Source organism: Dermochelys coriacea, chromosome 24 (genome assembly GCF_009764565.3).
Source record: "Dermochelys coriacea isolate rDerCor1 chromosome 24, rDerCor1.pri.v4, whole genome shotgun sequence".
NCBI classification, from domain to species: domain Eukaryota; kingdom Metazoa; phylum Chordata; order Testudines; family Dermochelyidae; genus Dermochelys; species Dermochelys coriacea.
Genome location: NC_050091.1, coordinates 14,517,036 through 14,585,144, shown reverse-complemented (window position 1 = coordinate 14,585,144; position 68,109 = coordinate 14,517,036). Strand labels below are relative to the sequence as shown.

General features: G+C 55.1%; 4 protein-coding genes across 8 annotated transcripts in view; 2 read left to right on the top strand and 2 right to left on the bottom strand.

The window, feature by feature from the left end:
• The first annotated feature begins 12,551 nt into the window (after positions 1–12,551).
• LOC122457366 lies at positions 12,552–15,398 on the top strand. 2 transcript variants are annotated; one of them, XM_043501968.1, is made up of 5 exons: positions 12,552–12,692; positions 12,813–12,862; positions 13,498–13,648; positions 13,761–13,893; positions 14,918–15,398. In XM_043501968.1, exons 1-5 carry the CDS (start codon positions 12,623–12,625, stop codon positions 15,381–15,383), a joined length of 870 nt encoding a protein of 289 aa, XP_043357903.1. In that variant the 5' UTR covers positions 12,552–12,622; the 3' UTR covers positions 15,384–15,398. The 2 variants fall into 2 exon arrangements, with proteins under 2 accessions (XP_043357903.1, XP_043357902.1); XM_043501967.1 differs by having other exon boundaries at positions 12,813–12,910.
• Positions 15,399–26,639: 11,241 nt separating this feature from the next.
• Positions 26,640–35,830, top strand: SAP25 (Sin3A associated protein 25). 2 transcript variants are annotated; one of them, XM_043501965.1, is made up of 7 exons: positions 26,640–26,884; positions 31,601–31,720; positions 31,881–32,032; positions 32,937–33,079; positions 33,498–33,648; positions 33,802–33,902; positions 34,432–35,830. In XM_043501965.1, the coding sequence occupies exons 1-7, from the start codon at positions 26,796–26,798 to the stop codon at positions 34,744–34,746; spliced, it is 1,071 nt and encodes a 356-aa protein (XP_043357900.1). In that variant the 5' UTR covers positions 26,640–26,795; the 3' UTR covers positions 34,747–35,830. The 2 variants fall into 2 exon arrangements, with proteins under 2 accessions (XP_043357900.1, XP_043357901.1); XM_043501966.1 differs by lacking the exon at positions 26,640–26,884 and adding an exon at positions 27,988–28,182.
• A 3,535-nt stretch (positions 35,831–39,365) lies between these two features.
• LOC119847745 (zinc finger protein RFP-like) lies at positions 39,366–53,372 on the bottom strand. Of its 3 annotated transcripts, XR_006276872.1 has the most exons (8): positions 52,882–53,371; positions 50,713–50,808; positions 49,556–49,786; positions 49,234–49,256; positions 48,399–48,514; positions 46,940–46,999; positions 39,663–40,694; positions 39,366–39,513 (listed from the first exon to the last, which is right to left on the bottom strand). XR_006276872.1 is itself a non-coding variant. In XM_038382773.2 (7 exons), the coding sequence occupies exons 1-7, from the start codon at positions 53,296–53,298 to the stop codon at positions 40,177–40,179; spliced, it is 1,461 nt and encodes a 486-aa protein (XP_038238701.1). In that variant the 5' UTR covers positions 53,299–53,371; the 3' UTR covers positions 39,366–40,176. The 3 variants fall into 3 exon arrangements, 2 of the variants coding, with proteins under 2 accessions (XP_038238701.1, XP_038238702.1); XM_038382773.2 differs by having other exon boundaries at positions 39,366–40,694; XM_038382774.2 differs by lacking the exon at positions 50,713–50,808 and having other exon boundaries at positions 39,366–40,694; positions 52,882–53,372.
• Positions 53,373–67,112: 13,740 nt separating this feature from the next.
• The window catches only part of LOC119847603 (interferon-inducible GTPase 5-like), a 1,543-nt gene continuing 546 nt past the window's right edge, over positions 67,113–68,109 (bottom strand). Inside the window, exon 2 of the mRNA XM_043502301.1 lies at positions 67,113–68,049. Coding sequence (XP_043358236.1) covers positions 67,670–68,049 — 380 coding nt within the window. The 3' untranslated portion in view covers positions 67,113–67,669. The remainder of the gene's footprint in view (positions 68,050–68,109) is intronic.

Sequence of the window (68,109 nt, the reverse complement as noted above, 5' to 3'; positions counted from 1 at the left end):
TCCCTGGCGTGTCTACCCTTAACTCCACCCTCTTGCATGTCTGCCCTTAACTCTGCCCTCTCCATGGATTCATACCATTTAAGGCCATAAGGGACCATTGTGACCATCCAGTCTGACCCCAGAGAATGGCCTAGAGTGATTTCCAATAGCGGGGCTTGAACAAGAGCATCTCCAATTTCCAGTGATGGAAATTCCACGAAACCCACCCCTATCCGCATCCCTCTATCCATCCCTCCATCCATCCCCATACACCCCTTCTATTCATCCCTCCCTCCATCCATCCTTTCTATCCATCCATCCATCCCCATAACCTCCTGTATGTATCTCTCCATCCCTCTCTCCCCATACACCCTATCCATCCATCTATCCCCATATGTCTCTCTCTCTCTCTCTCTCTCTCTCTCTCTCTGATGTGTGCAGAGCAGGTTGGATTCCCCAGCTGCCAGCCCAGCAGCCCATGCCACTGCTAGGGAAGAAGATGCAGAGATCCAGTGGGCTGCTGCCCCAGGTTTATTGTGACGGGGTCCCTGTCCCAGCGTCAGTTCTCCTGCGTGGTCCTGCAGATCCTGCCCTCTTGCCTACCCCAGGCTGGAAAACCTCCTCCAGGGATCCCTGCCTGAGGGCCATATCTGGGGATTGAGCTCGCACACCCTTAACTCTGCCCCTTTGTAGATTTCAAGCCCATATCTGGTGGTTGAGCTAGAGCAGACCTTTTAGAGAGAGACGCCCAATCTCAATGGGAAGATTTTACGGTCTGGCGAATCCGCCCCATCTCTGAGGCAAACATGCAAAGGGTTAATTCCCCTCCATGGGGAAAATTTGCCCCTTGTTTCCAGTCTGGATTTGTCTTACTTCACCCCCCAAGCTGTCGGCTCTTGCTCTGCCCTTGTCAGCTGGGTTAACGAGCCCTCTGCTTCCTGAAATCTGCTCCCCAAGGAGATGCTGACAGACTGGGATCAAGCCCCCTCTCCCCCTCTGTGGGAGAATCTCTACAGATCGAGCTCCTTCAATTTCCAGCCCTTGGATTGTTCCTGCCATGTTTCTCTGACCCCTTCCGCAATTTCCCAACATCCTGTTTGACATGGGGCCCCACCAGAGCTGGGCGCAATCTCCAGTCATGGTCTCCCCGATGCCATATTCAGAGGGGACCCCACTTCCCAGCTCCTACTTGCCCAGGGTTGTGCTCACTCTCTTAGCCACAACATCACCCAGGGAGCTCATGGGCCATTGGTCCTGGGTCCTTTCCAGATTCGCTACTTTCTAGAATACTGCTCTCAACCTCGAAGTGTGAGCTACAATCATCCTAATGGCCTACTTCTACTCAACGCTGATCTAAAGTAACTCTAGTCTCATTTTAATCCCTTACTTCATCCCCTTGTGTGTTTCACCTTAACTCCTCTCCCTTGTATGTTTCACCTTAACTCCACCTCCTTCAGAGATTTTTCCAAGACCAAAAGGGACTATTGTGATCTTCTGAACTGACTTCCTGTATAAGACAGGCCAGAGAATTTCAGTGGTGTGTCTTCCTCACCTACTGAGTCAATGTTAGAGCTGGGTAAGATTTTTCAACCAAAATTTTTTTTTTGGCAAAAAATAAGATTCAGTGACACCAAAATATTTGGTGAATCTGTGCTGGTTTCGTTGGATTGTTCATTTTGGGGGGCAGGGGGGAAGAGAACAATTGCCAAAAACAATTCAAATGTTTCCTTTTGACATTTTCCAAATGGAAGGGGCCAACTTTTAGGTGCAAAGAACCGAAATTCCTTGCTTCAAAATTCCCTTCCATGCTTTTGAACGAAAAATTTTAGAAAAAAGTGTAAAAATGCTCCGAATTGACCCAAAATGATTTTATTTCGACTTTTCAAGGGGCTGAGAATTTTAAAAATCTCTGTTTGGGCTGACCTGAAAATATATATTTTTGTCAACGTTTTTAACTCCCCAGACATCCCAGCAGCCCCCCTCCTCAGTGGCACCCCGAGGAACCCCCCCCACCTCACATGGCAGGAGTCCCCACCTCCTTCCTTCACCCCACACATAACATTTGTCAGTCACACCTGCAGGGTACGCCACCTGACACGCTGCTGAGCCCGTGTTGATGTCCGTGCAATGTAGGAAGTCGGAAAATATAGCTGCAGGGAGGAAGCAGAGAAGAAAGGGTTAATTAGCCATTGGTGTTGGACAATTGCCAATCAACAAATATAAACTAAAATGTTCTATGCTCTATTTACCAATGTAATGCATAATAAATAGGAACTCATTAATATATGTCATTAGTAGCTAATAATTTTGAAATTAATAGTGATCAGTATAATTGATAGTAATTTATTGGTCATAATTAATTATTTCTAATTAACAATGATCAACACAGTGGCTAATCAATATCCAATAGTGAACGGGCACATTAGCAACCATGATTAATAGCAAATAGTTTCTAAATTAATAATGATCAATAAAATTGGTAATAATTGACAATCATTATTAACTAATTATTTCTAATTAAGAGTGATCAATGTAATAGATAACTGCTGTTCAATAATTAATTGGGAATATTAACATCCACAGTTAATAGAAAATAATTTCTAATTAATAGTAATCAATATAATGGATAATCAATAATCCATAATTAATAGGCAATAATTGTCATAGTTAATAATAGTTTCTAATTAATAGAGATCAATAAAATGGATACTTGATAATGGGAAATATAAACAACCATAATTAATATAAAATAGTGTCTAATTAATAGTTATCAATGTAATAGCTAGTTGGTAACTAATAGGCAATATTAACAACCATAATTAAAAGCAAATTGTTTCTAATTGAGAATAATCAATATGTGGATAACCAATTACCATTTATTAATGGGTAATTTCAATGGCTTTACCTATGAGCACATTGTTTCTAATTAATATAATCAATATAATGGATAATTGATAGCCCATAACTAATATATATGTTAACAGCCATAATTAATAGTGATAGTTTCGAATAACGATCACTGTAATTGACACGGCGTGGGTGATATTCAATACCCAACAGTGTCTCATAAATACTGACCTGTAATACTTAGAATCCTGCTTGATACAAGCCTCAATCATGAACAACTGATCAGATGTCATCAATAATCAGTCCTGTATAGCCGATAACGATCCCCCCACCCATCCGCAGCACTAGACCCATACCTGGGGGGCTGGTGGTCGTTCCCCACCCCGACACCAGGCAGCGCCGTCTGGGAGGGATGCAGCGCGTGGCCAGTGGCAGAGGCCGCACATACTCGTTGATGGCAGCAGGGGGCACCAGCTTGAGCAGCAGGAGGTCACTGTTTTTTAGAACTAGATGAACCAGATGAAACGGACAAAATATTGGGACACATGGGGGGAGCAAAAAAAAACGCGGCCAGAGTGCAGTTGCCAAAGCAAAAAAAAAAACCCACCGGAGCAGCCAAAGCCACAATATCGGGATGCGGGACAAAGAACTAAAAATCGGGACAGTCTCGATTTTATCGGGACATCTGGTCACCTGACTGTTTTTGGTGCACAGGTTGTAGCGGGGGTGGCGGATGGCGCGCACGGGCCCCCTGAGTTGCTGGCCCAGGGTGAGTTACCGCAGGCCGTGAGCCCCCAGGCGCACCTGGGTCAGGCTGGGGGCAAAAGAGAGGCCTCAGGGATCCTTCCAGGGCCATCACCCTGAATCTCAGCCCCCCTGTTCTAGCTACTAGATCCCACTTCCCTCCCAGAGCCAGGGATAGAACCCAGGAATCCTGGCTCCCAGTCCCCACTTCTCTAACCCCTGGATAACCACATACGCGGCTTGATGAATATTGCAGCACTACTGAACACAGGCAGTTCTTTTAGCTCAAGCCCTATGGCCTCCTGCGGTCAGATCCAGAGGTCCCAGGTTCGTTCCCCGCCCAAGGGCTGTCGCACCCAGACCTACCCGGTGTGGCAGTGTGCCGCAGTGAGCACCCACTCTGGGCTGATCAGGGTTCCCCCCCCCGCAGCTGTAGCCGTGTGGGGCGTAGAGGGCAGCCTGCCAGGGCTGGAAGTGGGCCGCGCAGGGATGACTCTGGACCAGCCTCTCCACGCCCAGGACAGTGGCTGGAAGACAAAGCCATGGAGGGGCATGGGGACCGGTGGCAAAGGGAAAACGGGAAGTGGGAGGGGCATGGGGAGATGGGGGAGGGAGCACCAGGGGGATAGGGGGCAGGGAACCCATGTGGGGAGGAGATGGGGGCAGCTGTTACTTGTGGCCCCCAGCACTAGCACAATGACCAGCATTTCCATGGCACTGCGGGGGCCTGGCACCATCTGGGCCTGGCTCTCCGTGAAGGACACTGTGGTTGGGGAGATGAAAAGGGGGGTGTTAGCTGGGAATTACTCCTCCCAGCCCCTGCCCGAGTGCTGGACTGGAACCGGTGCTCCCTAGAGGGGAAAGGCCCCCTGCCTCATTCCCTGCCCACGAGATTCAAATTTTCATAAACAGCAAACATCAGAGGCATAAATGGGTCAGAAGATGAAAATTTTTCCCTGCAGGAAAGGTAAAAAAAAAAGGGAGAAAAGTGGGGGGGAAAACCCACAAAAATCTGAACTAAAAAACCAAACAGAGCCCAGCTTCGCTTAGATTTGTACTTGTGCTTTTTTAGGGCCTGATTCATGCTGGTTTTTTAAGACTTTGGGTTGACAAGACCAAATTCCAGCTTGCCGGGTGGCACTATTTACACAGGGGCCAAGAGGGGAGTCTGGTTCTAAGGCTGTTGGATCAGCACACCAGCCGAGACAAACCAGTAAGACTCGGGCCCGGGGTTTTGCTCAGTTCTCTTTATTTGCTGCAGTTCCCGGCTGCCAGCCCCACATGCTGGGCTCTACCGGGCTCGAGATACAAAAGGAGCACTTAAAGACAATAAAGTCATTGCGGAGAAATTAAATGAATTCTTTGCTTCAGTCTTCACGGCTGAGGATGTGAGGGAGATTCCCAAACCTGAGCCGTCTTTTGTAGGTGACAAATCTGAGGAATTGTCACAGATTGATTTTGAGAATTCATTGATAAACTTAACAGTAACAAGGACAGGTTACAAACCATAGTTAATAGTTCCACAATTTCACATTTGAGTTCTTTCAGAACTCATGGGTGAATGCCATCTGGCCAGGAAGAGCCTAGCCAGGGCCCAGGAACTGCAAAAGGGCTGGTACGACAATGTGCCTTATCGGAGAGCAAAAGAGGGATCTCAGCTCAGTGTGAAGAGCACCTGGGGAGAGCCCTGTGAAATCAGCAACCAGCTGAAGGAGGTGAGTCATGTGCTGGGGATGCCCAATTGGGCAATTGTACCATGTCGACACAATGAAGCTGTACTTTGACAGGGAGACTGCTGGAGTGGCCGTGTGTGTGGACAGGGAAAAGAGAAGGGGAAAGGGAATCTCTCTCCTAAACCAGGAGCTGACCTCCTGCTCAGATAACTTCCCCTCTCTGACCAGCTAACCCATGCCTGCCGGCTGAGATCAGAGGGGCTGCGTTCGTACCGGCCGGGCGCCAGCTGGCCTGTGCTCACTAATCTAGCTGTCCCTGTAGGGAGGGGAGGTGTTCCCCGTTCACAGTCATCGGGAAGACAGCCCGGGATCCGGAAGAGAGGTCAGTGACATGCTGGCGTTAGGGGTGATCCAGCCATCCTCCAGACCCTGGGACTCACCCGTGGGGCTGGACCCCAAGTAAGGCGGGTTGATCAGACCCGGTGTGCACTATTGGAAGCTCAATACAGTCACCGCGTTTGATGCCTGCCCCATACCCAGGATTAACAAAATCCTGGACAAGTTGGGGGGGCGTTACCTCACTACTGTGAATCTCACCAGGGGCTACTGGCAGGTGCCTTTGGACCCAGTTGCCAGGTTGAAATCTGCTCCCATCACCCCTAGAGGGCTCTGAGTTCTGGGTCCTTCCTTTCGGCCTCAAAGGGGCGCCTGCCAGCCCCCAGTGCCAGGGGATCAGTTACTGAGGGGGGGTGGAGGACTGTGCCCGGCGTACGTTCATGATATCCATGCCTTCAGCCCGACCTGGGAAAACCGTGTGTCCCAGTGAAGAGGAGCTGGGAGGCCTCCAGGATGGATGATAGAGGCCGGAAGGGGTAAGATGTGGGTGGCAGAGGTGTCATACCTGGGCCACACGGTGGGAAGCGGATGCCTAAAGCCAGAGCCAACCAAGGTGAAGGTAACCAGAGATTGGCCCATTCCTCAAACCAAGACACAGGCCTCTAACGGGATGGCCGGGTACCTCTGAGGGTTTGTACCCCACCTTAGCTCCCATTATGAAGATTACGGACTAGCTGAGCGGATGCCAGCACACTGCGAGCTTAGCCACAAGAACCTGCTTCCAGCAGGGGGGTCTCAAACTTTTATGGCTGGGCCCCCTTTGGAAATATTTCAGGCTGTGACGACCCCACCATGCCCCCAGAGTGACAGCATATCACTGGTCATACTCTTAGGAACAGTAAATGAAGCACGGCAGTGCTATCCCTGCAGTCAATGGTACTGAAGCCCCTAGTGGCTTCCCTACGCTGCCCAGACCAGAGGTCAGATCACTCAGCTAGCCACATCTGTCTGGGCATCGCTGGCGCACTCCACCCCCCCCGTGCCTAGCTGGTCACTGGATCTGGGCTGGTGGGAGCCTGTACTGACTTCAGCTCTGTCCTCGTCTCTCTCTGGCCTGGGTGTAAACTGGGTCCTCCTACATCCCTACTACTGCTGAGCTGTAATGAAAGGGAAACCTCGTCCTGTCCAAGGCGTACGGCAGTGTCCTCGAAATATGGTCTAGATCTCAAGCCCCCCCCCCCCAGTTTGAGAAATGCTGATAGAAGTTTCCAAAAGGATCTTGTTAGACTGGTGCAGAACATTCCACCCGGTCCGGCTCACACCCCCGCCTGGCTGTGAGGACGGGGGACCCGCTCCGGGTGCAGACCTACTGAGAGCTGGAACCTGCCGCAGGCCCCCTGGGTGCAATGCAGGCCCTTGGGGGTATGTCTGCACTGCAATTAAACACCCGCGGCTGGCCTGCCAGCCTGAGCCCAGTTGTCTACACGGTAATTTCCAGACGCCGCCTTTCCACGGGGCTTTTATTCCAGTATCGACGTACCAGAGACTCCCCTGTCGTTTTGACACGCCCTCTCCCCGGGCTTCACCCCAATGGCACGTGGCCTCCGGTTTGCAGCATCGCTGTCTCGGGGCCCACAGCAGCTGCGAAGTGGGTAACACACTGATGTGCTTTGCACCCCCCCCCCAGCCCAGCAGTGCCCCTGTACCTCACCATCACTACCACTGGCCTCTGCCAGGCGGGGCAGTCACCCTGGGAAGGAGGCACCTTGCACCTGGGAATGAGGGACTGTGGGACGGCCAGGATTCTTTAATTAACTGTGCTCTTTTATTTTTAAAAAAAATCTATGCACAAGCAGATCTGAGATTCCCGATTCTTCATCAACAACGAGGGACAGTCCCTGCCCCAGCTGGGATCAGGGCCCCAGACACAGTGAGAGACAGTCCTGTCCTGAATCGCTCACAGTACAAAGACAGAAGACAGACAAAGGCCGGGCGGGTCAGCACTCAGCAGAGAAAGGAGGGGGTTTCCCCAACGTCCATATGACAAAACTGGCAAGAGGACCCGGCCTCTCTGACTCCCAGCCCAGTGCCGTACCCACTGGACTCCTGGATATAGTGGGACCTGCTCCAGCTCCTTCCCTGGCTCTGGACAGCCCCTCACTGCCTGAGGTTAAGGAAAAATCATGAGAGCGGCTGAAAACCAGGAGATTTTAAGAAAGAATCCAGGCAGGACCAGACCTAGTAGCTTCCTGGCATCTGGGGCTCCAGGGGCTGCCCTGCCCTGTCCTGCCCTTCTCCACGCTGGCGGGGCCGCAAGCCCAGGTAGCCAGGAGTTCCCCATCCTCCTGAGATTCTCGGTGCTGGGGACAGAAGCCAGAACTTTCACAATGAAGATACGAGAGACGCCCTCGGCTCCCCAGCACCGAACTCACCCTGCGCAGCTGTCACCTTCAAGGGATTTCGGCTCCTGATTTCTGTCAATTCCAAAGGGAGTTAGGAGCTGAAATACCTCTGAAGGTCGGGGCCCTTCTTTCAGTAGCAAAGGCAACACTGCTGGGTGCTTTGGGAATCGCCCACACCGCATTCGAGCGTCAGGAAAGAACACGCTGTGGTAAGTTTGTGGTGCTTTGTTCTTTCCTCTCTCTGCGCTGAAACGTGCTCAAAACGTGCCTGAGCTGGAGATCGAAAAACCACTAGCTTTCTTGTGAGGTCTTGGGCCTTCCTGGCTTTGTCTGGGCGCTTTCAGTGCATTGAAATCAGGAAGAGCAGTGGGACAACATTTTTTAATGTATAAATAGGGCCATCGGACTGGCCAGACAGGCTTAGCCCAGAGGCCCTTTGCGCTGTGTCCTGCCTCTGATAGTGACGGTACCAGATGGTTCAGAGAACCCCACAGTAGCAGGTTAGAGAGAGTCTGACTCAGGGACAGTTCCTGCCTGACAGCCCTTAGTTAGAGGTGGGTTCATGCCCTGGAGCATGAGAGTGTTTAATCTTTTCAAACTTAAAAAAAAATTCTTCTCTAATGTCATTCTGGCTCTCTTCTTTAGCCATATAAATATCAGATCCCTTTTCTGGGTCTTGCTGGGCTCTTGGCCTCAGCAAGATCATGTGGCAGTGAGTTCCACAGACAAATTCTAAGTTTATATAAAGCAACATTCCCTCTATTCCATTTCCAAGGGGCCACCTCTCAGTTCCATTGCACGCTCCCTTCTCCTTGTACCGGGGATCAAGGTGGGGAACCGCTTTTGCCCCTTCACTCGCGCTCTCCGCTTTGTTTCCCAGCCCCGCAATGCTCTCCGTGTTCTCCGGCACAGAGAGCAAAAGGGAGAGGCTCGTGCGCGCTGGACAGTCCTCACACAACTCCCTGCAAGGATGCATCTTGGCTACCCGCGTACTGCTCTGCATCCTCAACCAGCACCTAGACACCAGCGTGCCCCTCAACCTGGTAGGGGGCGACGTCGGTGTGGGGGAGAACCTGGAGCGCCTGCTGCGGGCGGCGCCGGAGATGCACGCCACGGTGGAGCAGATGGACAGACACGTGCAGAAGAACACCAGCCGGGACCTGTACGCCCGCATGACCTCCCCCCACACCTCACTGCAGGAGAAGGGGGCCATTGTCTGGGACTTCCACCAGGCCACCATGGGGATCTTCAGCAGCGTGGGTGGCCCCGTGGTGGCCGTGCTGCTGCGGAACGCCGGCCTCCCCGATCGGCTGGAGGCGGCTCTGCGAGAGGTGGAGGCCTCCGTGGTGCTGCGCCTGCCGATGGACGCCCTGCACCGGAGCAGTAAGGAGATCGCCAGGGCCGTGTCTGCTTGTGCCGCCCTGGGGGCCCAGCGGGGGAAACGGCTGCAGGGTCCCCCAAGAACAGCCCCTTCTCCGGGACCGGTGTGGTGCAGAGCCTGGGTGATTACCTGCCCAATGCCCTCATGGGGCGCCGTGTTAGAAACGCCCTGGCAGCGGCCGCTGGGCACCTGGAGGAGGCGCTCCGCACTCTGGCACCAGCCTGCAAGTCTTTCTTGTGGCCGGCTGCTGTAGCTGAGGTCTCCATGGCCCTGATCTCGGCGCAGCAGCCGGGAACGGGAGAGGGCCCGGGCCAGAATCCTCCTGGCGTCGCCCATGGAGTTGAGCAGCTCACGCACGGGCAGGCTTTGCCCCAGGCGCCGCGCTGGTTAACAGCCCGGCAGAGCCCAGCTGGTGGGGCTGGTAGCCGGGAACTGAGCAAAACCGCAGGCCCGAGTCTTAGGGGTATGTCCCGGCTGGCGTGCTGGCCCAACCGCCTTAGAACCAGACTCCCCTCTGGGCCCCGGTGTAAATCAGGAGTCACTTGGGAGGGATTCCCCTCTCTGGTGTAAATCAGGAGTAACTCCATGGGTGTCAATGGGGCCAATTCCCCCTCACTCACTCTGGTGTAAATCAGGAGTAACACAAAAAATGCGGGCAGCACTTACTGACAGCTGGGGGAGAGCTGCGGCTGCCCTGGCACATCTGGCTGCTGTTCCCTTTCCTCAGCCTCTGGGCCAGGAACGTAATGGACCTGAGGGGCTGGGCGCCTAGGGGGCTGCAGTTCCGGAGTGAGGGGCACCAGCAGAGCTGGGCGGGGGGAGAGGGCTGGGCTAGCAGGGGCTGCGGGTCAGGAGTGAGGGGCACCGGAAGAGCTGGGGTTGGGGGGGGCAGACAGGGCTGGCAGGGGCTGTGGGTCGGGAGTGAGGGGCACCAGCAGAGCTGGGGGAGAGGGATGGGCTGGCAGGGGCTCTGGGTCGGGAGTGAGGGGCACTGGCGGAGCTGGGGGGGGCAGGGCTGGGCTGGCAGGGGCTCCGTGTCGGGAGTGAGGGGCACCGGCAGAGCTGGGGGGGGCAGGGCTGGGCTGGCAGGGGCTGTGGGTCGGGAGTAAGGGGCACCGGCAGAGCTGGGGCTTGTGGGGGCAGACAGGGCTGGCAGGGGCTGTGGGTCGGGAGTGAGGGGCACCAGCAGAGCTGGTGGCGGGAGGGCTGGGCTAGCAGGGGCTGCGGGTCGGGAGTGAGGGGCACTGGAAGAGCTGGGGTTTCGGGGGGGGCAGACAGGGCTGGCAGGGGCTGCGGGTCGGGAGTGAGGGGCACCGGTGGAGCTGGGGGGGGCAGGGCTGGGCTGGCAGGGGCTGCAGGTCGGGAGTGAGGGGCACTGGCGGAGCTGGGGGGGAGGGCTGGGCTGGCAGGGGCTCCGGGTCGGGAGTGAGGGGCACTGGCGGAGCTGGGGGGGGGGCAGGCTGGGCTGGCAGGGGCTCCGGGTCGGGAGGGAGGAGAACTGGTGGAGCTGGGGGGGAGGGCTGGGCTGGCAGGGGCTGCGAGTCAGGTGTGAGGGGCACCGGCGGAGCTGGGGGTGGGGGAGGGCAGGGCTGGGCTGGCAGGGGCTCCGGGTCGGGAGTGAGGGGCACTGATGGGGGTGGGGGGGCAGGCTGGGCTGGCAGGGGCTCCGGGTCGGGAGTGAGGGGCACTGATGGGGGTGGGGGGGCAGGCTGGGCTGGCAGGGGCTCCGGGTCGGGAGTGAGGGGCACCGGCGGAGCTGGGGGTGGGGAGGGCAGGGCTGGCCTGGCAGGGGCTGCGGGTCGGGAGTGAGGGGCACTGGCGGGGGTGGGGGTGGGGGGCAGGCTCGGCTGGCAGGGGCTGCGGGTCGGGAGTGAGGGGCACTGGCGGGGGTTGGGGTGGGGGGGCAGGCTGGGCTGGCAGGGGCTCCGGGTCGGGAGGGAGGGGCACTGGCGGGGGTGGGGGGGCAGGCTGGGCTGGCAGGGGCTCCGGGTCGGGAGGGAGGAGAACTGGTGGAGCTGGGGGGGAGGGCTGGGCTGGCAGGGGCTCCGGGTCGGGAGTGAGGGGCACTGGCGGAGCTGGGGGGGCAGGCTGGGCTGGCAGGGGCTGCGGGTCAGGTGTGAGGGGCACCTGCGGGGGTGGGGGTGGGGGGGGCAGGGCTGGGCTGGCAGGGGCTCGGGTCGGGAGTGAGGGGCACCGGCGGAGCTGGGGGTGGGGGAGGGCAGGGCTGGCTGGCAGGGGGCTCCGGGTCGGGAGGGAGGGGCACCGGCAGAGCTGGAGGGGGCAGGCTGGGCTGGCAGGGGCTGCAGGTCGGGAGGGAGGGGAACCTGCAGGGGTGGGGGAGGCAGGGCTGGGCTGGCAGGGGCTCCGGGTCGGGAGTGAGGGGCACTGATGGGGGTGGGGGGGCAGGCTGGGCTGGCAGGGGCTCCGGGTCGGGAGTGAGGGGCACCGGCGGAGCTGGGGGTGGGGAGGGCAGGGCTGGCCTGGCAGGGGCTGCGGGTCGGGAGTGAGGGGCACTGGCGGGGGTGGGGGTGGGGGGCAGGCTCGGCTGGCAGGGGCTGCGGGTCGGGAGTGAGGGGCACTGGCGGGGGTTGGGGTGGGGGGGCAGGCTGGGCTGGCAGGGGCTCCGGGTCGGGAGGGAGGGGCACTGGCGGGGGTGGGGGGGCAGGCTGGGCTGGCAGGGGTGCGGGTCGGGAGGGAGGGGCACTGGCGTGGGTGGGGTTGGGGTGGGGGGGCAGGCTGGGCTGGCAGGGGCTCCGGGTCGGGAGGGAGGGGCACTGGCGCGGGTGGGGGGGGCAGGCTGGTCTGGCAGGGGCTCCGGGTCGGGAGTGAGGGGCACTGGCGGGGGTGGGGGTGGGGGGGGCAGGCTGGGCTGGGCTGGCAGGGGTGCGGGTCGGGAGGGAGGGGCACTGGCGGGGGTGGGGCGGCAGGGCTGGGCTGGCAGGGGCTGCGGGTCGGGAGGGAGGGGCACTGGCGTGGGTGGGGATGGGGTGGGGGGGCAGGCTGGGCTGGCAGGGGTGCGGGTCGGGAGGGAGGGGCACTGGCGGGGGTGGGGGGGGGCAGGCTGGGCTGGCAGGGGTGCGGGTTGGGAGGGAGGGGCACTGGCGGGGGTGGGGGGGAGGCTGGGCTGGCAGAGGTGCGGGTTGGGAGGGAGGGGCACCGGCGGAGCTGGGGGGCTGGGCACGGCAGGGAGGGGGAAAGCGAAAGGGAAAGCGGGGGGGGGGAATAGCCCAGCCCAGGACAGAGGATCCCGGTAGCCTGCGATGGCGTCGGGGCCGTGGCGGGCGCTGGCCGAGCAGTTCCAGGTGATCTGCAGCCCCGGGGGGCCCCCAGGTGAGACCCCGGCCCCTCCCCTGGCCCCTCCCCCCGTGGGGTCACCCCTGGGGAAGGGCGGGAGCAGCGGAGCTCCGGGGGGGTCGGCCCCATCTCACCCCTCCCCCTCTCTCCCTGCAGGTGCGGGGCCCCCCGGGGCGCTGCCAGGCCGGGTGTCCTGCGGGCACTGGGTGAGCGCGGCCGGGCTGCGGGGATGGGTGCGGGCGCTGCTGGACCAGGTAACCCCCCCCCTTCCGCCGGCTATGGGCAGGTGGGCGCCGGGCGGGGCCTCCAGGGTGGAGGAGGAACTTCAGAGAAGATTTTGGGGCTAGTTGAGGGAGTGATGGGGCGTTGCTGGGGGGTGCCAGGAGAAGGGGTGAGGATTTAGGGAGGTGGGGTCAATTGGGGTGATGGGGAAGGGGGTGGAGGTTCAGAGGGAGGGTTAGTTGGGGTGATGGGGAAGAGGAGGGTTTAGGGAGTGCCAGGGGGATTGGATGTGGAGTGCCAGGGGACGGGGAGGGTGTTTTAGGGGGGATGGGTCAGTTGGGGTAATGGGGAAGGGGAGGGTTTAGGGGGTGCCAGGGGGATTGGATGCGGAGTGACAGGGGAAAGGGAGAGGTGTTCCATGGGGGGGGGGTTAGTTGGGGAAGGGAAGGGGTTAGGGGATGCCAGGAGGATTGGATGAGGAGTGACAGGGGAAGGGGAGGGGAGATCAGAGGATCCAAGGGGGAAGGCAGTTGGGGTGGGATGGGGTTGGGGTAGGTTGGTGGCCGGGGGCCGCATGGGAGAGCTGGGGGCTGATCTAGGTCCCCCCATTCCCATCCAGGGTGTCACCTCATTCCGCTGCCCATACTGCCCGGACATCCCTTGGCTCTGGCAAGAGCTGTGCAAACTCAGCCTCTTCTCGGACGAGGACCAGGCCACGCTGGAGGCCCAAATCCTGGCACAGGAGGGTGCCAGGGGCAGCTCACCGCCAGGTGAGTCCGGCGGGAGGTGAGTGGGACTTGAGCCCCTCTCTCCCGGATCTGGCTCAGGCTGGGATCTGGGCGGGGGTCTCAGTAGTTAATGCGTCCTCATTCTGCCCTGCAGTGTCCACACTGCCAGCACCTCGTTCAGCGCTTGGACCCCGGGACCCTGTGCACCCCCTGCCTGCCCTGCTCCCAGCGGGCCGGGGGGCTGTACTGCTTCTGCTGGGGCTGCCGCACGGCATGGAGGGACCCCTCATCCCACTCACGATGCTTCCTACAGGCCGCGCTGCATGATGCCCCCAAGATCCAGGCCCCAAGATTGTCCATCCACGGCTGCCCCTCGCTGCGGGCCTGTCCTGGTTGCAACGCCCTCCTCAGTCACACCACACAAGGCTACCCCATGGTGGTCTGCCCTGAATGCAGGTGTTATTTCTGCTACCGCTGCCTGCGTCTGTCCAGGGTACACCAGCCTCCCTGCCCCATTGCTGACCCACAGCTGGTCTGCGGGGGTGGGGTGGAGATGCGGTAATCCCAGCTTCCAGGGGCGGCCTTGTAGTGCCCGGTGTCACGGGCTGGAGCTTTGGAGAGGGGGGATCTGAGACAAGGGGGGGCTGCTTTGACTCCCCTCCCAGGGCTGTCAAGGCTCCAGGCATCAGGGGGCGGGGGCTTCCCCTCCTTCCATCAGTGCAGCGCCTGGCACAGTGAGGTCCCCGCATGGCTGGGGCATTTAGGTGCCACCACAATGTAATGGAATTGTGTAAGGTAATTGTGCGTCTGAATGAGTGACTCAAATCGGCAATGAATGGGCAGGGGGAGAATGAGGGGCCTTGAATCTCCTCTAATATTACTATTAAAGGAAGGAAATTCCAAAGCTAAAATCTTTGATGTGATTGGATGGTGGTTAAAATATCAGCCATTGAAATGTATGACAGAGAGAGAGATGTGGGTATATGGGGATGGATAGACGGGTATGGGGATGGATAGACAGATACTAAATTAAAACAAAAACTAAGGAAATTCCCAGCCCATACCCTTCTGACAGTGGCTGCAATTGTTAAGTCCCTGGGAGCCACAGCAGTGGGATATGGAGAGCTCAGGGCAATAGACTGTCGTACCCCAGTGGCCAACACCTCCTACATCTCCCCCTCCCCTCTCCCCCCAGTGCCCACGCTGCCAGCACCTCGGCCAGGTCCTGGACCCTGCGCACCCCCTGCCTGCCCTGTTCCCAATGGGCCAGGGGGGCTGTACGGCTGCTGCCAGACTGACTGGACAACCCCCCACCACAGAGCGAATCCTGCTCCGACCCCCAGTGCCCCCTACAGGTCATGCTGTACAACACCCCCAAGATCCAGGCCCCGGGATCGTCTGTCCATGGGTGCCCCCTGCCTATCCTGAGTGCCACACCAGGCTAGGCTGCCCCCTGGAGGCGTGCCTGGAGTACTGCATGACATTCTGCGACTGCGGCCTGAAGACGGCCATGGCACATTATCTGCAGCACGGCGACCTCGTGCATGGTGGATACGGATCCCACCTCTGCCCCGTCAGCCCGAGGAAGAACCTTTGCGGGGAAAGCAGGGCCTGCTCGGGACAGGCACGAGGAATGCAGCTTCTCCTGGGACTTGCTCCGAGTTGGGCTGAGCATCGCAGCCGAAGGGCTGGGCCCCCATCTCAGGGTTTCACAATAGTTACCAGAGCCTCCCCTCGGCCTCTCCTGGCTCTTCAGGGCCAGGCTGGGTCAAAATAAAGAACCATGAATGGTGTGTCTGAGCCATGGATTTAGAGGGGCATCCCACCAGTTAACCCCACTGATAACCAAGTGGCAGGGTACAGCCCGAGACTGCTGAGCCCCCTTTACAGAGGGAAACCAGTTAAAACATTTTAAACTAAAGGAATCAAGACAAGCAGTGCAAATTTATTAATTGGTTCACCACTTCATCAGTGGCTATTCACCAGCCTTTGATACCTGAGCAGATTCACCAAACACTTCAGGCAAACTCAGTGGTAAAGACAAACAGTAAAACAAGTTTATTGATTACTGGAGCAGATCGCAGACTCACTGCCGCAGCGCCTCCTGCTGACCATCCGGGAATTAGCTCAGTTCCAGCGCTCAGAGTGCCTCTTGCTGGCCAATATCTCTCCTGCCTCTTGGACCCCAGTGCCCCTTTTCCTTGGGGTTCTGCCCAATGCAGTACCCCCACACTCTGGCTCTCTCCTCCCAGGGGAACCCCCAACCCTCAAGCCCACCTTGCCTCAGTGGCTACTGCCAGTCACCATCTAGTCCCCTTTCCCTGGGGCAGACCTCAGTCTGTAATAGCCACTCATCACTGGCAAGGGGGTAGGACCAGCTGCCTCTGCCTATCCCCAGGCTGCACCTCTGCAGCCCCAGTACCTCCTTAGGCCTTAAGAAGGCCTCAGCCTGGAGAGGTACCAGGCTGGAGCTCCCCAGTGCGTCTTGCCCTTCCCCAGCTCTGCTCTGCTCTGCTCTGCTCTGCTCTGCTCTGCTCTGCTCTGCTCTGCTCTGCTCTGCTCACCCTGTGCTCCTAGGCAGCTAGGTCCTTCCCACTCCCAGGCTGGAATGAGACTGACCCAGTTCTTACCTTCACCCTTCTTATACTGGCCCAGCCAGGCCCTGATTGGCTGCCTAGGGGCAGCCCTCATGATTGGCTCCCCGGGGCAGCCCTTTCCCAGGGCTGTTTTAACCCCTTCCAAACCAGAGTGCAGTGACCGCCCCACTACAACTACAAAAGATAGATTTTAAGTGATTATAAGTGGTAGGCAAAAAGAGTGATTTCCAAAATAAAATAAAATGTAAGCATGCAGTCCAAACTCTCAACCCAATTAGACTGGGCAACAACTAGATTAAGCAGTTTTTCTCACCACACTGGATATTGCAGTCCTTAATATACAGGTTTGTCCCTTAAACCTGGGCCAGTCTTCTTTGTTGGAGTCTTCAGTCTTCTGATCGTTCTTGTTGATTGCAGTGTAGGTGGGGGCAGGAGAAAGGCCTAGCATGGGGCCCCTTGGTTCTGTTTTATACCCTCAGTCCCATGTGCTTTGGGAACATGAGTCCAGGCATGTCTGGGGGGCATTGCTGAGTCCCCAGCAAGGTTGAGCAATTCCTCTGGTGTGGCCTCACGCAGGTGAGTCATTGCATTGTAGCTCCCTTGCTGGACAATGGCTGTTGATGGTTATTTTGACACCCCACCTGGGCGTTGGTTACTTTCCCGGCTGTTGTCTCTGGGGAGCTAATATCTGGCTGACTCCCCAGTTTACAGCATGCTTTAGGGACCACCATACAACACAATTCTCATAACTTCATATGCACTAAAGATATGAATATTTAGATGGAACAGTGGGTTTCAGCAGTTCCTAATCTTTTCCCTGATACCTCACATGGCCTGCTTTATATGCAATATCATAGTTACGTACAAGTGAGGAATATGGGGGTTACAGGGCCGCTCCCCCAAGGTACAGAATGTCACAGGATGTTTGTAAAAAAGTGAGACAAATAGAGGGAAAACAATCTCACTTTTTACCGTTCCCCCTTTTTCCAGTAGAAAAAAAGGGGAGGGGGTTAAAAAGTAAAAGAAAGTATGTGAACCTCCCCCCACACTGTGCACACACTCGCTTTTTCTTTTTTTCTTTCTTTCACTGGAACAATGTCAGTGGTTGTTTTTTCTTCCCTAGATTCCAAGGCCAGAAGGGACAATTGTGATCATCTAGCCTGACCCCCATATGACACTGGCCAGAGAGTTGCCCGGAGTTAATTCATCCTGTTTGAACTAGAGCAGATCTTGTAGAAAAATGTCCAGTCTGGATTTAAAAATTGCCAGTGATGGGGAATCCACCATGGCCTTTGGTAAATTGTTCCAATGGTTCATTACTCTCTCTGCTAAAAATTTCCACCTTATTTCCGGTCTGAATTTGTCTAGCTTCAACTTCCAGCCATTGGATCGTGTTTGGCCTTTCTCTACTAGACTGCAGAACCCATCATCAAATAGTTAAGGAGGACTTGTGGCACCTTAGAGACTAACAAATTTATTTGAGCATAAGGTTCCGTGAGCTACAGCTCACTTCATCGGATGCATTCAGTGGAAAATACAGTGGGGAGATTTCTATACATAGAGAACATGAAACAATGGGTGTTACCATACACACGGTAACGAGAGTGATCACTTAAGGTGAGCTATTACCAGCAGGAGAGCGGGGGTGGGGTGGGGGGGGAACCTTTTGTAGCAATAATCAAGGCAGGCCATTTCCAGCAGTTGACAAGATCTTCTGAGGAACAGTGGGGGGTGGCGGTGGGGGAATAAACACTTTTTATGGGGAAATAGTTTTACTTTGTGTAATGACCCATCCACTCCCAGTCTTTATTTAAGCCTAAGTTATTTGTATCCAGTTTGCAAATTAATTCCAATTCAGCAGTCATCAAATAGTTGTTCTCCAGGCAGGTACTTACCCTTCACCATCCTTTTCTTAAGCTAAATAGATTAATGCATTGGCCAGAAGAGGGCCCTAGTTCCTTGCACTTTAAGAGAATGTTAAAAAATCAGAGGGTCATTTCAGAAAGTAGCATTTTCAAAACTTCCCCCACACACCTGGCACTAACACTGAAAAGGGAAAGTGTCTATTTTGCTCACTTTTAAACGCATTTCTACGTCACCTTCACACACCCAGCCTTTACTAGTGGAAAAAAAGGGAGAGAAAACAGGCAGAAAGTGGCATTTCCCCATTTTGAAATTGTGAACAATTTTGAAAATACAGAACAAAAAATAGTTTCCCCCCCCAATATTTAGTTTAGAAATTGTATTTTTAAAAAATACAAATGCTTTCATCACAAAGGAAATGAGTGTGCAAAACCACGCCGTTTTCAATTAAACCTCCTTTTGCAACCAAAACAATTTGGTGAAGAAATGTCGACCAGCTCTCGGTTGCAGGGTTGGTTCCTGAGGGGAAGGGGAGAGGAATCTCCTGGGAGGGGAAAGGAAACCCCGAGCCGTGGAAATGAGGTGAGTCCAATTTATACTGAGACCTGGCTGAAAATTGTCAAATGTTTTTTCCCATTAAAAATAGTTGGTTTGAAAAACAAAATGCCACGCTGACAAATCTGTTTTTCAAAATGTTCTGGGTTTCATCTGACACAAACAATTTTTGTTTTTTATTTTCCAGTTTTTTCTTTTTCGACCCCTTTTCCGGCGGTTTCCTCTTTTCAGCAGCAAAAGGGAGGCCAGGGGGAGGGGGGCTGAGAGGGAAAAACAAGGGAAAATTAAGGTTTGAATTAAAAAATGAATACCGCGATTTTAAAACTGAAAAGTTGGTGGTTTTCGAAAACTTTTATAAAACGTCCGATTCTGTAATTGCCCCCAGGCCCCTTTTCCCCCCAGCTCCTCCTCAGGGGATGAGCGGTTTGCTCTCAGGTCTAGCACGGGACTTGCTGTTTCTGTGAGACCCCAGGACATCTAAGGGTCCATCTACACAGTTCGCAGCAGCGCGGTGCCCCAGTTGACAGACTCAGGCTCCCGGGGCTTTTGCTGGGGCACTAGGCAAAGCCATGTAGGCATTTGGGCTCTGGGGCCTGGGGAGGGACGTGCAGTTCGGGGCCTGAGCTGCAGTGTGGACACAGCTACTGTTAGCACCGCAGCTGCCGCTGGCTGTGTAGACAGACCCTAAAGGGCTCTTGGGCCCTAGCACCTGGCAGCCTTCCCGGGAGGGGGTGACAGATACACAGGACAGAACTCCCTAGTGGGACTGGAAGGAAGGAGCAACGTGGCCACCAGGAGGTGCTGTTGCAGCCCACGCTCCGCGCTGGGCTGCCTTTCCCCCAGGGCTGCAGGCGGAGCTGGAGCCAGGCTGCGGCGCTCGCAAGGCAGAAAGCAAAGTGCCCAGAAGCAGCCCCGCTCGGGGCCCCCGTGCTGCAGCCAGCCCAGCCCGGAAGCAGCAGCAGCCCGCGCCGGGAGCTGTGCAGCGTGCACCAGGGGACAATCCTACAATCCTAGGACTGGAAGGGATCTCGAGAGGTCGTCTCGTCCAGTCCCCTGCAGTGGTGGATTCCCGCACAGCCAATGGGGCCCATGCCCAGGGTCCCCGGCCAATTTGGGGGTCCAACGGGAGCAGCCAAAATGCTGGCCCCGCCCCTGGCCCCGCCTCTTCCCCGTGAGGCCCCGCCTCCAGCCCAGCTGGATTAGCCGCTTGCCAGTGCCCCACACTGAGCTGACCAAAGCCTCCCCCCCCCCACGCTGTGCCAGACCAAGGGGGCTTCCTGCCCTGTGTGGAGCAGAGCTGGACTGAGCCCCATGTGCACCACATAGGGCTGGACCAAGCCCCTCTCCCTTCACCTCCTCCCCAGCCCCCATGTGCAGCTCTCCTGAGCTCCTCTCCCTTCCCCTCCTCCCCTGGTGCCTCCTCCCCCCATGCAGAGCTGGCCCTGTCCCCTCCCCCATGCAGGGCTGGACCCCGAGCCACTCGCCAAAGCCCACTCCTCCCCTGCTTGAGGCTGGCCCTAGCCCCACCGCTCACCCACCCCCCCAGCTCCCTTTTTGGGGAAAGTGGGCATTTGTCCTGTTTCCTCTTGTCACTGAGCTGTGGGGCCAAAATGGGACATATGGTCACCCTAGGTCAGGGGTCCCCAAACATTTTCGATCACACCCCCTTATCTGGTCTGCACCCCCCCCCCCGGGAGCTAGGTCCAGGAGCGGGGCTGGGACCCAGAGTCAGCGGCTGAGAGGGGTGTGTGTCTGGGAGCAGAGTTGGGGTGGGGGCCGAAGCAGAGCTGGGGGCAGTTCAGGGCTGGGCCCTGCTGTGCCTCCCCCCCCCAAATGTTCCTCCGTGCCCTCCTCGGAGGCCGGACTCCACAGTTTGGGGACCACAGCCCAAGCTGTGGTAAGAGCTGCCCAGGGAGGCCAGACAGTAGTGAAGAACCCCAGACCCTGCGCCTGCCTTGGGCGGGGAGCCAGGGTGCCCGAGAGCAGCCTGCAGCCTGTGCTCTGCCCCCCAGGGCAGGTGGAGGGTCCAGGGTTCCCCACAGTGGCCTGGGCTCCTTGGGCAGCTCTTACCATGGCCAAGCTTCTGGCCAGGCCAGGGGGCGAAGCCTTGGGGGGAAGTGGAGGAGCGGGGGGGGGCCATGGCATGGGCAATGTGGGGGGCCCAAATGTTTTCTGTGCCCAGGGCCCCAATATATATTAATCTACCTCTAATCCCCTGCACTCGTGGCAGGACTAAGTATTATCTAGACCATCCCTGACAGGTGTTTGTCCAGCCTGCTCTTAAAATTCTCCAGTGGTGGAGATTCCACAGCCTCCCTAGGCAATTTATTCCAGCGCTTAACCACCCTGACAGTTAAGAAGTTTTTCCTAATGTCTAACCTAACCCACCCTTGATGCAATTTAAGCCCATTGCTTCTTCTCCTGTCCTCAGAGGTTAAAGAGAACAATATTTCACCCTCCTCCTTGTAACAACCTTTTATGTACTTGAAAACTGTTCCCATGGCCCCTCTCAGTCTTCTCTTCTCCAGACTAAACAAACCCAGTTTTTTCAATCTTCCCTCATAGGTCCTGTTTTCTAGACCTTTAATCATTTGTGTTGCTCTTCTCTGGACTCTCTCCAATTTGTTCACATCTTTGCTGAAATGTGGCACCCACAACTGGACACAATACTCCCGTTGAGGCCTAACTAGCACAGAGTAGAGCAGAATTACTTCTCGTGTCTTGCCGACAACACTCCTGCTAATGCAGCCCAGAATGATGTTTGCTTTTCTTTGCAATAGTGTGACACTGTTGACTCATATTTAGCTTGTGAGCCACTGTGGCCCTTTCTGCAGTACTCCTTCCTAGGCAGTCATTTCCCATTTGTGTGCGTGCAACTGATTGTTCCTTCCTAAGTGGAGTACTTTGCATTTGTCCTTATTGAATTTCATCCTATTTATCTCAGACCATTTCTCCAGTTTGTCCAGATCATTTTGAATTTTAATCCTATCCTCCAAAGCACTTTCAATCCCTCCCAGCTTGGTATTGTCCACAAACTTTATAAGTGTACTCTTTATGCCATTATCTAAATCACTGATGAAGATATTGAACAGAACCGGACCCAGGACTGATCCCTGCAGGACCTCGCTCGTTATGCCCTTCCAGCTTGTCTGTGAACTACTGATAACTACTCTTTGGGGACGGTTTTCCAACAAGTTATGCACCTACCTTATAGTAGCTCCATCTAGATTGTATTTCCCTAGTTTGTTTACAGGAAGGTAATGCAAGAGAGTATCAAAAGCCTTACTGAAGTCAAGATACACCACACCTATTGCTTCCCCCCATTCACAAGGCTTGTTAACCTGTCAAAGAAAGCTAATCAGGTTGGTTTCACATGATTTGTTCTTGACAAATCCATGCTGACTGTTACTTATCCCCTTATTATCTTCTAGATGTTTGCAAATTGATTGCTTAATTATTTGCTCCATTATCTTTCTGAGTACAGAAATTAAGCTGACTGGTCTGTAATTCCTTGGGTTGTCCTTATTTCCCATTTTTACAGATTGGCACAATATTTGCCCTTTTCCAGGCCTCTGGAATCTCTCCCATCTTCCATGACTTTTCAAAGTTAATCGCTAATGGCTCAGATATCTCCTCAGTCAGCTCCTTGAGTAGTCTAGGATGTATTTCTTCAGGCCCTGGTGACTTGAAAATATCTAACTTGTCTAAGTCATTTTTAATTGGTTCTTTCCCTGTTTTAGCCTCTGATCCTACCTGTCTGCTCTGGTCTCAGTCCCCCAGCTCTGCCTCTCACTGGGGAACAGGAGGAGTCAGGAGGGGCCACTCAGGGCCCTGCGCCCCAGGGGTCACAGAGCTGCTGAGCTCCCAGCCAGTGAGCCAGAGGCTGGCCTCCCATTCAGCAGCCCGGGTCCCTGCACCCGCTGGGCGAAGGGATGGTGTCTGTGTGACGTGGGCATCTTAGAGCAATGGACTGGGCTGGGCCCCAGCCGCTCACACAAAGCTGGGCCCAGCACAGACTCCAGCCAGCCCCATGCCCCTGTGCCGTGGAGGGGACAGACCCCGGGCACCACCAGCCCCATGCACCAAGTGAGAATGCTCGTCACCGAGGGCTACACGGTTGGCACCTGAGTCCCAAACCAGCTCCTCCCAACCCCCGCTCTGCAGCAGCCTCTCCACGTATGTTCCCCAATTCCCTCAGCACCTAGGTTTCCTAGGGTTGCCAACCATCCAGGTTTGTCCTGGAGTCTCCAGGGATTAAAGATTAATTTTTAATTAAAGATAATGTCATGTGATGAAACTGCCAGGAATATGTCCAACCTAAATTGGCAACCCTAGTTTCCACTGACAAAGTCCAGCAGGCCCCCAGACTGCTGCAGTGAGCCCAGGCTGTCCTGACACCCGGTGCCCGCCCCGAGCCAGGTGTTTCCCGGTGGGTCCCATCCGTAGGATGCTTAGAGGCTGCCTAACAGAGCAGGCCTTGCACCCAACCCAGCAGCTGGACATGTCCCCTTCCAGTTTTTAGCCCAACCATTTCAGCAATCACAGGATCTGGGGGATGCAGGTTTAGATCCTCCCCTTGCCTGCTTTGGAGCCAGGTCTCCCAGCTGGGAGGGAAATGGGCTGGGGACGTTCGGAGCCAGGATCCCCAAGTCACTGCTGTTGAAACCGGTCCCTGTTGTACAGCTGAGCAGACATTCCTTGGGCCACGGAAAGCTGGAGGCTGGCTCTAGCGCCCAGGTACCAGCGGTCACATCCCTGCACCAATGAATAGTTAATGCAGTAGGAAGAGATCCTGAGACATAAGGCCTTGTATGAGGCCCGAACTAAAGCAGTGAGCAAGCTTTGCTGATACAAAGTAAAATTAGCAAAAGTCAGGCTGTGAGCAAACGTCAGGCTCTGCCTGCCTGCAAGTCCACAGAACCTGGCAAGAACAGGGCTGATCTTGCAGAAACACACATTCCTCACGCAAACACAGCCCAGAAGGGTGGTACCAGAGCATCCTGATATCAAGGATGGTACAAAAAACATTCCCCACAGAGAACAGGAACACACTGACCCCGCCTAAAAAATAAGGTCAGGATGACAGTGTGAATAGAGATGTTTTAATCAAACCAATATGTACAAGGAGATGGGTGATAACTAGCCACGTCAGGGGGCAGTGACTAACTATGTCAGACATAACTTGTTTGGATCAGGGTATAAAGAGGTATCTCTGAGACAGTGTCTTGGTCCAGCCGAGGGAGGAATGGAAAGTCTCGCCGTTCACTGAGTTCACGGACAGACATGTCTTAGAGAGTCTCATAGAGTCGTAGAGTCTGCCAGGTGCTACTGCTTCGTCATGCTTCATCGACAATAAACCTGGTGTGGTGCCTTCGTACCTTAACGGATCTTGTGGTCATTGGGCCATTCGCTCGAGGTCTGCTCTGCCGGCTGCCTGCGCAGAGCTGGGGCAGCACACGGAGAGAACACATATGCAGCCGAATGTCTGACAACAGTTAATAGTTTAGCCAAAATGGAACAGCTGCCACAGGAGAGCTCCCTGCCCCTGCAACCCAACAGCCTGAGGGGGCTGTCATGAGAGGGGTGTACTCACTGCCTGGCGCTGCGTCAGCGGAGGAGAAGTGAAATGGGGTCTTCCAGGCCCCCAGTGCATGCAGTAATCATGGGGGGGGGCTCAGTTTGAAAGGGCCCTGTTGCACTGCCCAGGTTTAGCTGCTGATCTCCTGGGGAGGGGTCGTGGCTGGGAATCCCCCAAGGAGATCGGACCCTATCTTCCCTTGAGAAGCAGGGCTTAGGACTCCCCTTCTTCTCAGCATTTCCTATTGGCCAGCTTAGATGGCTCCTGCTCAGCCCGCTGGCCATTGCAGATCCCATTTCCAGGCACCTCTCTCTGCCCAGGCACTGGGGAGGGAGCCTGGGAACCAGGCCCAGGGCTGGGGAGTACACTGGGCAGCAGGGTGCCTGAAAGGGTGCACGTGCCCCTTGTGCTAAGTCCGGGCTCTGACTCACTTTGGGGCCAGCCCCCCTTCTGCCCACACACCAATTGCTTTGAGTCAGGCCAGCCAGCACTCAGGGCCCGGGCTCTGCTAGGGGTGGGTCAGAGCCCAACTCCCACCGTGATTCACCCGCAAGTCCTGTTGTTTTGCCACCCCAAGGCAGAAGGTCTGTGCCATGCAATGTGGACGTGTTAACACGGTGGTGAGACCCCGGTCCAGCGATTGTAAGTCCAGGTTTCCAATGCAGTGTGGACACTCGAGCATGGACTTGGAAACACCCAGGGCACAAGGTGTGTGCCACAGCCCCAGGTCTGCAATGCAGGGCAGACGTACTCAAAACAAGGCCTTGCAATGCTGAGCCTCTGGCCCCTTTGTGGATCTTGCCCTCAGCTCCAAAAACCAAACCTGCTGGCCCCTGAGCAGGGTTGCCAACCCTCACGGTTTCGCCGGGAGTCTCCTGAAATCTGGGCTTAAACTCCTGGAGGCTACTGAAGCCAAACTGGGAGATTTTAAACTGCTAAAAGTCCGGTGGCACAGTGGGGCTAAGGCAGACTCCCTGTCTGCCCTGGCCCCGTGCTGCTCCTGGAAGCGGCCGGCACATCCCTGCAGAAGCTAGGTGGGGGAGGAGCAGGGGGTCTCTGCGCGCTGCCCCCACCCCAAGCGCTGATTCCACAGCTCCCATTGGCCAGGAACCGCTGCCAATGGGAATTGCGGGGGTGGCGCTGTGGGCAGGGCAGCACAAGGAGACACCTGCCCCCCCCCACCCCTAGGGGCCGCAGGGATGTGCCGGCAGATTCCAGGAGCCGCAAGGAGTCAGGGCAGGGAGGGAGCCTGCCTCAGCCCCTCTGTGCTGCTGACTGGGAGCTGCCCGAGGTGGACTGGACACATTTTGTGTGTCTGTGCCATGCACCGAGCATGTCTGGTCTCTGCACTGTGTTTCTGTGCCAGCACAGAGCCAAGAAAGTGGATTTAAAAACAAAAATCCACTAGCCGGAACCCTTCCCAATCCCCCTGGCTGCCTGGGTTTGATTTCTGAAAACAGCTGGGCAGACACAGTGCAGAGACCAGACAGGCTCGGGTCACAGTGCGGACACACGGTGCAGAGACTAGACAAGATCGGTGCATGGCGCGGACACATGGTGCAGAAACCAGACACACTCGGGTCACAGCGCAGACAAGCGGTGCAGAAACCAGACACGCTCGGGGCAGGGAGCAGACACACAACGCAGAGACCAGACATGCTCGGGGCAAGGCGTGGACACACGGTGCAGAGACCGGACACGCTCAGTGCAGGGCACGGACACATAATGCAGAGACAAGACACGCCAGGGTCACAGCGCGGACACGCGGTGCAGAGACCAGTCACGCTCAGGGCAGGGCTCGGACACGGTGCAGAGACCAGACACGCTCAGGGCAGGGCTCGGACACTTGGTGCAGAGACCGGACACACTTGATGCAGGGCACAGACACACAATGCAGAGACCGGACACACTCGGGGCATGGCGCGGACACATGGTGAGGGACCAGACACACTCGGGGCAGGACGCAGACACACGGTGCAGAGACCAGACACGCTCGGGTCACAGAGCGGACACACGGTGCAGAGACCAGTCATGCTCGGGTCAGGGTGCGGACACGCGTTGCAGAGACCGGACACGCTCAGGGCAGGGCTCGGACACGTGGTGCAGAGACTGGACACATTTGGTGCAGAGCACGGACACACAATGCAGAGACCAGACACGCTCGGTGCAGGGCACGGACACACAATGCAGAGACCAGACACGCTCGGGGCAAGGCGCGGACACACGGTGCAGAGACCAGACACGCTCGGCGCAGGGCACGGACACACAATGCAGAGACCAGACACGCTTGGGGCAAGGTGCGGACACACGGTGCAGAAACCAGACACGCTTGGGGCAGGCCGTGGACACACCAGCGCTGTGGCAGAGGGGGCCGGGGCTCAGCTCTCTCCAGGGATCAAGGGGGCAGCTCAACCCCTCAGTGGAGTTTTTTCATGCTGATTCCTCCCCGAAGTTCCTCGTTGAGTTTGGCCGAGGTCTCATTCCTTGGGAGCGGACGACCCCTCCCCCCATCTCCCAGCCCCTGTGCTGCAAGGGGGGCTGCGCCCCCCCCCGGCCCAATCTGGGGTCGGGCCTCTGCACTTCCAGCCTCCTTTCCATGCCGGCCTCCAGCTGGGACACAGCCCAGCCCCCCTGCACCCACCGCGCAGCCCCTCCCAGCTCACCTGGGGGTGGAGCAACAAAGAGGTGGGTACATGTGGGAGATCGGATGAGTAGGGGCATGGAGGGGACGTGGAGGGTCAGAGCAGTGCAAGGCTGGAGGAGATGTGGGGGGTCAGCCGCGGGGGGCTGGGGCGGACATGGGGTCAGAACAGTGGGGGGGCTGGAGGGGACGTGAGGGGTCAGAGCAGAGGGGGGCTCAGAGCAGTGAGTGTCTGGTGGAGATTTGGGGGGTTCAGAGCAGTGTGAGGCAGAAGGGAGGCTCAGAGCAGTGGGGGGCTGGAGGAGATTTGTGGGGGGTCAGAGCAGTGGTGGTCTGGAGGAGATTTGAGGGGACTGTGGGGGGCCCATGTTCTGCAGGGCCCAGTCCAGTAGGTGAAGCTCTGCCCAGGGCTGGTCTCCAAATTGGCTGTTTCCTGGACCCCAGCTGACAGTGACCCCAGAACAGAGCCCAGGGGGCTGGGCCCCTCCCCCACAGTGACACTTCTCGGGGGGAAGGCGAGTGATGCTGTCTGGGCCCTGACCCCTCTCATGACCCCCCCCCCCCGCTATCCCCCCAGCTGCTCCTCCAGGCCAAGGGGGGCTCTGGGGTTCCCCTTCCCCAGTGCTCCCCCTCCAGGGGAAAGAGCCTAGAACTCCCCTGCCCCCCCCAGGCTCCCCCAGCTGAGGAGAGGGGGCTTCCTGCCCCACAGCTGCTCCATAGGGAAGGGGAACTCAGTGCAGCACAGGAGTGTGGGGTGCAAAGGAGTGGGGGTCAGAGTTGGGCTGGGGGGGATGCTGGGGAGTTTTGGGGTTTCAGCTCTGACCCCCCAAACCCCCCACACCACACCTGCCCCCTTCAAAACATGTCCCTGCTCCCCCCATGCCAGCCTCTGCCCTGCTCCTGCATCCTCTGCCCAGCCCCTCAGCCTGTGGGCCCCTAGCAGCCCCCCCTTGTCTGTGGGGCGCAGAGCTGGGGGGCAGCGGGCTGGGCGGGGCAGGCGGAGCAGCCCAGCTGAGGGGATGGTTCGGCGGGGGAGGAATCCTGGGCCAGTCTGGTCTGTGCCTCGGGGGTCCCTGACAAGGGGCCAGAGGCTGGGGGGGGGGGGCAGAGCTGGACTGGGGGCCGTGCGGGGACAAGGACAGTTAACAGCCCCACAAGGCTGAGAAGGTGATGGTAGGCTTCCCGGTGCTGTGAGAGCAACTGGACCCAAACCTGGGTGCCAGAAAATATGATCCCCCAACACAGCCAGGGCTCATGGATCTCAGCAGAGCCCAAGTGGGGACAGGACTTGTACCGGCACCGGGAGTTCTGCTGGGCCAGCAAGCCGGGGCTGGACCCACAGGTACCTCTGCCACGTAGTTGGGTCTGTGTGTGTGTGTGGGGGGAATCTGTGTGTTGGTGGGTAGGAGGTTGGCATGGGCGGGGGTCGGGGGGGTTGGCATGAATGGGGGTCTGTGTGTGGTGGGGGTTGACACGGGCGGGGGGGTCCGTGTGGTGGTGGGTAGGAGGTTGGCATGGACGGGGTCTGTGTGTGTGGGGAGGGGTTGACGCGGGCGGTGGGCTCACAGCCGGACACGCAGCGCTGTGTTGACAGCCTGTGGAAATGCAGATCTGGCCATGACTCTGCCCCAGCACGGCAAGAACACCCGGACTAGCACCGCGCCGCTCATCAGCTACAGGCAGCAGGGGCTGCGGGTCGGGAGTGAAGGGCACCGGCAAAGCTGAGGGGTGGTGAACCCAGGGCTGGGCTAGCAGGGGCTGTGGGTCAGGAGTGAGGGGCACCAGCAGAGCTGGGAGGTGGTGAACCCAGGGCTGGGGATCAGGAGTGAGGGGCACCAGCAGAGCTGGAGGTGGGGGGAAACTAGGGCTGGGCTAGCAGGGACTGCGGGTCAGGAGTGAGGGGCACCAGCAGAGCTGGGGGGTGGTGAACCCAGGGCTGGGCTAGCAGGGGCTGGGGGTCAGGAGCGAGGGGCACCGGCAGAGCTGGGGGTGTCTGTGGATTGGGGGTGCCCCACTGGGGACAGGGGCAGGGCTGAGACTTTGTGGCCCAAGTTGGGAAGCTCCACGACCTATCAGCCAGGTGAATGAAGTGGCCCCGATCCTGCTGCCAGAGGGCCCCACCCAAGGCCCTTGGAGCTCAGGGCAAGGAGCCACCCAGTGGTGCTAACCAGGCGTCAGGTGGACTGTGATCGATGCCCCATGGGGCTGGTCAGCAGAAGGGGCAGGGCTCTGCAATTGTTCAGAGAGTTCACAGCCCCTCGGCTCCCCCCAAGGCTCTGTCCATGGCCGAGAGCCCAGGGGGCCAGCCCCAGAGCAGAGGGCTCCCACTGGCTGCAGGCTCCCTGCCAGCTGGGCTGGGGACTAGCCCAGGGGGCTGCAGGATCCACAGGTGAGGGGGGCAGGTGCAGGGGGGCTGCAGGGCCTGTCTGTTTGCCAAGGGGGGAGGCTAGGATCCTGTGCAACATCTCAGGCTTGAGTGTGGGTCACTGTGTGGGTCTGGGCCCAAGCAGAGCCCTGGGCTGTGCGCTGGCATTGGGGCGTTTGTGGGGCCACCGCATCCAGACACGCACACAGCCCTGGCAGCCATCATCACGCGCCCCCTGCCAGCCTCCACACAGCACAGGGTGGGGGACACGCCCATCACCACAGTCTGCACTGGGACCGAGGGGCCGGGACATGGGTGGCGCTGAGCCAGCCCCACATCTGGGTCAGTCTGCCTGGCTGTGCTGGGGCAGGGGGGTCCCTGAGGATGGGAACCGGCTGGGGATCTGAGTGTGTGTGTATGAAGGGTGTGTGTGTGTGCGAAGGGCGGGTGCTGGGGAGATGGGGGTGTGCTAAGCAGGGTGCTATAGGGGTGGGGGTGTCTCTATCTCTGCCAAGGGAGGGGGTGTATCCCCCTGTACCAGGGTGTCTCGCAGGGTTTGTGACCGTGCTCCTCGTCAAAAGCCACCCCCCCATCCCCAGATGCATCCAAATCCTGGCCCCCTCCCACAGCCCTTCCACACACACACACCCCCCGCCCCCCGCCCTGCAACAATCCCTGGAAGCTGGAGCCAGCTGGGCCCGTCAGACAGGCCCTGGGCTCCCAGCACCCCTGGATCCTCCCTGCCCCCCACCCCGGGGTTGTGTTTCTGGCAGGCCTGGCCTGGGACCCAGCACTCAAGGGGCCTAGTCCTGGCTCCGCCACTGAGGCCTGTGTGACCTGGGGCAAATCCTGCATCTCACGGGGCCTCGGTTCCCACCCGGGCAACGTGGGAATAAATAACCCTGACGGAGTCGGAGTGTGAGTGCCTAGGGCAGCGGCTGCCTGATCTCAGCCGGGGTCCAGGCAGCACCCGGCACCTGGGGACCCTGATCTCAGCCGGGGTCCAGGCAGCACCCGGCACCTGGGACCCTGATCTCGGCCGGGGTCCAGGCAGCACCCGGCACCTGGGGACCCTGATCTCGGCCGGGGTCCAGGCAGCACCCGGCACCTGGGGACCCTGATCTCGGCCGGGGTCCAGGCAGCACCCGGCACCTGGGGACCCTGATCTCGGCCGGGGTCCAGGCAGCACCCGGCACCTGGGGACCCTGATCTCGGCCGGGGTCCAGGCAGCACCCGGCACCTGGGGACCCTGATCTCGGCCGGGGTCCAGGCAGCACCCGGCACCTGGGGACCCTGATCTCGGCCGGGGTCCAGGCAGCACCCGGATCCTGGGGACCCTGATCTCGGCCGGGGTCCAGGCAGCACCTGGGGACCCTGATCTCGGCCGGGGTCCAGGCAGCACCCGGCACCTGGGGACCCTGATCTCGGCCAGGGTCTGGGTAGAGCCTGCTGGGCTCAGAAGCAAGGGCGGCTGACTGGAGCAGTGGGGGCTGTGGGTCAGGAGTGAGGGGCACCGGCAGAGCTGGGGGTGTCTCTAGATTGGGGGAGCCCCACTGGGGACGGAAGTGGGGCTTAGACTTTGTGGCCCAAGTTGGGAAGCTTTCTTCAGTCTGTTGGATGAAGTGCTCCCCTCCTCCCCGCAGGCTGCCAGAGGGCCCCACCCAAGGCCCTTTGAGCCCAGGGGAAGGAGCTGCCCAATGGTGCTAACCAGGCGCCAACTGGGCTGGGATCGACACCCCATGGGGCTGGAAGGTGGGAGGGGCTGGGCCCCACCATTGTCCGGAGGATTTATGGCCCCTCGGTTCTCTCTGTCTGCACCCAGCCCCAGTGCAGCTCTCACAGGCTGCGGGCTCTGCCCCAGCTCGGCCAGGTCCCAGCCCAGGGGCCAGCAGGACCCACAGGTGAGGGGCTGCAGGTGCTGGCTGTTTGCAAAGGGGGCGGGGGCTGGAATCCTGTGAAGCTTCCTGGCCTGTTTGTGGATCGCTGCAGATCCAGCCCCAGAGCCTCAGGGGTTTTCAGATTGGGGGCTGGGGAGTGTGAGCTGGACGGGAAAGAAATCAGCACCCCACAGGCTGAGAGCTGAGCTGGCCCTTTAGACACCAGGCCAATCCAGGCCTGGGCTGCGGTGGGCTGTGGGTCGGGATTGGGGGGGCACCATTGGAGCAGTGGGTGGGGGGAGCCCAGGGCTGGGCTAGCAGGGGGCTGCGGGTCGGGAGTGAGGGGCACCGGCTGAGCCGTGTGGAGAGCCCAGGGCTGCATTCCCTGGCTCTGCCCCACGCCATCCCTGCTACTGGGGCTTGTTCAGCAGTTCCCCCCTTGCAGAGCAGGGCTGGGCAGAGCGAGGCCTCTGGAGGCACCGCCAGGACTCAGGGGTGTGGGGGGTCTCATCCCTCAGGGGCAGGATGCTGTTTGAGGAGCTTGACCCCCGGCATGGCCTGTGGGATGAGGACGGCGAGAGCGGCGAGTCGGGGGAGGAAGAAGCCTTGGGGTCAGACTGGGCAGAGGACAGGGGCTGGTGAGAACTGGGCCTGGAGGAGACAGGGGGGTGGGGGCTGTTGAGAGCTGGGTTTGGAGGAGATGGGGGATGGGGGGGACTGGGGGGCAGTAGGCTGGGGGTTGCGGGGGGTGGGACCGATGGTCCATGAAGCTGAGCAGGTCTCTTCTCCCACCCACAGGCTGCAGAAGGAGCCCAGGGTGGCTCACGGCCTCCCCCATCCGTGTAACAAGTCTACGAGGCCTCGGCCATGTCGCCCGCAGCTCTTCTCCCCATGCAGGCCCTGGCCCCACAACCCTGCTCCAGGCCAGGGCTCCCTCTCCGGCTGGGCAGGTAAGTTGGCAGCAGAGGGCGTCGGGGTTGATAGATACCAGGCATGTGCGGCTTGTCTCACCCAGTCCATGTCCATGCTGTGGGGAGCGGGGCGTGGGCTCGGTAGGGGTCACGGTGCTGCAGGGAGTGGGGTGGGGGGCTTGGTAGGGGTCACAGTGCTGCGGGGAGTGGGGTGGGGGGCTCGGTAGGGGTCACGGTGCTGTGGGGAGCAGGGTGGGGGCTCAGTAGGGGTCACGGTGCCGCAGGTAGTGGGGTGGGGGGCTCGGTAGGGGTCACGGTGCCGCGGGGGTGGGGTGGGGGGCTCAGTAGGGGTCATGGCTCTGTGGAGAGCGAGGGCTCCAAAGGGGTCACAAGTGCTGCGGGGAGTGGGGTAGGGGGCTCGGTAGGGGTCACGGTGCTGTGGGGAGCGGAGCGAGGGCTCGGTAGGGGTCAAGGTGCTGTGGGGAGTGGGGTGGGGGGCTCGGTAGGGGTCACGGTGCCGCAGGGAGCGGAGCGAGGGCTCGGTAGGGGTCAAGGTGCTGCGGGGAGTGGGGTGGGGGGCTCGGTAGGGGTCACGGTGCTGTGGGGAGCGAGGGCTCCATAGGGGTCACGGTGCTGCGGGGAGCGGAGCGAGGACTCGGTAGGGGGCGCTCTCCCCTTGCGGTCAGTGCTGGCCCCAGGGCAGCACTCGAGGGAGCTATGCAGTGGGGTGGGGGGCTCTCCCCGCAGACCCATCATTGACTCCAGCTCTCCAGGGCGAGGAGAGAGAACCCTGTGTAAACGGTTGCCGGCCTCCACCCCAGAGGCAGCTGCATTGCAGCGCTGGGCTGGAACTGCCAGGCCAGGGAAGTGATCTGTACCGATGGGTATTTATCAGGTTCCTGAGCCACCACCGGCGCTCACGGGGAATCCCCCCTGTTTCAAGGGCACCTTTCTGGAGCTGAGCTGAACCATGAGCCACCAGGCACCGATCTCAGGGCTCACCCGGCTGGGCTGGCACGACTGGCACCAAACCCGACAGCGTCTGCGAACCCAGCTGCCTATGAGAGCTCCTGGGAGCCTGGGCCGGTAACTGGGGAGATCTGTGAATAAGGGAGAGTCAGAAACAGGGCTCTGCAGCTCATGGGCCCAGCTGGGGGCTGTGGGTCAGGAGTGAGGGGCACCGGCAGAGCTGGGGTGTGGGGAGCCCAGGACTGGGACAGCAGGGGGCTCTGGGTCGGAGTGAGGGGCGCTGGTAAAGCTGGGAGGGGAGGGGAGCCCAGGCCTGGGGTAGCAGAGTCTGTGGGTCAGGAGTGAGGGGCACCAGCAGAGCTGGGTGTGGGTAGCCCAGGGCTGCGACAGGGGGCTGCAGGTTGGGAGTGAGGGGCACCAGCAGAGCTGGGGCGGGAGCCCAGGTTTGGGACAGCAGGGGCTGCGGGTCGGGAGTGAGGGGCACCGGCAGAGCTGGGGGCTTCTTGTCCTGATCTCTCTGCTCTCCCGTCTGCAGGGTCACTCGCTCTCCACCCGGACGCTCTCCCATCCCTCCTTCTACCCCTACTATGCGGCTTTGTCTCGCTCCGCACCAGGGACTCATCCAGTGCCCCATGGGGACCGGCCCCAGGGCTCTGGCCTGCAGGGGGGCCCAGCCATTGGATCAGGTAGGAGGCCAAGTGGGGTATGCAGGGGGAAGGGAATCTCCCTCTCTGTGGCTGTTTCAGCCCTGGGCGCTGTGGGGAAGGGCAGGGGTCTGCGCGGGAGGGGGAGACACCCTCCCCCTGCCCACGATCTCACCTTCCCCTTCTCTGCTCCAGGTCTCCTGCTTCCCATTAGTTCCAGTGAATTCTTCTACACGGATCCCCTGATGCCCCCAGGGCACCGGGTCTACAACTACCTCTCCCACCCCTCCCAGCAGGTACGGTGCCCTCAGGGGGAGGCAGGGCACAGCGGGTGGGTCCTCTCTCCCCAGCGTTGGCCAAAATGGTGGCTTGGTTGTCTTAAGACCCCATAATATCATGTGGCAGGCAGTTCTGCAGGTTAGTCCTAAATATTATCCTGCCCCAGGGGTTACACAGGGTTAAATCCCAATAACAGCAGGTGGCTGGGACTTCCCCTGCTGCATTGAGTTCCACAGGTTAGCATCACACAGCAGGCACTTCTGCAGCTTAACCACAATAGTAGACTGCTCAAGTGGTTCCCATGGGTTAAATTCCTTTACTAATGATGTGGCAGGGAGTTCCACAGGTTAACCCTTCTAATAGCTTCCGCTAGAGTGTTCTGTGGTTGAGCCCTCAGTCACATTATGTGGCGTGCAGCTCCACTGGCTAATCTTCAGGGGTGTCGGCAGTTAACCTTCCCCACAATATCATGTGGCAGGGAGTTCTGCACATAACTTTCCCCCCCTCAGCCAAGTAAATAACCTCCCTCTTGTCTGTTCCCTCCAGGTCTGTCAGAGTCTCCGTCTCAGCACCCCAGACCCCATCATGTCGGTCCGTGAGGCCTCTCCTCCTCCCTGCTTCCTGCCCCCCAGTGGCATGAAGTGGCTCTCGCAGGCAGAGTACAACGCGGTCAGTGCCCTGCTGGAGCTGCCGTATGAGGAGCCGGCCTGCAACCCTGGGGAGGGCTCGCCCAGAACCCAGCTCCTCCTGTCAGCCGTGGAACCGGAGTATGGCCGAGTGGTCACCCAAGAGGCCGCTAATGCCCTGCTCAGCCTGCATAGCTCCCCAGACACACTGGGGGAGCTCCTGGGGGGGCCCTGAATCCCCAGCACTTCCCCATGGCCTTGGGTCTGTCATGCTAGGGGCCTTCTTCCCCCACGGGGCTGCAGGGGAACCAGCACTTTAATTCTCGTGCCCCCTTTCCCCAGTGATGGTCAGTTCCAAAAGTCAGGGCTGCCGGTAACATGGCGGGGAGTCCCAAAGGCCATCCCTCCCCCCTAACGACTTTCCTCAGAGTTTTTTACGTAAGTTAAACCTGAGCCACATCATGTAGCAGGGAGTTCCACTGGCTAAGTCCTAGTTGCCTCCTCATTGAGTTTTCCATAGGCTAAAATGCAGCCTAATATCCTATGGCAGGGAGTTCAGCAGGTTATCCTGGCTATTTGCTTGCCCAATGGTCTGACCAAGGTTTACAGCCCAGTCAAACATCATGTAGCAGGGAACTCCCAAGACCATGTGGCTGGAAGTCTCTCAGACCATCAGCCTGCCTTTGGGAGTTTTCCATTAATCCCAGTCATATATCCTTTGGCAGGGAGTCCCACAGTTTACCCCTTGATTGCCTGTCTCAGGAATTAAATCCCTGATATAATATCTTTGGGTACTTCAGTTTAACTCTGCTACTATCCTAAAGCAGGGAGTCCTGCTGGTTCACCATACCATGGGTTAAACCTCTGCAACATCCTGTGGCAGAGAGTTCCACAGGTAAACCCAGCTGTCAACCTGGCAAAGGGCTTTTTCAACAGGCCCATGCTGTTGTTACCCTGCAGCAGGTAGTTCTACAGGTTGACACACCCGCTGGGTGTCATTTGGCCATGTGTGAGAGAGCCAGGTTTGACAATGTGAAAGGACAATTTTGTGCCTCTTTGCTGTGGAACAGTGTTGTCAAGTGTGGACTTATTTGTAACTTTTTCTGTTCAGTTTCTTTCATGTTAATAAATGAGAGTCCCAGGGGGACCTAAAACCCAATGTGCTATGTCTTTAAATCCATTTCAGATCCAGCCCCAGGGCGGGGAACTGGCTGGCTTGTGAGGCTCAGGGGATCTAGCCCAGTTAGCAGCCTCCCCTCCCTGCTGCTCTGAAGTGTCACAATCCTCAGTGCTGGGGGTGGGGGGAATTCAACATTTTCTTCCTGACCCCTGTGGTGGGTCCTGGAGCATGAGGGTGAATCCCCCTCCCCAGCTACAAGGACTCGGGGACAGGGCTCCACCTCCCAAGGCTCTTTATTGCAGTTGGTCCAGAAGGGGGGGGTCTCATCCAGCCAGCACCTAGCTCGGGGTCCTGGCTGGCTCGGGTCCTTGTCAACACTGGGCAGGTCGCCGCCTCTCCTGGCACTCTAGCCTCCTCCCCATCTTCTCCATCACGGCGTCCAGAAGGTGCAGCACATCAGCCAGTGCAGCATTGCTGGAGCCCGTGGGCCTGTATTCATCTGCCTTGGGTGTGACCTGGGGCTGAGGATGAGACAAAAATGGGGAGGGGGGGGAAAGGGGGCTATGGATCAGCCCCTGCAGGCTCCCAGTCCCTGGGATTGAACCTCTATATGGAGGGCAGATGGACAGCTTAACCCCAAAAGCAAACAGGCTGAACCCTGTCCAATCCCAGCACTATCATGTGATGGGTAGTCCCACAGGTTAACCCCAATAATAAATGACTAGCAGGGAGTTTGTATTATCAGTGTGGTACCCCTGTCACACCATTCCCCCTCCCCATGGGCACTAAACTCCCCCACTTCTCAACAGGCCAAGGGCATGTACTCCAGGCTCGCAACAAGGAATTCCCTGTGTTAATTCCTTTTATAAGCCAGTAGCAGGGTGTCCCCAAATATATCCCAAAGCCAGGACCTCCATTTAGCCATACTAATAGCCCAGTGGCAGGGAGTTTTGTAAGTTAACCAGCCCACTAACCCTCTGCCAGGTAGTCCCACAGGTTAACCCTACTAATTACCAAGTGGTAGGCAGCTGTGTAGGAGAAACCCTCTAATGCCAGGGAGTCCCACAGGTTAACCATCTAATAATCCAGTGGCAGGGAGTCCCACAGGTTAACCCCACTAATGACCAAGTTTAAGGCCCAGCAGGTCTCCAGGCACCTCCATGCTGCCACCCAATAGCAGCTGTAACCAGGTCGTGCTCCACGGCCCATGACCCGTTACAAACACAGACCACGGGAAGTCCCGCTTCAAGGGGTCTGACAGGCTGCAGCCTTGTGGCTCCTGATTGGCTCCCCGTCCTATATACACCCAAAAGGGGGTTCCAGAAAGGGTGCAGGGAACGGTGTGGGTCTGCTGTAGCCACTACAATCATCCCTGCTCCTGAACTGGCTTTGACCTCGTATCCTGACCTGGACCCTAAAACCTGACTCGAACTCTGACCCTGGATATCGACCCCGGTCTGGAACCTGCCTACAACTCTGTTGCTATTCCCAGCCTCAAGTTGGACCCTGCTGCCCTTGTCAGGATGCTGCCACCAAGTGGCAGGAAGTCCGGCAGGAGAACCCCTACAGGAGGCCAGTGACAGGAAACCCCACAGGTTAACCTCGTACTGTCAGTCCATTGGCAGGGTGTATTGTAGGTTAATCCTACTAATAATCCAATGGCAGGGAGTCCCACTGAGAACACCTCCACTAACAATCCAGTGGCAGGGAGTCCCACAGGATAAACTCCACTAACAATCCAGTGGCTGGGAGTCCCATGGGCTCACCCAGTTAAACTCAGTCCCTGACTTACTTTCTCTGGAGAGCGGCCCCACCGGGGGAGCAGGATTGTGATGGTCAGTGCACCCAGTACCAGGGTGAGGACCAGGGGCCAACAGGCCAGGCCAGGCCAGCCCAGGGCCCCTGCTGCTATCCCCAGGGCTGGCTGGGATTGCAGAGGGGTCTCCCCTGGGGCTGGCTCCATCCCCACTTGGTACCACATGGGACGCTGCCCATGGGTCCCGTCCCATAGACCCCACCACTGAACACTCAGCAGCAGGCAGAGCTCCCCCTGGCCCATGGCTCAGCCACCCACACCCGGGACCAGGACCTGAAGTGTCGGTTCCGAGCCAGCTTCTGGAACCCCCAGTTGCTCAGTGATACACAAACAGCAGTGACCTCAATGGCAAAAGGGGGGGGCTGCGGGTCAGGACTGAGGGGCACAAGAGGAGCTGGGGGATGGGGAGCCCGGGGCTGAGCGAGCAGGGGACTGCGGGTCGGGACTGAGGGGCACTGGGGGACGGGGAGCCCGTGGCCGGGCGAGCAGGGGGCTGCGGGTCGGGATTGAGGGGCACTGGGGGACGGGGAGCCCGTGGCCGGGCGAGCAGGGGGCTGCGGGTCGGGACTGAGGGGCACTGGGGGACGGGGAGCCCGTGGCCGGGCGAGCAGGGGGCTGCGGGTCGGGACTGAGGGGCACTGGGGGACGGGGAGCCCGTGGCTGGGCGAGCAGGGGGCTGCAGGTCGGGACTGAGGGGCACTGGGGGACGGGGAGCCTGTGGCCGGGATGTGTGAGGCTAGAGGGAGCGAATATAACCAATTGGGGAAAAGGCCGGGGGGAAGCCCATGAGCGCCTTCCAAAATTACAGCTAGGAAATTAAAAGGAAATAAACAAGGAATAAGTATGTTTCATTTACAATAAGTAAAAGTCAGGCTTAAAAGGAGCTGAGAGGGAAGTTCTATAACCAGTCTCACTGTCAGTAACATTTTAAAAAACTCCCTTGCCTCTCTCATTCTCTTTCCTTCTCCCTTTTCTTTCGTTTGATTCAGTTTTACACCCCATTTTCTGTGACCCTTGTTTTCCATCCCTGTTTATTTCCCTGTGTTCCCCTCAGTCTTCTCTGTTCTTGATCACAGGTCACTCCACCTCACCTTGCCAGTTCTCTCCCCTGAGTTTATCTTCTCACCTCTTGCCGCTGAGCTCGATTGCTTTGCTTTCACTCTTCACTTCAGCCTCCCTCCACCTCCCCCTTAGAATCGTAGAATCTCGGGGTGGGAAGGGACCTCAGGAGGCATCTAGTCCAACCCCTGCTCAAAGCAGGACCAATCCCCAATTTTTGCCCCAGATCCCAAAAGGCCCCCTCAAGGATTGAACTCAGAACCCCGGGTTTAGCAGGGCAATGCTCAAACCACTGAGCTATCCCTCCCCCCCCCCCCCACTGAGCTATCCCCTTATTTTTCTTTTCCCTTCCAGAAAACCCCGAACTCTTTCCCACCCTAGCACCCCTTTCCTGAGGGCACGGAGGTCAGACGCTTCAGTCACTGGGTCTCCTTCTCCCAGGCTCCCTGCTGGTGTGGAGCCTCCATCTTTCCCCCAAGGACCCAAACCCTAATTAATTAATTAACTCTGCGTCCCTGCCACCTCCACAGCTTCCTGTCCCCTGCCCAGCTATTAATTCTGCCCCCAGCCCCCACATCACTTCGGCCTCCGGTCCCTCCACCCGTTCTGACCCCGCCCCCACATCTGCCCCTCAGGGCCCATCTGCTCCTCCTGCAGCTCCATGGGCTCTTCACCCCTCCCTCTTCCCATCCCTGGGGCTGCAGGGGGGGTGGGGGGAGCAGTTCCCAGGTGTCACAGAGATGAGGTATCGGGGGTTGGGTAGACAGGATTCCTCCAGGGTCATAAAGATGAGTCAGGTTTCAGAGTAGCAGCCGTGTTAGTCTGTATTCGCAAAAAGAAAAGGAGTACCCGTGGCACCTTAGAGACTAACAAATTTATTAGAGCATAAGCTTTCGTGAGCTACAGCTCACTTCATCGGATGCATTTGGAGAAACCCTCCCCGGGCAAATCATTGTCCATAATAGACACCGGTTTAAGATCAAAAAGAAAAGGAGTACTTGTGGCACCTTAGAGACTAACAAATTTATTAGAGCATAAGCTTTCGTGAGCTACAGCTCACTTCATCGGATGCATTTGGAGAAACCCTCCCCGGGCAAATCATTGTCCATAATAGACACCGGTTTAAGATCAAAAAGAAAAGGAGTACTTGTGGCACCTTAGAGACTAACAAATTTATTAGAGCATAAGCTTTCGTGAGCTACAGCTCACTTCATCGGATGCATGTAGCTCACGAAAGCTTATGCTCTAATAAATTTGTTAGTCTCTAAGGTGCCACGGGTACTCCTTTTCTTTTTAAAGATGAGTCAGGCAGCTAGACAACTGAGAGTCCTCCAGGGTCATAGATACTAGGATGATGGTGGCTAGAGAAGCCCTTTATTTTATTTTTTTTTAATTCCCAGAGGGCCACTCCCCCAATATCTCAGTGACCCAGGATCCCCAGAGTCCTCCTGGACCACAGAGGACAGTGACAAACAGGCAGTACAATCCATGGGGCAATGAGATTGATTTTTCTGCTTCCAGCACTCCCTGATCTCTGTGGTTTGACAGTCCGGACCTGAAACCCCAGAAGCCTTCAGGAAGACTGGTGGCCTCCAGGGTCATGGAGACTAGTATGTGTGAGGCTAGAGAGGCTGATTTCAGTATACACCCTGGACTATTCCCCCTATGTCTCAGGGACACAGCCTGAACTGGGTTTCCAACCCCACGGAGAGCCAGGGGCGGATTCTCTCCCCATTGAAAGATGCTGGTGGGAAAGTAAAGATCGGAGTCTCGTTATCAGCATCAAAAAATGTCACCTGCCCACGTTCATAGTCCAGTGACACCCGGATCCTCCTGGGGACCCAGCTCAGGGGCAGGGGGGTCACAGGGGAGGTGAGAGCCTGGTACTGACCCCACCAACACTGCTCCACTGCCCAGATCCCACCCTCCGGGTTATAACTGATCCCTTCCTTCCTCTTCACAGACTCTCTGGCCACCCCCACAGCCCAGAACAATCCATCCCCCACCTCCACCTCCCAGGAATGTATCCCTGAGGTGAATCCTTCATAGCCCAGCACACAGGGATCAGTGTCAAATCTCTCAGGATTGTCGGGCAGATCCTGCCACGTGTCTCCCCATCTCACACTTTTCCGATCCTCAGACAGGACGAGTTCGGGATGAGCCGTATCTGGATCCAGAGTCACATTCGCTGGAGAGAGAGAGAGGGAATCAGAGCGTCAAAAGCAGAGCTCAGCCCTGGAGGAGTCTGGGACCATGTCTTACCGTCCCCAGCAGACCTGTTCTGGCTGGGACATTCCAGGATCCCTGAAGCTGCCTCGGCCCTGGGGACCTGATATGTCACTTCAGTTCCTCAGCCTGTATAATGGAAACCACTTCTGTACCTTCTACTTTGGTTATAGAGGCTGCAGCTTCTAATTAGGAGGGTCCAGAGGAGGCAGGTACCAACTTGGAACCCCAGAGGGAAGTTCCCTCCCCTAAATGCATCCTCCACTCCCAGGCCAGGGAGCAGAGACGAAAACGTAGCACTGGAAAGGGAGCCAATGAATGCAGGCCAGTGAGCAGGAAGTGGCGTTAGGTGGGGCAGCCCCTTTCCCTGCCCAGAGAGAAGAGAGGTCTGGAACTGGCAGCATTAGAGAGACAAAAAGAAAAGGAGGACTTGTGGCACCTTAGAGACTAACAAATTTACTTGAGTATAAGCTTTCGTGAGCTACAGCTCACTTCATCGGATGCATTCAGTGGAAAATATAGTGGGAAGATTTCTATACATAGAGAACATGAAACAATGGGTGTTACCATACACACGGTAACAAGAGTGATCACTTAAGGTGAGCTATTACCAGCAGGAAGGGGGGAACGGGACCTTTTGTAGTGATAATCAAGGTGGGCCATTTCCAGCAGTTGACAAGAACGTCTGAGGAACAGTGGGGGGGTGGGAAATAAACATGGGGAAATAGTTTTACTTTGTGTAATGACCCATCCACTCCCAGTCTCTATTCAAACCTAAGTTAATTGTATCCAATTTGCAAATTAATTCCAATTCAGCAGTCTCTCCTTGGAGTCTGTTTTTGAAGTCTTTTTGTTGAAGAATTGCAACTTTTAGGTCTGTAATCGAGTGATCAGAAGCTCGTTCACCTGCACATCTACCAATGTGATCTATGCCATCATCTGCCAGCAATGCCCCTCTGCCATGTACATTGGTCAAACTGGACAGTCTCTACGTAAAAGAATAAATGGACACAAATCAGACATCAAGAATTACAACATTCAAAAACCAGTCGGAGAACTCTTCAATTTCTCTGAGATTGACTTAACTAAGGACTGAAGAATTGGACCCTAGAATGGCATGGGGCCATGAAAGAGAATATAGATAATTGGCTAAAAGGAGCATCTTACATGGTGGGAGATTTAACCCATACATCTAGTGCTTATTCATAGACCTGTCTGGGGCATGAGGAGAGAGATTTCTCTACTGATCGCCCTGAACGTAATATTAGACAGACACATCAATGTCAGTACAAATGACCAGGCCACAATTAAGAAGGTTCGGATGCTGGCCAATGAGAGAGTCTGGTTAGTGGTGCATGGGAGAGTTGTTTTCATGGGAATTTTCAGTTAATCGAAGGAAAGTCTCCACCAGAGCACCCAGAGATCCCCCCTTTCCCTGCTCTAGCTCAGATGGCAAAGAATCTGGAGGGGAAAAGGGTGGAAGAGATTAGGTACATGGTCTCTGAATTGTAACACCATTTTGGGGAGCTGCCTCTCCCTCCTAAGTGAATCACAGAATCATAGAATATCTAGGTTGGAAGAGACCTCAGGAGGTCATCTAGTCCAACCCCCTGCTCAAAGCAGGACCAACCCCAACTAAATCATCCCAGCCAGGGCTCTGTCAAGCTGGGCCTTAAAAACCTGTAAGGATGGAGATTCTAGCACCTCCCTAGGTAACCCATTCCAGTGCTTCACCACCCTCCTAGTGAAATAGTGTTTCCTAATATCCAACCTAGACCTCCCCACTGCAACTTGAGACCATTGCTCCTTGTTCTGTCATCTGCCACCACGGAGAACAGCCAAGCTCCATCCTCCTTGGAACCCCCCTTCAAGTAGTTGAAGGCTGCTATCAAATCCCCCGCACTCTTCTCTTCTGCAGACTAAATAATCCCAGTTCCCTCAGCCTCTCCTCGTAAATCAGGTGCCCCAGCCCCCTAATAATTTTTGTTGCCTTCTGCCGGACTGTCTCCAATTTGTCCACATCATTTCTGTAGTGGGGGGTGCAAAACTGGAAGCAATACTCCAGATGTGGCCTCACCAGTGCTGAATAGAGGGGAATAGTCATTTCCCTCAATCTACTGGCAATGCTCCTACTCATGCCGCCCAAATATGCCATTAGCCTTCTTGGAAACAAGGGCACACCGATGACTTATATCCAGCTTCTCATCCACTGTAATCCCCAGGTCCTTTTCTGCAGAACCATCGCTTAGCCAGTCAGTCCCCAGCCTGTAGCGGTGCATGGGATTCTTCCGTTCTAAGTGCAGAACTCTGCACTTGTCCTTGTTGAACCTCATCAGATTTCTTTTGACCCAATCTTCCAGTTTCTCTAGGTCACTGTGGGCCATATCCCTACCCACCAGCGTATCTACCTCTCCCCCCAGTTTAGTGTAATTTGCAAACTTTCTGAGGGTGCAATCCATACTATCATCCAGATCATTAATGAAGATGTTGAACAAAAACGACTCTAGGACCGACCCCTGGGGCACTTCGCTTGATACTTGCTGTCAACTGGACATTGAGCCATTGATCACTACCTGTTGAGCCCGACAATCTAGCTGGCTTTCTATCAATCTTATAGTCCATTAATCCAATCCATACTTTTTTAACTTGCTGGCAAGAATACTGTGGGAGACCGTATCTAAAGGTTTGCTAAAGTCAAGATATATCACATCCACTGCTTTCCCCATATCCACAGAGCCAGTTCTCTCATCATAGAAGGCAATCAGGTTGGTCAGGCATGACTTGCCCTTGGTGAATCCATGCTGACTGTTCCTGATCACTTTCCTCTCCTCCAAGTGCTTCAAAATGGATTCCCTGAGGACCTGCTCCATGATTTTTCCTGGGACTGAGGTGAGGCTGACCGGTCTGTAGTTCCCAGAGTTCTCCTTCTTCCCTTTTTTAAAGATGGGCACTACATTAGCCTTTTTACAGTCATCCGGGACCTCCCCCAATCACCACAAGTTTTTAAAGATAATGGACAATGGCTCTGCAATCACATCAGCCAGCTCCCTCAGCACCCTCGGATGCAGCGCATCAGATCCCATGGACTTGTGCATGTCCAGCTTTTCTAATTAGTCCTTAACCTGCTCTTTCTCCACAGGGGGCTGCTCACCTCCTCCCAATACTGTGTTTCCCAGTGCAGCAGTCTGGGAGCTGACCTTGACTGTGAAGTCTGAGGCAAAAAAAGCATTGAGTACATCAGCTTTGTCGACATCCTCTGTCACTAGGTTGCCTCCCCCATTCAGTAAGAGTCCCACACTTTCCTTGACCTTCTTCTTGTTGCTAACATACCTGTAGAAACCCTTCTTGTTACCCTTCACTTCCCTGCTAGTTGCAACTCCAGTTGTACTTTGGCCTTCCTGATTACACCCCTGCATGCTCGAGCAATATTTTCATACTCCTCCCTAGTCATCTGTCCAAGTTTCCACTTCTTGTAAGCTTCCTTTTTGTGTTTAAGCTCACTGAAGACTTCTCTGTTAAGCCAAGCTGGTTGCCTGTCATATTTGCTATTCTTTCTGCACATCGGGATGGTTTGTTCCTGCACCCTCAATAAGGCTTCTTTAAAATACAGCCAGCTCTCCTGGACACCTTTCCCCCTCATATTAGCCTCCCAGGGGATCCTGCCCATCAGTTCTCTGTAGGAGTCTAAGTCTGCTTTTCTGAAGTCCAGGGACCATATTCTGCTGCTCTCCTTTCTTCCTTTTGTGAGGATCCTGAAATCAACCATCTCGTGGTCACTACTGCCCAGGTTGCTACCCACTTCTCCTTCCCCTACCAATTCTTCCGTGTTTGTGAGCAGCAGGTCAAGAAGAGCACAGCCCCTAGTTGGTTCCTCCAGCACTTGCACCAGGAAGTTGTCCCCAACACTCTCCAGAAACTTCCTGGATTGTCTGTGCACTGCTGTATTGCTCTCCCAGCAGACGTCAGGGTGACTGAAGTCCCCCATGAGAACCAGGGCCTGTCATGTGGAAACTCCCGTTGTTGTCCGAAGAAAACCTCGTCTACCTCCACCTCCTGGTCTGGTGGCCTATAGCAGATGCCCACCGCAACATCACCCTTGTTGCTCTCGCCTCTAAACTTAACCCAAAAACTCTCAACAGGCTTTTCTCCAGTTTCATACTGGAGCTCTGAGCAGTCATACCGTTCTCTTACATACAATGCAACTCCTCCACCTTTTCGGCCAGCCTGTCCTTCCTGAACAGCTTATACCATCCATGACAGTGCTCCAGTCACGTGAGTTACCGCACCAAGTCTCTGTTATTCTAATCACGTCATAATTCCTTGACTGTGCCAGGACTTCCAGTTCTCCCTGCTTGTTTCCCAGGTTTCTTGTGTTCATGTACAAGCACCAAAGATAACTAGCCGATTGCCCTGCTTTCTCAGGATGAATCAGGAGGCCTCCCCTGTGGCACCTTCCTCCTTGTGCTTGCTCCCGGTATCCCACTTCCCCACTTACCTCTGGGCTTAGGTCTCCATTCCCTGGCAAACCTAGTTTGAAGCCCTCCTAACTAGGTTAGCAAGCCTGCCTGAGAAGATGCTCTTCCCTCTCTTTGTTACATGGATCCCATCTCTTACTAGCAATCCTTCTTCCTGGAATGACATCCCATGGTCAAAGAATCCAAAGCCCTCTCTCCAACACCACCTGCATAATCATGCATTTATCTCCACAATTCTACAGTCCCTACCTAGGCCTTTTCCTTCTCCAGGGCAGATGGACGAGAACATGACTTGCGCCTCAAACTCCTTTATCCTTGTTCCCAGAGCCATGTAGTCTGCAGTGACCCGCTCAAGGTTATTCTTGGCAGTATCATTGGTGCCCACGTGGAGAAATAGGAAGGGGTAGAGGTCCGAGGGCTTGATCAGTCTCGCCAGACACTTTGTCACATCCTGAATTCTAGCTCCAGGCAAGCAGCACACTGCTCGAGTCTCCCAGTCTGGACGGCAGATGGATGACTCCGTCCCTCTTAGGAGGGAGTCCCCAACCACCACCACCCGTTTCCTCCTCTTGGGAGTGGTGGTCAGAGAACTCCCATCCCTAGGACAATGCATCCCATGCCCTCTGTTCGATGGGGTTTCCTTCTGATCCCTTCCCTCTGATAACTCTTCCAAATCATTCTCCGCCATAGTACCTGTGCAGACAGCCTGAAAATGTTTCCTTACCTCTATCTGCATTGGGTTCTCTTCTTTCTTCTTCTGGAGGTCACATGCTGCCAGTTTTCGTCCCCATTCTGCACTGCTCTCTCTGATTCTTCAGCATGCTATGCCTGCAGTGCCAAACGCTGGCTTCTCTCCAGAAAATCTTCATTTTCTCTGATGCAACTCAGGGTCGATAATTGGTACTTGAGTGCATGAGGCCAAGCAGAGATGCCCAGGCAGTTCCTCCCCCTGGCTGCTGGAGCTGCTATGGTGGCTTCAGAAACTGCCTCTCTCCCTGTTTCCTGGCTGCATCTTCCTGCTGGGGCTGCTTCTCTCTCAGGATTAGAGGAAGGTCAAAACCTGAAGTTGCAGGGAGGGGAGTAAGAGGAGGGAGGCAACAGATATAAACCCCAGGGGGATGCGTGTGCTGAGCCCATCCTGGCAGCTCTTCTCACTAGCCTGGGAGAAGTGAAGGGAAGGGATATTAGAGAAGAAACTCTCAAGGCCAGAGAGTGTTGAAGAGGAGGTGGCCTTGGGAGGAGTAGCTCCTTCCCCAGCCGAGAGAGAAGGCAGGAGGTACCAGCATCAGAGGGAGAAGTGAGCAATTCAAAGGGGAGAGCTCAGCCCAGCCCTGCTGAAAAGAAAGGTAGGATGTTGGTGAGGAGCAATGGGAGAGCGCCCCACCCTCACTCTGGGGAAAGGAGAGGAATGTGGCAACCCTCTCAACTGAATATTTCAAAGGCATGTGGATATGCCTGGAAAAGCCAGAATCAGCGTTAAGGACCTTTGTGTGTAGGTGAGAGAGTATTTCTCTTCATCAGCATGGGCATGAACTCAGCACCCAGGCTAAAGCCAGGATTGTTTGTTTGACATTTGCTTGGGATCTCTTCAGTATTTCGTGTTTGTATTTTTAGTTTTAGGGGAAGTGTTGGGCAGGGTTGGTTTCATTGGGAACTTGAGCTACAAGTTCATGAAAATGTTTTCATGGGATTTTCCTCTTCATTTAAAGATAATCTCCACGTGAAATCTCACCTGGTCTGTCTGATCCCAGGGGTTTCCCTCTTTTTACCTCCAGTTCAGAGCGCAGCATGTCTGGAGGGGGAAAGGATAAAAGAGATGAGATTTCATGCTGTTCTCTTTATAGTGACATCCCCATTCTTAACTGACATAACTATGTTTTAATTACACGAGAGAAAAATTTGGAGAGACAGAGACACTCCCAGATCTTTAATAAAAGCTAATCTGAAACATTCTATTTTCTCTTTTATTCAGGCATCTCAAATCAACTGAACCAATATCCATTAACCGTCAAAAACACCCAAGGATATATTATGTGGAAGATAGATTTCCTGTTCACTAATCCTCCAGACCCCAGTTGGGTTGTCTCATTCTCCTTTTGCATGTTGTCATAACCTAGGCCCAGACCCTGCAAAGAGTTTAGCATGACAGAACAAGAAGCAATGGTCTCAAGTTGCAGTGGGGTCTCAAGTAGGTTGGATATTAGGAAACACTGTTTCACAAGGAGGCTGGTGAAGCACTGGAATGGGTTACCTAGGGAGGTGCTGGAATCTCCATCCTTACAGGTTTTCAAGGCCTGGCTTGACAAAGCCCTGGCTGGGATAATTTAGTTGGGGTTGGTCCTGCTTTGAGCAGGGGGTTGGACTAGATGACCTCCTGAGGTCTCTTCCAACCCTAATCGTCTATGATTCTATGAACGCAACTTTATACTCTTGGGCTCATTGGACATTAATGAGATTTTGCAGGCTTAGGGCCCTGAATTGCAAGCTCTTTGGGTCGATTTACTCAGTATCTGTACAGAGCTCAGCACAGTGGGGCCCTCGTCCTCCTTAGATGTAAAAATGAATAATAATAAAATTATTTTATAGCTGTGGAAACTGAGGCAGGGAGAGGGTTGGCTCAATGGGTCTGATTCACCCCTGTGTTGGTAAAGTGATGGGGGACGCAGCTTGTGGTTCCCCTATTCAGTGGCTGCAGGGGCTGGTGCAGACTTTGGCACAGGCTAGGGAAGTCTTGTGGTCCAGCCCGAGTGGCATCCCTGTTTCAGTGGCTGCTGTGTGGCGTTGCCAAGGAGCAGAGTATCAAAGGCACAGCTTTCCCCTGGTCACACCCCTCTATCCCTGCTCCACCCTGCCCTCAGCAACCCCACTCTGTTCCCACCCACCCAGCAAGGAACACTCCTTGAGCACGAGAGGCTCCTGTCCTGGAGTGATTCACCCGCCCTGTAGTTGGGAGAGAGAAACTGAGGCACCCAGATCTTGCTATATTTTCATCTGAATGATTTTACCAAAGCTCACCGAGTGAATCAAACGGAGACATCCTGTTGCCTGGGTCCCTACTACATAGGTTCAGTTTCTCTACTTTCTGTTTTTTATTAAATAGATACACACTGTAATAACGAACCAACTGGCTAACTCCACCCACAGTCCCAGAGACACACTCTGATTTCTCCTTCTAGATTCCTTCTTGGTACCTTTGAACTTCTTCATAGTCTCAGGTAGAGCAACATTTTTCTGGGAGAAATCGCTGAATCTCTTTTCCAGCTCAGCAGAAAGCTCCACTGGCTTCTGGAACTTCCCAATCTCACACCTGGAAAGAGAGAAGTTCACATTATTCTATTTCATTTACTGATTCGTTATCATCCCTTTCTAGTGGAAGTTGCTGCTCTAAAGGACCTGGAGTTAGAATTCCTCTGCTTCTCCCAGCCTCGGAGCAGGGGCAGCTCAGGCCAAAGGCCCCGTTAATATTCTTCAACTCTGGCCTGCAGAGAGCAGATCTGAGGATAAAAGAGGAATCGAGTCTCCAGGGCCAGTTCTCTCCTTGGCCTCCATGCACTAATACTGGTATGTTCCCATATTTCTTGCACTGAGTGTTATGGGATCTTTCGTCCAGGCAGTAGACTGAGACCTCAGCTCCACGGATATCAGCTCGTTCCACACAGAACTCCAAACGGTCCTCGGGTGTGAAAGAATCTTGATTCCTGCTGACCAGGGCATGATTATACCCCATGCCCTAGAGGTGAAAGGCCCATATTCTACCCCCAGAATCCTGAGGCAGCCAGTCCCCAGGGATTTATCATATCGAGGAAATCCTTTAGGTCAGTCTTTCCCACTGGCTAGATAGTTCCAGAGTCTTGTATAGAAGGGTAGAACCTCCGGATTAAGTTCATCGCAGAGACTTGTATCCAAAATGTGACCCTGCCACACACATTTTGCTGGAGAACTTTGGGGAGATGAGTTGTTAACATTGTCTCCAAGCCCTTTCCCAGCACTGTGAAGCACAATGGGGAGTGAGTGAGAGCCACGTACCTGCTCAAGGTGCGTCTGACATCCTAGAGAGAAGAGAGAAAGAGAAAACAATCTCAGTCCCTCATGGCGCACTCTGGCGTACTAAGGAAAGGGATTTTGCAGCTCTGGGGAAAAGAGGCACTGCCCTGGCCCCAGGGCCGTGGATTGGCTGATTTAATGTAATCTCTAACATAAATGAATCTGTAACTCTTGCAAGAGCAACAATAATTCACATTTCATGAATGCGCACACTGAGTTACACCGTGATCTCTGACTGCTGGACACCAGTGCTCATGATTCAGGAGTTGTGTTGGGCTTTGGGATAGTTTTAACTCAGTCTCACCTGCAGGAATTCACTCGCTGGCTTCTGACACTTCCCCTCCATCTCAATAATCAGATCACTGAGACAGGAAATCCCCTCAGAGAGTTTAGTGATATTTTCATTCTGTATCTTCCCAATCTCCTTTTCCAGGTTTTCCAGCTGGGCCAGCAGACGTCGCTCTTGTTCCTCCAGGAACTTCCTCAGTTGCTGAAATTCAGCCACAATCTTCTGCCTCTCGGTTTGTGTCTGTAGCTGTGTTTTTAAAAAAGGAAGGGACATAGAGGAAGTCTAGGGTCCTTTCACAGAGTGCTGAGTGTGCAGGAGAGAGAATTTCTTTACCAACTCTATGATAGCTGACACACCACTAACACTGCAGTTACTAAGGAGAGGATTTTCTAACACTTCCCATTTGTTCCTAATATCTCTTAATGAGATATTTCCATCTCTGACATCAGTGGCGCTGGAACAATTTCTAGAGTGGGGGTGTTGAGCTGCACCCCCCTTGTCCCTGTTCGTGCCCCTCACTGCCCCAGGCTGGTGCCACAGCTGGGGGCGGCTGCGGAGCTCCAAGCACGGGGCCAGCGGCTAGGGCCCCGGGTGGCAGCGGGGCCCCCGGGCTCGGGCTGGTGGCTGGGACCCTGGTGTGGGGCGCAAAGCCTGGGGGCGCTGCAGCACTCTCTGCACCCCTACTTCCTGCACCTATGTCTGACATGGGCAGGACAGTGTGTTATCAGAGGCCTACGTCAGTCCTGATCCAGAGCAGGAGGCAGGACTCAGCCCTACATTAACAGAGATTCCAGGGAATAAAAAAGAATGAAACAATTCAACAATACGAGAAACGCCTGCAGGCAGCAGAGAGGCTGCCTGGGGTCTAGTCAGTTCAGCTGCGGGGGGGAAGATTTATGAAAGCCACAAGGGCTAGAAAGTTAACTCATTAATTTGGAATGGGAGCTTAGAGTCTGTAGCATATGAGACGGTCCTGATCCTGGGAAAGGACTTCTCAGGCACTGTGTATGTGTGTGTGTGTGAGTGCGAGTGCACACACACGAATCTAACAGCAATCCATGGTCATGGAGCAACACACACTAGCCCGCATTCCCCAAGGCCACAGAGCAATATGCCTACAAACACACCTCCCATCGCAAGTCCCTGCGGGGTTAATAGCAGCAGGCACCTACCAGGTACTCCTGGCTTTTCCCCTCGCCAGTCATTTTAAATCCCAGCAGCTTCTCTCTCTCTTCCCTCAGAGTCTCCAAATGGGCCCGAATCTTTCCCTGGAGAAACCGAAATAAGTTGGCTGGTTCCATTCTGAGGGTTGAGAGCGAGCGTGCATGCATGTGTGTAGTGGGTGTTTTTCCACCCAATGCTCTCTCGGTGGCTGTCGGCCTGTAGCGGGGCAGTCACCCCGCTCCTGTGAGAGGCTAGGCTGATTGGGGAAGCAGCCACAGCTGAGACCATGCCCCAATCAGGCCACATCTGGCCCTATAAAACGGAGGTGAGCCAGCACTGAGGCAGTCTTGCTCCAGCTCTGTAACTTCCCAGACTGCAGGCCTTGTGCAAGGCCTACAGAGGTACTGGGGATGCAGAGGGGCAGTCCGGGGATAGGCAGAGGCAGCTGGTCCTACCCCATTGCCAATGATGAGTGGCTATTACAGACTGCAGTCTGCCCCAGTGAGTGGGGGCTAGATGGTGACTGGCAGTAGCCACTGAGGCAAGGTGGGTTTAGAGGGTTGGGGGTTCCCCTGGGAGGGGAGACTCAGGCTGTGGGTTACTGCTGGGGCAGAACCCTGAGGTAAAGGGGCACTAGGGTCCAGCAGGGACATGGGGATCTTGAGGCAGGTGAGCCACTGGCCTGCAGAGGGTGCTCTGTGCTGGACAAGGGCGAATTCCCAAAATGACCAGCAGGAGGTGCTGTGCCAGTGAGTCTCAACCTCACTACATGGCCTTACTAGGTTTATGACATCAGGGACACCAAGGAAATGAATTCTCATTCATGGAGACTGGGAGTGTTTTATATTTGGGCAGTTTAGAATTATTTGGCCTGACTTAAACCAGTGGAGAAAGCTGGAGTCACAGGGCGGTGAATCAAAAATCAATTTTTTAAGACAGTTTAACTAACAACGTGTGATACAAACCCCAGAAGCCACCAGGGTTAGAAATATGGTCTGGGATGCTCAAAGGAGCCCAGCTCCCACTGAATTTCAGTCCTGAACCCCTGGGGATTGGACTGGTCTAAGCACTAGGGCAAAGCCTACTGGCCGTGGCGATTTGTGTTATGAAAAGTTGGTCTATGATGTCCCAAACCCTTTCGTTCGCCATGGCCTCTGGGGAGTTTCCCCATAGTTCCTACCGTAGCAAGCGGAAGCTGTGGGTTCTGGGCGATTTCAAAAGGCTGCATTGCGGGACTACCCACGTACACAATAAACTAGTTCAGGCTGACACAGGTCAGCTCCACACAGGGGTTAGTTTGGTGCACACAGGTTTAATCCCAGAAGTATTTGACATGGACCTTTGCTGTCTGGCCCCCTTTTCTGTCTGAATGCCAGTTACTTGGGGTCCACACAACGTTTAGCACTGCGATCTCTAGAACGGTCGGCATCTGAGTGAAATCACTCATGGGGCAACATGGGGATGTAGAATCCCAGTGGGAAACTCCATCTCCCTGGGGCCTTTAGCAAGGAGTCTTTTTCCCTCTTAATGCCTGCACTTTGTCACTGCTTAGCGCTGCTGGGGACGCAGCGCGGCCTTGTGATTAGGGCCCTGGTTTGGGCCTAAGGAAAGCTGGGTTCTGTTCACAGCTCTGCCGGTGACCTGGGCAAGTCCCTGCCTCTGTTTCCCCTCCTATTCTTTGTCTGTCTTGTCTGGTTAAGCTTTAAACTGCTCAGGGCAGGGATTGTCCCTCACTGTGTTTTGTGCAGGGCCCAGCGCAGTCAAGGTCAGGTCTTGTTTGGGGTGTGGAGGGGCTGTTGGGACGCAAAGAACAGCGATAATACAGACGACAATACACATCAGTTATAAAAACAGCAGCTTGTAACTTCCCCTGCTCTGATCTGAGGACAACATGCTGACGGAGATCGGCCTGCAGCTTCTGCGACTTAAACCTCTCGGATCCTTTCGCCGGTTCATTTGAGGGGAAAGTTGCCTTATTTCCCCAGCAGGAAGTGATTTGGAAATGGTGTCAGAGAAACGTCGCCCACATCCAGCATCTTGGCTTTACAGCGCATAAGGGTGCAGTTACAGCAAAGGCTGTCAGGGAGAGAGATTGAGTCTGACCCGTAAATTGGGTTGAAATTACCCTGTCATTAAAATTCAGTTAGAATGATTTAGACCGGCCAGTGCTTCCCTACCTTGTACTCTTGGGCAGCCTCCTCTATGGGAACTACCGTGTGAACTCTGTGAGCCCGGGATCTGTCACACACCACGCAGATCGGGGTTTGGTCCTCTTCACAGAACAGTTTGAGAGGCTCCCGGTGCTCACCACACGCTCTCTCCCCTCCTGCAACCTTCATCGCCTGTAGACTCAGCCGTTTGGCTAGTTCTAGGACATTCGCCAGGGGCCGGTTCGGCCTCAGGTTTCTCTGCTGAATGGTTTCTCTGCACTGAGGACAGGAGAAGCTTGTATCCAGACCCTCCCAGCACTGGCTGATGCAGGCTCGGCAGAAACTGTGCCCACAGTCTATAACCACTGGGTCTTTAAAATACTTCCCACAGATAGGGCAGCTAGCTTCATCCTGGAGACGGTCCACAGGGTTCTCTGCGGCCATGGCTCCCTCTGGACACTGTTACTGGGTTAGTTTCACTTTCCTGAGCTCAGAAATCCACCCTGCTTGCAGCACCAACTGGGCGTCTCCCTGCTGAGGACTGACTCATGCTGTTTGCGGAGCTGGAACGAGTCCACTGGTAACATAAATGCCCCATGATCCGGATGGATCCTTCCTGCTTCCTTCAGGATTTGGGCTGATCCGTCCCTTCCAATGCACAGACTCTCTGGCCACCCTCACAACCCAGTATTCACCCCCACCCCACCCTAGGAATGTCTCCCTGAGGTGAATCCTGCACAGGCCAGCACACAGGGACCAAATCTCTCAGGATTGCTGGACAGATCTTGCATGCCTCACACTTTTTTCCAAGGGAGTGCTGGCCTCTCCCCAGTGACCCTGGGGATCTGTCCATCTCAGGATGCAGACCCTTTTTCGGCACTTCCCATTTCTCTCGGTATTGGGAGAGAGCCAACCAAACAACCCCACCATGTTTCAGTAAGGGGCCAACATCCCCCTTGACATGAACAAAGCAAGTGTCAGCTAAATCCAGCAGTCTCTTCTGACACCTTAGGCCAAAATGATTCACTATATAATTCAATGGTTGTCAGCCTACGTTCAAAGGAGCAGTACGTGTTGAACTGGCAGGTTACTCTGGGTGGGATTCACAAAGGGATTTAGGCACTTAGCCTCCATTGAAATCCATGGTAGTTAGTTGCCTAAATACCTTTGTGAATCCCATGCTCAAGTGCCTGATCAGATCATTGTCTCCACAGAGACGTTGACTCGTTTAAGAATGAAAAGCTTTTTGTTTGTTTTGAAGAACAGACTTTTTAAAATTATTTTTCTGAAAAATTGTCAGCAATATCACAATTTTCTTTCATGACAATTTTGATCAACTCTGTTCTAGAAATTGTACCAATGTCCCCCTCAAAAAATCAGGCTGTACCTGAGTGCTGGGGGGTGAGTGCCTGACACGAGGAGGCGGGGAGAGCAAGAGGGGAAATCAGGGGGAGAGAAATACAGAGGGGCCAAGAGAGAGACAGAGCAAGACAGAAAAACAGAACGAATCAGTGACTAAAACACAAAATTCTCCCAACTCAGATCTGCTTCTCACAGGTTTTCGGTGGGACAGAGCAATCCCATGGCCTCACGGGCAGCACTCTGGACTCTGAATCCAGTGTCCTGCATTGACACCTTTGGATTGTTTTAATTTCATTGTTATTTTGTGGCCTTGTTTGACTTAACTTGGACTTTTGCTTTGCCGAAATGGATTGACATTTTCATTTCATTTAGTTTTTCCCTTTATGTCATTCTCTCTTCTGTCCATTTCAGGAATTATTATCTAATGGGCAGCAGCAAGAACTGACCCAGACCTTGTATTCCCCACCGCACCGGAGTACAGTGTGAACACCTGAAGCTGGAATGGCAGCAGTAGAGACAACGAGCGACAGGGGGAGGTTGTTTTTCTCAAATCACACAAGGGCACCCTTGCCGCTCACTGTAGATTCCAGCCTCCCTGCGGCTGTCCTGACCAGCTGGGCTGTGGGACTGTCATCACTCATTTTAATAACTATGTGATTGTAACAGAATAGAATTGAAATTAAACCAGTACCAGCAGGAAAAGGGAAACCTGAGGGAGGGCCCAGGAATCAAACCCAATGTGACATTCTATACCTTGGGGGGCTCTTGTGACCCCCATATTCCTCATCTGTATATAACGGTGATATTGAATACAAAGCATGCCATGTGAGGTGTCAGGGAAAAGATTATGATCTGCTGAAAGTCACTGTTCGATCTAAATATGTATATCTTCAGTGCATATGAAATTATGAGATTGTGTTCTATGGTGTGCCCCTGTTGCCAAGAAGGCAAACACCATATTGGGTTGCATTAGTAGGAGCACTGCCAGCAGATCGAGGGAAGTGATTATTCCCCTCTATTCGGCACTGGTGAGGCCACACGTGGAGTATTGCGTCTAATTTTGGGCCCCCCACTACAGAAAGGATGTGGACAAATTAGAGAGAGTCCAGCAGAGGGCAATGAAAATTATTAGGGGGTTGGGGCACATGACTTATGAGGAGAGGCTGAGGGAGCAATGGTCTCAAGTTGCAGTGAGGGAGGTCTAGGTTGGATATTAGGAAACACTATTTCCCTAGGAGGGTGGTGAAGCACTGGAATGGGTTACCTAGGGAGGTGGTGGAATCTCCATCCTTAGAGGTTTTTAAGGCCCGGCTTGACACAGTCCTGGCTGGGATGATTTAGTTGGTGTTGGTCTTGCTTTGAGTAGGGGGTGGGACCAGATGACCTCCTGAGGTCTTTTCCAACCCTAATTTTCTATGATTCTATTACTTGATTTCCTAGACGCCAGAGCTTGGGCACACGTCCCCATCCCAGAGCGAGACAAAGCAAGCTGCTCCCTGAGGCCCAACTCGCCCTCCTGGCACTAGGCTGGCTCTCTGCAGATCGACTCTGATCACAGGCTTCTCCCAGAGTCGCTGGCAGGGCCAGGACGCTCTTGGCAGACCAAAACAAGAGCTTGCGATTTCAATTCGGTTGTCAATGCACCTTAGTGGATGCGGGTTAGGGTTAGGACTCGTGGGTTCTCTTCCCCAGATCTGGGAGCAGAGGGGAACCTAGCAGGTTGAGGGGTTGAATACAGCTCTGGGGTATACTCACCAGCAAAAGAGGCCAAGTTGTGATAATCATAGAATATCAGGGTTGGAAGGGACCTCAGGAGGTATCTAGTCCAACCCCCTGCTCAAAGCAGGACCAACCTCAACTAAATCATCCTAGCAGGGCTTTGTCAAGCCTGACCTTAAAAACCTCTAAGGAAGGAGATTCCACCACCTCCCTAGGTAACCCATTCCAGTGCTTCACCACCCTCCGAGTGAAAAAGCTTTTCCTAATATCCAACCTAGACCTCCCCCACTGCAACTTGAGACCATTGCTCCTTGTTCTGTCATCTGCCACCACTGAGAACAGCCGAGCTCCATCCTCTTTGGAACCCCCCTTCAGGTAGTTGAAGGCTGCTATCAAATCCCCCCTCACTCTTCTCTTCTTCAGATTAAATAACCCCAGTTCCCTCAGCCTCTCCTCACAAGTCATGTGCCCCAACTCCCCTAATCATTTTCGTTGCCCTCCGCTGGAGTCTCTCCAATTTGTCCACATCCCTTCTGTAGTGGGGGGACCAAAACTGGACACAGTACTTCAGGTGTGGCCTCACCAGTGCCAAATAGAGGGGGATAAAGCTCCCCAGGGTCCCCAGTGCCTTACGCCCTAAATAAAGGGAATGGTTATTTCAGGCCCTAGCCAATAGCAGGGCCAGGGGAGAGCCCATCTAACTCTTCACTAGGAAACGACAGGGAGCGACACCAACAATTACTCGTTTTAGCCACAGATTTTCAACTTCTTTGTTCCCGCTGCCCTGAAATTGCAGGCTTGGCAGGCGGCACATTGGGCGTGTGGGTAAATTCACTCAGAGACAATCGTAAAAACCCTAAATCCTGACATGACTTGGGTGACGACCCCCCAGTGCCAATTCCTCCCTCGTCACTGCAGGACCCAAGGCAAATGCAACAAGCTTTTGAGCACAGATGCTTTCGTACTTTCTCCCATGCTGCCCCTGTATGGGGAGGAGCTGCCTGTAACCTCCCAAGAGCCTCCTGACTGACCTCCTGCAAACACCTCCTTCAGCCGCACCCTTGCCGTGGAGCCTCCAGATCACTCGACAATGGCTCGCGGTTGGAGCTCTGGGAGCACTGCCCATTGCGTTATCCCAACCTTCTCCCTGCTCCATTGTGCTCCCCTGTCTGCCTGGAGCACCCGCCTGCTGGGTCTAGACTTAGATTGTCATGTCCCGGGGGCAGGGCCCATCCTTTTGTTCTGTGTCTGTACAGCACCTAGCGCAACAATTACCTAGCTAAGTGGCAGCTGTCACTTATACTCTGGGCTGTGCTCCCATTCATGGCTGGGGAGTTTGTGTGGAGAGAGGCTTTAGTGTTTGATGATGCGTTTATGTACATCTGTTGCTCCTTGATTTGGTATTTTCAGTGTGAGCCTATTATGTAGTTTATTTTAAGAGCCAATGATTGAACAATTCATTTGAGCAATTGGAATCTCCGATACATTGCAGCTGGTTTGGCCATTTGTATAGCCAGTGCGTCAGCCTCTACTTTCCCTCAATGACCCATTCATTTGTTGCTTTTGTTTTCATAATGATTAGCGGTCTGGTTCTGTTATCCTTTCACATACCCAGAACGGGCCGCTCTTGTCTTGTAGAAATGATTTAATATTTCAATGATAATAAATTTACATTTAATCTGGACTAAGAGCCTGTGTCTCTGAATTTTGCCATTGCTAAAGGCCCATGGTTTAAGGGCATTGCTCTGACTAGACAGGAGCTCTTCCCTCCGAGTGTCACTAATTGGGGGCTTTAACAAGGGGGGAGGAATGCATCCATAGAGTATTTGTGAAGAGAAGAAGCAAAACCCTGAAGTAGCAGCGTTGCCAGCAACAAGGGTCAGGTTTTTACCTTAGGGGATTCTCTACAGTTTCCTCATTGTGACTCGAGCCCCCACCCAGTAACCTAGGAACCTGTATCCCCTCTGGGCATCTTTGCTGGGCAAATCTGCACCCACTCACAAGCACCTTGTTCCCCAGAGGGGACGGAAAAACAGAGGGTTAAACAGAAGAACTTTGCTGACAGAGGAAAGAGGAAGGACGGGGTGAGCTGGGACAAACGTTTACAGTTCAACACCTTCCCCCATCTACTGTCTCAGGGCGCATCTGTCACAGCGCCGACCAATTGGCCCCTGAGCGGCTGATCCAGTTTGTTCTGCCTGCCAGCCCCTGGCTCACAGTCTGTGGCTGCAGGAGGGCAGGAGAATCAGGGTCCCTGGGGCTCTACCCCCATCCTGCTCTGATGATGTCAGAAGTGGGTGTAAACCTGTGCGTGAACACGTCCATTGGACCTTAAACCTGACGCTGCCACCGCTCCACCGTTCTGCGGCTCGCCTCTTACGATGATTTCAGCAGCTAGGACAGGGAGGCTGCACCAGAGTCTTCAGGTGAACGTAGACCCTGAACCCAGTCACTGTTCAGGCTTTGCCCAGCTGGTTCCCAGGAGGGAACTCTCCAGAGTATCAGCCCAACTACAAAACGTAGCCACATTTAACCCCCATGTCCCCAAACCATCCACATTTGATATGTAAATGAGCTATGGCCTCACTCAGTCCCTTTGCCCTCCAGCAGAAGCCAGCAGAGAGCTCCCTCTGGTACCTGCCTCTCTCATGGACTTCAGGCCCCAGGACTCCCACTCCTCCCTCCTGGGTCTGCCCCTAACTGGGTTCCCCCTCCCTTGTATCGTCTTTTCCTGGCCCTGGCCCAGCTGGGGTCACTAATGATCATTAAATTGCCCTATCACCACCAGCGGGACTAGCTGCCAGCTCACAGGCCAGGCTGAGCTTGGCTTGCCTTAAAGGGCCGGCCAGCCTGTGACACCTCCCAGAACAAACCACCCCACTGCACACACAGCGCAAAAAGAGGATGAGAGGCACCGAATCACATGTGACAGACGTCAGTCACCTCGGTTAACGCCCGACCGGAAAGTGCTCGGATCCCTGGCGGATGAGGTCAGGATCGGACCTTGGAGAGAATCCAGGCTGGTCTGGGAATCATAGAAACCTGCCTAAGTTTCAGAGGAAGAATCTCCCAGTTGCGTACTCAGGTTTGTTCTTAACTCATAAGACAAAATTAAGGTCCCCTCCCCTCACACACAGTTTCTCACTGTTTTGTGAACTGTTTGTCTTGCTCCCACAGCCCCATAATTCCTGCCTAATAATGAACTCTTCTCTCCTGAGCCTTTCACCACAGAGCTTTCTACGTACAAATTAACCCTGTCAGCCCTCTTGGGCACTGCACTGATCCCAGTGGAGCTGGCGGGATTTGTGCTACAGACCTCAAAGGAGCAGGATTCCCCCTTTCACAGGGGGAAAGTGCAGCACAGAGAAAAAAAAGTGACTTGCTCAAGATTACACAACAGCTACAGACATCGAGCTCACAATAGTAACCAGGAGTCCTGGCTCCCAGTGCAACTGCTCTAACTTCAGATTTTATTACTTAATGAAGCAGCAGTAACATGCAATGCACAGTCCCTGCTGTTCCACCTAGGAAATACACTCTGTGCATTACCCTAATTAGCCACCGGGTGTCACTGCTCTGCTAATGAAGGAAACGTTACCCAGACTGGCCAGCAGGTGTCACTGTTGCTCCATCAGAAATACCCCCTGCCCCACCTCCTGAGGAAGGGCAGCCAATCAGAGCTGCTGCAGGAGACAGGCAGCTCTTTCCCCCTCCCCTCAGGAGACAGAGGAGTGTTTGGGTAGGGGAGGGGGAGAGGGGACAAGACCCCCCCGAGTGCTGCAGGAGGAGCAGCAGTGGGACTTGGCTGGCAGAGCCGATGTGGGGCTGAGGGTGTGCAATTAATGGCTGGTCTGGGGGAGGGACAGCTGTGGGGCTGGGCAAGGAACAGAAAATTAATTAATTATCATGTCGGGGTCTGGGGAGAAGCTAGAAGCTCCTTTCTACCCAGCAGCCATGAGAGCCAGAGTTACCTACTCTGTACATCAGGGAGAGCTGGGCACATTGTCTCTGACACACACACTCCGGGGCAGGGGGAGTTCAGAAACCAGAACACCAAAACCCACAATGTCAACTTTTCAAAAATATCTCATGATTTTTGGCCCAAACTTGTGGGTTTTGGGAAAAAAATCTCATGATTTTTTGGGTCTGACTTGCAATTTCTGAACATTCGGGGCTGATATCCTACTCCCAGCACCTGGGATCCCCACACTGCAGCTGTCACAGCTGGTCACAGGATTAATAGCGACACGTGGGATGGTGTCTCCAGTGCAGGCCCAGCACCCCCAATGCCAGGCCCTGTAAGCTGGTTCCTCCCGCAGCTGCAAATGTTTCAATGCTACGACTAGCATCTCCATCCCAGAGGCTAGCGCAGATAAGAAGGCGAAAAAACCACACTCGCGATGAAATGTTCTTTGAGCTCATCCAGTCCTCCCATACTGAAAGAGCCCAGCAGAATGCATGGAGGCAGACAATGGCAGAGCCCAGGAAAGCACAAAATGAACGCGAGGACAGGAGGGACGCACGAGAGGACAAGTGGCGAGAGCAACAGGAGAAGTGGCGGGATCAAGAGGAAAGGTGGCGGCAGCATGATGAAAGGAGGCAGGATCCAATGCTGAGGCTACTGGAGGATCAAACTGATATGCTCCAGCATATGGTTGAGGTGCAGGAAAGGCACAGACTGCCACGGCAGCCCCTGAGTAACCAACAATGACTTTATTGCCTCTGCAAGCAGTGATCAAAGGTGGGAGGGGAGGGCGGTTGTCTTACAGGGAAGTAGAGTGAACCAAGGGGCGGGGGTTTTCATCAAGGAGAAACAAACAGAACTGTCACACCGTAGCCTGGTCAGTCATGAAACTGGTTTTCAAAGCTTCTCTGATGTGCAGCGTGCCCTGCTGTGCTCTTCTAACTGCCCTGGTGCCTGGCTGCGTGTAATCAGCAGCCAGGCGATTTGCCTTAACTTCCCACCCCGCCATAAACGTCTCCCCCTTACTCTCACAGATATTGTGGAGCACACAGCAAGCAGTAATAACAATGGGAATATTGGTTTCGCTGAGGTCTAACCGAGCCAGTAAACTGTGCCAGCACACTTTTAAACTTCCAAATGCACATTCTACCATCATTCTGCACTTGCTCAGCCTATAGTTGAACAGCTCCTGACTACTCTCCAGGGTGCTTGTGTATGCCTTCATGAGCCATGGCATTAATGGGTAGGCTGGATCCCCAAGGATAACTATAGGCATTTCAACATCCCCAACAGTTATTTTCTGGTCTGGAAAGTAAGTCCCTTGCTGCAGCTGTTCATACAGACCAGAGTTCCTGAAGATGCGAGCATCATGTACCTTTCCCGGCCATTCCATGTTGATATTGGTGAAATGTCCCTTGTGATCCACCAGTGCTTGCAGCACCATTGAAAAGTACCCCTTTCGGTTTATATACTGGCTGCCTTGGTGATCTGGTGCCAAGATAGGGATATGGGTTCCGTCTATCGCCCCACCACAGTTAGGGAATCCCATTGCAGCAAAGCCATCCACTATGGCCTGCACATTTCCCAGAGTCACTACCCTTGATAGCAGCAGCTCAGTGATTGCATTGGCTACTTGGATTACAGTGGCCCCCACAGTAGATTTGCCCACTCCAAATTGATTCCCGACTGACCGGTAGCTGTCTGGCATTGCAAACCTCCAGAGGGCTATCGCCACTCGCTTGTGAACTGTGAGGGCTGCTCTCATCTTGGTATTCTTGCACTTCAGGGCAGGGGAAAGCAAGTCACAAAGTTCCATGAAAGTGCCCTTACGCATGTGAAAGTTTCACAGTCACCGGGCATCATCCCAGACCTGCAACACTATGCGGTCCCACCAGTCTGTGCTTATTTCCCGAGCCCAGAATTGGCATTCCATGGCATGAGCCTGCCCCATTGCCACCAGGATGGCCAAATTGCTGGGGCCCGTGCTTTGAGAGAAGTCTGTGTCCGTGTCCTCATCACTCTCATCACCACGCTGCCATCACCTCCTCGCCTGCTTTTGCAGGTTCTGGTTCTGCACATACTGCATGATAATGTGTGCGGTATTTACAATGTTCATAACTGCTGCGGTGATCTGAGCGGGCTCCATGCTTGTTGTGGTATGGCATCTGCAGGAGAGCAGAGTTTCAGGGGAAGCGGTGGTTGGATGACCAGTTTTGCAGACGTACTGCACCGTCTGCTGCCAGGACACAACAGCTGGGAGGGTTGCACGCTTGCCGTGGTATGGCGAGACAGGAGCAGCCGAGCGGAGTTTCCCTGGAAGTGGCCCGGCGAGACCACCAGGAGAGCAGAGTGTCAGTGGAAGCGGTGGATGACAATGGTCATATAGAGGACCTGCGAGGTGGATTCGTAGCATCAGGAGAGCGGGAGAGCAGAGTGGCAGCGGAAGCGGTGGATGATGACGACTGTTAGCAGTCCTACTGCACTGTCTGATGAAAGCAGTATGGCGCCTACATGGAAAAAAAGGTGCGAAATGATTGTCTGCCGTTGCTTTCATGGAGGGAGGGGCGACTGACGACATGTACCCGAAACCACCCGCGACAATGTTTTTTGCCCCATCAGGTATTGGGAGTTTAACCCAGAATTCCACTGGGTGGCAGAGAGTGCGGGAACTGTGGCATAACTACCCACAGTGCAACGCTCCGAAAGTCGATGCTAGCCTCGGTACTGTGGACGCACACCGCCGACTTAGTGTGCTTAGTGTGGACAACACACAATGTTGGACTCCGGGGCAGGAATTTTGCTCATGGTCAGATGTGTTTGAATCATGGTTATGGTGTTTTCCCAAATTAATGCCAGGTTCCACCCCCTTTTTTATTAAAAGGTTTCTTTGCTGTATTTTCCACCGAATGCATCCAATGAAGTGAGCTGTAGCTCACGAAAACTTATGCTCAAATAAATTTGTTAGTCTCTAAGGTGCCACAAGTCCTCCTTTTCTTTTCTGCTGTACACAGGCTCAGTGCTCGTGAGTGGGGAAGTACTGTCTTTTACATGCGCTCAAGGGTGGCGTTTAATTTTCCCAGATCACCGGGTGGGGGCTTGAGCTGGTTCTGTGCTGTGTTGTTAAGAGGGACTCCTGGTTTTTGAGCCCAGCCCTTGTTGTTGCCGACTCCACCTGGTTACAGAATCATGAACTCTTATCATTTCATGAAAAGAAAAGGAGTACTTGTGGCACCTTAGAGACTAACAAATTTTCATTTCATGGTCACCTTCACCCAAGCTGCCTTCCACCTTCAGATTCTCAACCAGTTCCTCCGTTTGTCAGAATCAAACCCCGAACAGCCTCTCCCCTAGTCACTTTCTCCACCTCCTGTAATAAAAAATTTGTCTCCGGCAAAGCAGGTCACTCTCCCATGGGAACCTGAGCTTCCACAGCCAATCAAGTCTCACTCGCCCTTTCCTCTGCAAACACAGAGTCAGCTCAGCCCAGAGAAGTTGGGCTCTGCACCATGAGGCTTCCCCAGGAACGGCTCCCAGATGGGCCAAGACCCCCTAAGGGACAAATCCCTGCAGCCCCTTGTCCTCATTCACACCTCCTCTCCTTGGGGATCTTGTGAGGGCTGTAGGGCAAGAGCCCTGTTCCTGCTGGCTTTAGGGGACAGATGGCTGGGGGTATCTGGACAGCAAGAAACCTGAAGGAAGAGCAGGGACATATTCCCACCAGTCACTGCTGCTCATGGGAAATACGCTCTGTGCATCCCCCCAACTAGCCACAAGGTGTCACTGCTGCTCCCAAGGTAGGGAGGGGTGGGGGAGAGGACACACTCTGTGCATCCCCCCAACTAGCCAGCAGGTGACACTGCTGCTCCCATGGTAGGGAGGGGTGGTGGGGGAGGACACACTCGGTGCATTACCCGGACTGGCCAGCAGATGTCACTGCTCCTCCCATGGTAGGGAGGGGGGGTGGAGGAGGACACTGGGTGCATTACCAGGACTGGACAACAGGTGTCACTGCTGCTCCAATGGTAGGGAGGGGTGGTGGGGGAGGACACACTGGGTGCATTCCCCGGACTGGCCAGCAGGTGTCACTGCTGCTCCCATGGTAGGGAGGGGGGGAGGACACCCTCTGTGCATCCCCCCAACTAGCCACGAGGTGTCACTGCTGCTCCCATGGTAGGGAGGGGTGGTGGAGGAGGATACTCTGGGTGCATTACCAGGACTGGCCAGCAGGTGTCACTGCTGCTCCTATGGTAGGGAGGGGTGGTGGGGGAGGACACACTCGGTGCATTACCCGGACTGGCCAGCAGGTGTCACTGCTGCTCCCATGGTAGGGAGGGGGGGTGGAGGAGGACACTGGGTGCATTACCAGGACTAGACAGCAGGTGTCACTGCTGCTCCAATGGTAGGGAGGGGTGGTGGGGGAGGACACACTGGGTGCATTCCCCGGACTGGCCAGCAGGTGTCACTGCTGCTCCCATGGTAGGGAGGGGGGGAGGACACACTCGGTGCATTACCCGGACTGGCCGGCAGGTGTCATTGCTCCTCCCATGGAAGGGAGGGGTGGTGGAGGAGGACACTCTGGGTGCATTACCCGGATTGGCCAGCAGGTGTCACTGCTGCTCCAATGGAAGGGAGGGGTGGTGGAGGAGGATACTCTGGGTGCATTACCAGGACTGGCCAGCAGCTGTCACTGCTGCTCCTATGGTAGGGAGGGGTAGTGGAGGAGGACACAGTGGGTGCATTACCCGCACTGGCCAGCAGGTGTCACTGCTGCTCCAATGGTAGGGAGGGGTGGGGGGAGGACACACTCGGTGCATTACCCGGACTGGCCAGCAGGTGTCACTGCTGCTCCCGTGGGAGGGAGGGGTGGTGGAGGAGGACACACTGGGTGCATTACCAGGACTGGCCAGCAGGTGTCACTGCTGCTCCCATGGGAGGGAGGGGTGGTGGAGGAGGACACACTGGGTGCATTACCAGAAATGGCCAGCAGGTGTCACTGCTGCTCCTATGGTAGGGAGGGGTGGTGGGGGAGGACACACTCGGTGCATTCCCCGGACTGGCCAGCAGGTGTCACTGCTGCTCTGAGGCTGACACGCTGCGGGATGGGGAGAAGCGGAGCCGGGTCAGTTCTAAGGTCGGATTTCCAGACGCGTGCAGGGCGCAGCAGCCCCCATCAGGAACAAAGAGGATTTCTCCGTCCCCCCGGGGAACGAGGGGAGCTGCTGGATGCCGGGTGGTTTGGAGAATCCGGTGAGAATCGCGCATCTCGTGAGCGTGGTGTGGCCGCCCCAGTGGCCGAATCGTCCCTGCTGTGTGGCCAGTCTGGGTCACGTTTCCTTCATTAGCAGAGCAGTGACACCCGGTGGCTAAGCAGGGTAATGCACAGAGTGTATTTCCTAGGTGGAACAGCAGGGACTGTGCATTGCATGTTTCTGCTGCTTCATTAAGTAATAAAATCTGAAGTTAGAGCAGTTGCACTGGGAGCCAGGACTCCTGGTTTCTATTGCGAGCTCGATGTCTGTAGCTGTTGTGCAATCTTGAGCAAGTCACTTATTTTCTCTGTGCTGCACTTTCCCCCTGTGAAAGGGGGAATCCTGCTCCTTTGAGGTCTGTAACACAAATCGCGCCAGCTCCACTGGGATCAGCGCTGTGCCCAAGAGGGCTGACAGGGTTAATTTGTACGTAGAAAGCTCTGTGGTGAAAGGCTCAGGAGAGAAGAGTTCATTATTAGGCAGGAATTATGGGGCTGTGGGAGCAAGACAAACAGTTCACAAAACAGTGACAAATCATGTGTAAGGGGAGGGAACCTTAATTTTGTCTTATGATTTAAGAACAAACCTGAGTATGTTACCGGGAGATTCTTCCCCTGAGACTCAGGCAGCTTTCTGTGATTCCCAGACCAGCCTGGATTCTCTCCAAGGTCCGATCCTGACCTCATCCACCAGGGATCCGAGCACTTTCCAGTCGGGTGTGAACCGAGGTGACTGACATCTGTCATGTGTGATTCGGTGCCTCTCATCCTCTTTTTGCGCTGTGTGTGCAGTGGGGTGGTTTGTTCTGGGAGGTGTCACAGGCTGGCCGGCCCTTTAAGGCAAGCCAAGCTCAGCCTGGCCTGTGAGCTGGCAGCTAGTCCCGCTGGTGGTGATAGGGCAACTTAATGATCATTAGTGACCCCAGCTGGGCCAGGGCCAGGAAAAGACGATACAAGGGAGGGGGAACCCAGTTAGGGGCAGACCCAGGAGGGAGGAGTGGGAGTCCTGGGGCCTGAAGTCCATGAGAGAGGCAGGTACCAGAGGGAGCTCTCTGCTGGCTTCTGCTGGAGGGCAAAGGGACTGAGTGAGGCCATAGCTCATTTACATATCAAGTGTGGATGGTTTGGGGACATGGGGGTTAAATGTGGCTATGTTTTGTAGTTGGGCTGATACTCTGGAGAATTCCCTCCTGGGAACCAGCTGGGCAAAGCCTGAACAGTGACTGGGTTCAGGGTCTACGTTCACCTGAAGACTCTGGTGCAGCCTCCCTGTCCTAGCTGCTGAAATCATCGTAAGAGGCGAGCCCCAGAACGGTGGAGCGGTGGCAGCGTCAGGTTTAAGGTCCAATGGATGTGTTCACGCACAGGTTTACACCCACTTCTGACATCATCAGAGCAGGATGGGGGTAGAGCCCCAGGGACCCTGATTCTCCTGCCCTCCTGCAGCCACAGACTGTGAGCCAGGGGCTGGCAGGCAGAACAAACTGGATCAGCCGCTCAGGGGCCAATTGGTCGGGGCTGTGACAGATGCGCCCTGAGACAGTAGATGGGGGAAGGTGTTGAACTGTAAACATTTGTCCCAGCTCACCCCGTCCTTCCTCTTTCCTCTGTCAGCAAAGTTCTTCTGTTTAATCCTCTGTTGACTGTGCTGGTGGGTGGGTGCAGATTTGCCCAGCAAAGATGCCCAGAGGGGATACAGGTTCCCAGATTACTGGGTGGGGGCTCGAGTCACAGTTAAGGAACTGCAGAGAACCCCCCAAGGTAAAGACCAGACCCTTGTTGCTGGCGACGCTGCTGCTTCAGGGTTTCGCTTCTTCTCCTCACAAACACCCTACAGATGCATTCCTCTGCCCTCGTTAAACCCCCAATTAGTGACACTTGGAGGGAAGAGCTCCTGTCTAGTCAGAGCAATGCCCATAAACTATAGGCCTTTAGCAGTGGTGAAATTCAGAGACGGGCTCTTAGTCCAGATTAAATGCAAGTTTATTATAATTGAAATATTAAATCATTTCTACAAGACAAGAGGGGCCCATTCTGGGGGGGTGAAAGAGGAGCAGAACCGGACCGTGAATCATTATGAAAAGAAAAGCAACAAATCAATGGGTCATTGGGGGAAGGCAGAGCCTGGCACGTTGGCTATTGACTGGAATAGATATGGCCAAACATTCCACCCAGCACAAGCACATAACCTTAACTCTGTCCCCATAGTAATGCTAGGAGAAACACCCCTCTGGGGAAGGAACGGCCCAGAGAATGTGTGTCATCATTTTTATAGTGGGTGGGAGACCTCAGTGGAAATGGGTCTCAGAGCTCAGTTATGGTGAAGTTTCCCACCTGATGCAGAAAGGCAGCATTTTTCATGAGACTTCCCACAGCTTTGAGCTCCAAGCTCCAGCGGGGACAGGGTCTTTCCTTTGATCCTTGCAGCCATGTCCTGACGTTTCTTCCTTTCAGGGGCTGCGGGTGTTTTCGTGCTGTTTCTCTCAGTTTGAAACGTCTCTCTCCATAGCCACCTCCAGAACTCATAGAGTGTCAGCAGCATCATCATCCAGGAAATTCTGCAGCATGATCTTTATGGTAGGGAGCGAAACTGCTGCAGGTACCACGGAACCTACCACAGATACAAAATTAAACAAATATGTAGAATATTTCACTGCCCCAGCTGCGCACTTGGTCAGTAGCTTCATTACAAGATCTTGTGTTATTGCCTCACTCAGTGGGGACTGTCTAATGGCCTTCAGGTCTGCAATGGGCTTGTTAGCCTGTCTAGCAAGAGTAGTGAGAGACTTTTCATCAAGGCTGAAATCACTGCAGAACCTTTTCAGGGACGTCACCAGCATGGCGACATCACAAACAGTGGAGAGACCCGGGAGAGGAACAGCAGTGACTCCACGACACCAGACTTTTCAGCCATCTCTCCGTTTGCAGTTGTTCTTTTTTCTTCTTCAAGGTTTCTTTAGAA

Coding starts and splice junctions, on each gene's coding strand:
- LOC122457366 (XM_043501967.1), top strand. CDS start 12,623: ATGGCGTCGGGGCCGTGGCGGGCGCTGGCCGAGCAGTTCCAGGTGATC. Junction 12,693..12,812: donor CAGCCCCGGGGGGCCCCCAG/GTGAGACCCCGG, acceptor CTCTCCCTGCAG/GTGCGGGGCCCCCCGGGGCG. Junction 13,649..13,760: donor CAGGGGCAGCTCACCGCCAG/GTGAGTCCGGCG, acceptor TCTGCCCTGCAG/TGTCCACACTGCCAGCACCT.
- SAP25 (XM_043501965.1), top strand. CDS start 26,796: ATGCCGGCCTCCAGCTGGGACACAGCCCAGCCCCCCTGCACCCACCGC. Junction 26,885..31,600: donor GGGGGTGGAGCAACAAAGAG/GTGGGTACATGT, acceptor CTCATCCCTCAG/GGGCAGGATGCTGTTTGAGG. Junction 33,903..34,431: donor TCTCCCACCCCTCCCAGCAG/GTACGGTGCCCT, acceptor TGTTCCCTCCAG/GTCTGTCAGAGTCTCCGTCT.
- LOC119847745 (XM_038382773.2), bottom strand. CDS start 53,298: ATGGCCGCAGAGAACCCTGTGGACCGTCTCCAGGATGAAGCTAGCTGC. Junction 48,515..49,233: donor GTCAGACGCACCTTGAGCAG/GTACGTGGCTCT, acceptor CTCTCTTTCCAG/GTGTGAGATTGGGAAGTTCC. Junction 40,695..46,939: donor CCTGGGATCAGACAGACCAG/GTGAGATTTCAC, acceptor CTCTCTCTCCAG/CGAATGTGACTCTGGATCCA.